Source organism: Microtus oregoni, unplaced genomic scaffold, assembly GCF_018167655.1.
Source record: "Microtus oregoni isolate MIOR12 unplaced genomic scaffold, Mior012 000006F_ref0000085, whole genome shotgun sequence".
NCBI classification, from domain to species: Eukaryota; Metazoa; Chordata; class Mammalia; order Rodentia; family Cricetidae; genus Microtus; species Microtus oregoni.
In genome coordinates this window covers 38415164-38487252 of record NW_024543065.1, presented here as the reverse complement: position 1 = coordinate 38487252, position 72089 = coordinate 38415164, and the positions used below count along the sequence as shown (strand labels likewise).

At 39.1% G+C, this 72089-nt stretch overlaps 1 protein-coding gene, 1 long non-coding RNA gene and 1 pseudogene across 2 annotated transcripts; all 3 read right to left on the bottom strand.

The window, feature by feature from the left end:
* LOC121449788 overlaps nt 1-5484 on the bottom strand; it is a 17402-nt pseudogene extending 11918 nt beyond the window's left edge.
* Nucleotides 5485-19442: 13958 nt separating this feature from the next.
* LOC121449257 (zinc finger protein 54-like) lies at nt 19443-33753 on the bottom strand. Its single transcript, XM_041653561.1, has 5 exons — nt 33521-33753; nt 31451-31561; nt 27721-27812; nt 25754-25880; nt 19443-21776 (listed from the first exon to the last, which is right to left on the bottom strand). Exons 1-5 carry the CDS (start codon nt 33693-33695, stop codon nt 20614-20616), a joined length of 1668 nt encoding a protein of 555 aa, XP_041509495.1. The 5' UTR covers nt 33696-33753; the 3' UTR covers nt 19443-20613.
* A 16568-nt stretch (nt 33754-50321) lies between these two features.
* On the bottom strand, nt 50322-58691 carry LOC121449262. Its single transcript, XR_005974512.1, has 3 exons — nt 58438-58691; nt 55744-55834; nt 50322-50472 (listed from the first exon to the last, which is right to left on the bottom strand). It is a non-coding gene; the product is annotated as an uncharacterized LOC121449262 (long non-coding RNA).
* Between the last annotated feature and the right edge of the window lie 13398 nt (nt 58692-72089).

Sequence of the window (72089 nt, the reverse complement as noted above, 5' to 3'; positions counted from 1 at the left end):
TCAGAACAGAGATAGAGAGTAGGCAGAGTCAGGGAAACACCATAGCTGCTGAAGGAGAAAGATGCTGGAAAACCTTACTGGTCTGGGCAGCCGGAAAAAGCAATCAGTCTTCACCTACATCTTATTGCATTTACTTTATGATGCCTGTTTGTTATCTCTAAGAAACTTGGTTTTTTTCTAATGAGAGAAAGAAATGGAGTGGATTTTGAGGGGAAAGGATATGGGGAGGAACTGGGAGAAGTAGAGGGAGGGAAAAGTACAACCAGGATATACTGTATGAGAAAAGAATTTGTTTTCAATGTGAAGAAATAAAAGAAAAAAGATATGGTGGAAATTTTATACATTGCTGAGTTTCTGAATTCATATTGTAACCAAAATGAAGAATGCAGGATACCTATAAAATTTAAAAAATGTAGAGAAAAACCACATTCCATGAAAAAGTTCCTACTACCAAGCATTTCCTAGTCTCCTGTTCTTTCCAAGACAGATTAACAGAGAACTCACAACCTGTGAAGTCAATACATACAAAGGATAAGTTCTAGAATCAAAATATATTCACCCACAGAGATCAGATTATTGTAATTCTCCAACATCACATCGATGTACAAAGTCCTCTGAGCTGAGTCCAGGCATTCCTACTTTTTTTTTTTTGAGAAGTTCACAGTCACATCCCTGAATGTCAACAGACCTTGAAATAAAAACGTACATTTTGACCAAGTAGTATAAGGAAGAGTGTTTTCCTGGATATAAGGAGACATATGGATATCAGGGATATAGATATGAATGAAGACAAGTAATCAAAAAGATTATTTCTAATGTAGTCACACATTATTATAAATTTTATAAATCTGTAAAAACAGCATGACACAATAGTGTCATAAGCATATACATGAAAAAGACATAAATTTAAGGTCTAGATACAGTTATTGATCTACTAAGGATGCTGTGTTCATATCCCACAGGACAACAGGATACATGCACCAGAAGGAAGATTCATGATGAGGAAATATGATTTTAAATTCTGCACCTGTAAATCATGCTAAAGACTGATACTGAATCAATTCTGTATGTATTGGGGCCTTACATGACTCTATTATAATAGGCTCAGTTGGGATGTTTAAACTTTAGGTCAAATGATACAACATTAAAGGAAGAAGGGAGTAGCTATGAAAGCAAAATTCATGACTTACATTACAGGCAAAGAGTTTTGTTTTTTCCACAGTAAGAAGAAGTGTAACAACATTGAAAACTGGTTATTTTAACATTAACATAAAATCATGTAGTTTGTAGAGTTAATTTTATAAGAATATTTGAGTCACTACTACACAGAATTAAAATCCACACTAGATATATTTGGTGCAATCTAAAATTGTCCTAACAATAGGCATAAGGCAATGTAGAAAAATAACAATTTTAGAAGTTTTGAAGAAAATTTCATTGCTACATAGTTATAAAAATTGAGGGAAGTCCAAAACAAATTAAATAATATTGAAATTACAACTAAGCATATACATATAAGTATCATAACTTGGATGCATTCATGTTAATAAATGAATATATTAAATTGTGTGAGAATTATAGTATCTTTCACTGCTTTTCAAATATAATAGATAATAGAAGAATGGCTCAGGAGAAGCTATGACCTATTGAGTCTGAATTTTGTAGTTTTCAATGTGTCCCTTTTTAATACTTATGCTGTATTATTGTCTAACAGATTTTAGGTTAGTAGTGTTCATAATTCTTTTAGTTCTCTGGAAATGGAAATGGTGACATATTTGTCTGAGTCAGGATAGCAATGCAAACCTGCAGGCCAAGAGTCCATTTCCCAAATCTCCATTTTAAAACACTACAAATTCTGGGTAGGGAAATAGAGCCATGATTCTCCCAGAAACTGACTAGAACAAAGCAATCATGAAGACTGCTCTTTCTGCATCAAATGTGATGGGTTATACACATCAATCAGTCAATACCCCAAGACACTTTTACTTATGCTTCCCACTTAATACTACATAATGAGTCTCTGCTAGAAAGGGCTGCACCATGGGATCCTGTTTGAGGGGTTGACGGGGTGGGGTGAGGAGGAGAAATAAAAAATACTGATTTCTCTGGTTTGGGAAGTTACCATTGAACATCCTAACCAAGTTAGTGGTGTGAGTAGCAATTCTCCTGAGAGAAGCAGATATTAGGTATCAACAAACAAACACATCATCACTGTTGTGACATTAAACACCAAGGTGAAATATGAGCAGATTCCAATCTGAATCTACACTCAAAAACATCATTTTCATGGTACAATCAAGTCACAAGTGTCAGCCATGTTCTGCCCCTTATAGTGTACTTATAATATAAGGAACACAGTATCAAGGATCAAGGATAAGTCTTTTATAATTCCACATATATTTAAGATGCTGTGGCAACTGGTCTATATATTTCAACATACATTTTTTTAAAACCTTGATTCAACAAAATGGGATTTCCCCACAAAAAAGCTGACATGGCACAGTAGTTCTCATGCAATAATATGTAAGGATGTAAGGATGTACATAGATGTAAGATGTAAGGATGTACATAGAGTACAGCAGTTGGGCAGCACTATAAATTTTTTTGTTTAAATGTTAGAGTGGAAATATTTTCAAAATTACCAGTGATAAGTTCATGTGTGCTATTTAGCCTCAAAAAATGGGGGTAGAGAGGCAGATATTGGAAAAGTACTACAGAAATTATGGGACGATATTTTATAACTGTTTTCATAAAGACAGCCGGCATGGTCATAAAAGTCGACAGGAGGATAACAGAATAGACGACCCAGAGAGAAAAACCAGAAAGATATTCTTACTTAATATTTAATAAAGGAGGGGAAAAGACAGATTAGAAAAATATGGCCTTTTCAAAAATGGTGCTGGCAAAAGTGAATCCAGCAGGAAAGTGAAATTAGATTATTACCTTTAATCTTGTACAAAAATCCATTAAAATGAAACAAAACCTTATTTAAAACCAGAAAGAGAGAATCCTAGAAAACATAGGGAATACCCATGAGGACATTAGGATGTACAGGATTTATTGATTAAATGAACACTAACAGCAGAGGAACTGACTCAAGTATCAACAGATGGGCCAACATGAAAATAAAAATTTCTGTACGTCAACAGAAACAATAGCAGAACATACAGACACCCATGGAATGGGAGAGAATCTATACCTGTGACACTTGGGATAGGAGCTCATATTTAGAACTTACTGAGAATTACAGAAATTAAATACCAAGGAAATAAAACTGTTTATTGAAAAATGAGAAAATGAGCTGAATAGAAATGTTTCAAAGACAGACACTGAATACTGAATGTAATAAAGAACAAGGAACCGCATGAAAAAAAAAACAAAGCAACAGAATTCTACCAGGTTTCTTGACAATGACCTCAAAGTCAGAAGATCATGGAATGACATTTGAAGCTTGATGAAAAAAATCACCATAAACCATCTTGTTGAACCCAAAATAATATTCTCTTAAAATTGATGGAGACATACATGCATTTCAAGATAGTCTCGAGTTAAACACAATTCACTTCAGTTAAGCAGCACTGCAGATAATAAATTAGAGACAAGGCACACACAAAAGAATCAGAGGAAATTTCCATAAGTACATGGGAAACAATAAATTTCATGTGAAAAATGAATATATACAGGAGAACTGCAAAGTAATCATCCATGAGCAAGCAGCAAACTACTAATTCTCACAAAAATGGAAGAATACTATGAATATTCCAACCAGCAACAATATAAAAAGCATAAAGAATAAAAACCTGTAAAGAAATATCTAGCCACTCTGGAAATCAATACAGAAAATCCTCAATTAAATAAACAAATTCTCATCTTAAATTCAGCCCATGACCCAGCTGTTCAACTCCTTGGCATATGCTCAAAAGACTCAACATCCTACTCCACAGACACTTGCTCAGCCATGTTTATTGCTGCTCTACTCACAATAGCTACAAAAGGGAAACAATCTAAATGTCCTTCAACTGACAAATGGATAGTGAAAATATGGTACACATACGCTATGGAATATTATTCATCTGTAAAGAAAATTGAAACCATGGGCTTTACCATTTAGCTAAAGGATGGATGTAGAAAAGGTAATATTGAGTAAGGTAACCCAGACCCAGAAAGGCAAACAGTGCATGTTCTCTCATAGAAAGTTCCAAATCTTCAGATGTGAATATAAAACGTAGAGTAACTGCAGAATCTAAAAAAGTAAAAAAAGAAACCATTGTGGGGTATGGGATAGGTAATAAAGAAAAGAAAAATAATGAACAAGTGATTTTTAAGGGGGCAAAGGAAAAATAGCAAGGGATTTACTTATGGAGAAGGGACAGATATAAACACAGAAGCAGGGTAAAAATAACAGTCTGAAACAGTCATGAGGAATCCATCTATTCTTTGACTATTATCCATCAACCAAACATGCCTATCACAACATATAAATCTGTATATGCATATACATTTAAAGTGTAAATTAAAATTTCTCAGCTGAAGCCAACCATTAGAGAATTCTTGCCACAATAATAATGTTCCTCGCAATAGCCATATATTTTCTAACAAAAAAACCAACATTAGGTGTAAGAATCTGCTTTGAAACTGTTGGTCACAACTGTTCATGAAACTACCAAAACATTCTAGGCTATTGCTGTTACCAAGTGTTGTCACCTAGAGGCAAAAGGTGAGTCCCTGTTGTTGAAAACTCCATGCATTTCAGACTCAAAACACAGAAGACTCCAGATGGAACTTTCCCAAAGTCTCCAACCCTAAGAGAGACATAGGTGGATCTAATTTTCATAGGAAGTAGAAAAAGACAAGATCTCATAAATAAACCGGGAGCATGGGGATCATGGGAGAAGGCAGAAGGGGAGAGGGGAAGGGAGAGGAGCAGAGAAAAATATATAGCTCAATAAAAACAATAAAAATATGATAAATATCTACAAAGATATATTACTCAGCTGTAGATGAAATGAAAGTGTGAAGTCTGTGCCAAAACTATCATTATAAGAATAATCTTCTAGAATAATTGAAATTATCTGTTGGTGCTTGCAAACTCGGTTCTCTTTTTTATGGTGGAAGGACAGAGCCTTCAAACGGACAAACATCCATGCTAACTTTCATGTTAAATCCATTCTTTCTTCAAGAGAGTGTCATATAGAACTTGGCATTCCTGTAGAACTTTTAGATATTAATCTTGAAAGGAAAGCCTGTAATATTAATTAAATCTGAAACTGTTTTTGTGTTTTGTTGGTGGTGGCTTTGTTTGCGAGTTCCACAGGTATGGTTTTAAACATAAACATTTAAAAGTAAACTTTTCTCCAGCATTAATTTTCCATCTGAGACATATGCACCTGTGATCTCCAAAGTGAATTCTAGGGCAGTCAGAGCTACATGGGTAGACTCTGACTTTTGTTGTTGTTGTTGCTGCTGCTGCTGCTGCTGCTGCATAATTGATGCTATCCTTTTATTTTTTTTTAAAAAAAAGTAAAACCAAAAGAAAATATGTTTTTTTTTCATTTTACATACCAATCCCAGTTCCCACTCCCCCTTCTCCTCCCATTCCCTCTACCTTTCCCCCACCTCACCCTTCCCTAACCACTTCTCAGAGAGAGTAAGGCACATTGCTTTGATGAAGAACCAAGGCCCTCCCTACTATATCTAGGCTGAGCAAGGTATCCACTCAAAGGTAATAGGTTTCAAAAGCTAGTACAAACAGTAGAGATAAATTATGGTCCCACTGCCAGTGGACTTGGAGTCTGCCCCAGCCATACAACTATCACCCACATTCAGAGGGCCTAATTTGGTTCCATTCTGGATCCTTCGCTGCCCAGCTATAGATGATAAGCTCCCATTTGCTCAGCTAAGCTCTTTGAGTGGGTATCTTCATCATGGTCTTGACCTCTCTGCTCATATTCTCATTCCTCCCACTATTTGACTGGACTTTGGGAGCTCATCCCAGTGTTCATGGCGGATCTTTGCCTCTGAGTCCATCCGTTGCTGGATGAAGGTTCTATGGTGACATTTAAGATAGTCATCAATCTGACTACAGGTCAAGGTCAATTTAGGCACCCTCTCCACTACTGTTTAGGGTCTTAGCTAGGGTCATCCTTGTGGGTTCCAGAAGTGGGAGACAAAAACAGAAAATTAAGAAAAAAAAAAGAAAAGGAAAGGAAAAGGAAAAAAAAATAAATGTGGCTTCTTTTGCTGAGATCTTAATGTTGCAACTTAGGACCTAAAAAGTCACAGTATGCTATCTGAAGGTATCAGATTAAAAAGGCCCCACTGGCCATGCCCTGCTAGGGGCCTGGAGGATGTAGAGCCTGTTTGTTTGTTTGTTTGTTTGTTTGAGACAAGCTTTCTCCGTGTAGCCCTGAATTTCCTGACACTCACTTTGTAGAGCAGGCTGGCCTTGAACTAAGAGAGCGAGTTCCCAAGTGGTGAAATTAAAGGCCTGTGCCACCACCACCCACACCTAGAGGTTTTAATGTGTACATGCTGGCACTTTCAGCTGCTGTTGATCATGCTCGGTTCAATCCATTTGCTCATTTATACTTACATTATCATTTGCTTCCTGTGTAATTTTTTGATTCTGGGTTTTTATCCATTGCAGTATAAAAAATAGCTAATAAATATATCTGCTGTGTAGGGTGGCTCTTCATTCTTTTAATTATTAACTTTTCCCTACATTTTAAAAAATATTACACAATACTATTTGACTATTACTGTTGCCCCTTCGTGCTACTCTGAAGGATTCACTGTTTCAGATCATACATGAAAGTCTGTGATTCCTTGCATGGTAGGAGACTCTAGGTTCTTATTTTCATATGTGCATAGATTCTTTTCCCAATACTACTGTTTGAAGAGGCTATCTGGTCTACAACATGTGTTTGTGGTATTTTGGTGACATTCACATGGTCATTGCTATCAGGCAAGTTCTGAACCTGCTGCTCTATTGCATTGGGCTGATCTGGAATCACACTGGGATAGCTTGAACATTATAACATTTTCCTGGGTTTCCTCTGTGCGCAGGGAATTTGTATCAATATAAATTCTAGATTTCTCTTTATTGTCAACAGTTGATCCTACAGAGAAGGTCCTGAAGCTCAGAAATGAACAACTAAATAGGTTCAGGAAGTCCCCAAAACTCCAAGATTCACTAGTGCCTTCCTTCCTCAGCATATATAATCAGTAATGATTGCTAACACTTACAGACAGCTGAACTGCAGAGATGTTCAGATCAGCCTTAAAGCAGACACCAGTCAAGTTGCCTGGACCAAACAATGTAGTACAGAGGAGTGGCGGGCTGTGTCCCGTTGCCTGGCTAGCTTAGCCCTGAAATAATTACACAGAAACTGTATTCATTTGAACACTGCCTGGCCCATTATCTCTAGCCTGTTATCGGCTAGCTCTAACATCTTTATTAACCCATCTCCATTAATGTGTATTGCCACTTGACTGGGGCTTACCAGCATGAGTCTAACCAGTGTCCATCTTGGGCAGAAGAATCATGGCATCTGCCACACTTCCCTTCTTCCCAGCATTCTGTTCTGTCTACTCTGCCCACCTAAGGGCTGCCCTATTAAAAGGCCAAGGCAGCTTCTTTATTCAACCAATGAAATCAACACAAATACAGAAGGACCTCCTATACCATTTCCCTTTTCTGTTTTTAAAAAAAGAAAGGTTTTCACTTTAACATAGTAATACATATAACAAAACAGTTATCAAGCAAAAATTACAGTTAAATATTTTTATCTATATTATCTTTTATCATAACTAAGGAAAACTATAACTATCCATTCTTCAACTCCATCAAAGACTCCAGAAAAATATAATATTACCTGAGTAAACAAGAAGTAAGCAACTTCCAAAACTCTAGAACTGACAGAGATATCTCGCTGCCTATATAATCACCCAAAGTTCTTCTGTACCATTGGGGCATCCATCTACGGCCTTCAGGCCCATAGTTTCCAGCAGACATTTTCATGAAGCAGGAAATTTTAAAGACAGTTCAGTCACTTTCTTTTGTATCCTGTAGAATGTCCCGCAGACTCTTTCATGAAGCAGGAACCCTGAAGGACCATCTCACCTTTAGGCAAGTTCAGCAGTCCTTTCTCTGTGGGTTCTTCATGTCCAGTTTATGCAGCAGTCCAGGCAACAGCAGTTTCTTGCCCAAATGGCTATCAAGCTCCATAAGGAGCCTCATCGATACCCATCTTTCTCTTGAAGTAGCTGGTGCTGCCAGGAGCAGATGTGTCGCATTGTCATGAAAAGTCCTAAGTTATTAAAACATTTTAAAGGCCATATTCTGTAGTCTTTGAAAGATATGAAGAATGCCTATCTAACTGAAATATATCTAGGAAATCTAACTAACATTACTACAAGCTTGACTATTATCGATGATTATACATTAACAACCTATATTTCCTAATTATACAGTACATTTTTAAATGGACTACACAACCACAATACCTTAATCAAAAGCAGAAATACATACACATATAATAAGATTGACCTTAAATTTATATCAATAAACCAAGATTTATACCAATGCAAATTATTTATATCTATATCATACCCCCTTTAAATGTAAAAGAACATTTCTAAACAATATTTGGGAATATGGGCGCAGTTATTTCTCTCCAAACTGCTTCGTGCTGTATGGGGGGCACTGTTAATCAGGTCTTTCATGGTGTATCCTGTTTGCTAGGTTCCTCTCCGTCAGCAGTCAAGCAAAGTAATTTTTGAGGGTGTTCACAGCAACCTTTCAGGAGGGCATAGTCTATCATACCATATTGGTCTAGAAGCAGTCCAAAGGGTCTCATCTTCTGTGAAAACAAAAGAAGAACCTTTTCTCTAAAGTATCACATCCTTAGACCTAAATTTTGAAGTCAAGATATCTTTAGAAAATATATGCTGGTTTAGCTTAGCAGACAACACAATTAAACGTCTCTCTATATTTAGCTCCTTCACAGTCAAAAAAATGAAAGAAAATACAATAATATACAGAATCCAGGCTCTCTGTGAATTTTCCATTTTTTAACGTTGCTTATTTTTCTTGATGACTTTACTCTTTCTCTTTAAAGACTTTACTCTTTTTTTAAGCATTAACTTTGTATTATGACCTTTTAATACTCTTTTTCTTCTCTCTCCCAAGCCTATGTATGTCTATTAAATACTATGACCCATTTAGAAGTCTTCTATGTCTGAATCTGTCCTATTGAATTGTCTTTAATTCTCTACTGTCTTGGAGAGCTTTTAAAAGGTTAAGCTCTCAAGAATCTAAGCTGTTGTGACAATCCCAGGTCAAATACAGGTACTGCCTGCTTGCCCTGCCCAGTCCAACATGGCGGAGCTGCTTGTGCCTCTGAGTCAGTTGTGCTTCTGAGCCATGGAGTGTAGGGCTGCTCTGGATGTTGGCTCCACCTCTCTCCAATTTCAAAATGGTGGACATATCACTTCTGCTAGCCCTGGGACCACCATCTAGGAGCCACACTCAGCACTTTAACTCTGAGACTGAGCATGTGGCACGTAAACTCTTTGTGAGTTACAGCCAAACTGCCATGCAGAGCACTGTGCAGCCTGGCCTATTGTGAATCTGTAATTCTTTACTATCCAGGAGCACTTCTTAAAATGCTAAGTACTTCTTAAAAACTTAAGTGTGCCATGTAGGGGTAATATGGTACTGCCTATTTACTGCCCAGTCTAAACATTAACTGCACTGTTATTATGATAATTACAATAGTTCCTTCCTGAGATCAACACAGTTCAGCATGGCAGAGCCACATGCTCATGCCTCAGGAAGAGCTAGGTCACGGGCATGGTTTCAGCTAATTTGTTCCCAACCCCGAGTGGGCACACAAACATCTGGGCCCAGAAATGCCCCATAACTGGGAGTTTGCACCCGCGGCAGGGCCCAGGAAGCCTTGTTTTAAAATGGCATGGCTTTTTTTGTTTTTTTTTTTTTTGCTATCGCTGAGTCAGAAAAATCTCTCTGCAGCACGCTGCCAGTAAATAGCAAAAATCTGTATTAAACTCTCTCTCTCTCTCTCTCTCTCTCTCTCTCTCTCTCTCTCTCTCAGGTTTTTAAGTGGATCCAGGCCCCATGTTGGGCACCAATCTGTAGTACAGAGGAGCAGCAGGCTGTGTCCCGCTGCCTGGCTAGCTTAGCCCTGAAATAATTACACTGAGACTGTATTCATTTAAATACTGCCTGGCCCATTATCTCTAGCCTGTTATCGGCTAGCTCTAACATCTTTATTAACCCATCTCCATTAATGTGTACCACCACTTGACTGTGGCTTATCAACATGAGTCTAACCAGCATCCATCTCAGGCAGGAGAATCATGGCATCTGCCACACTTCCCTTCTTCCCGGAATTCTGTTCTGTCTACTCTGCCCACCTAAGGGCTGCCCTATCAAAAGGCCAAGGCAGCTTCTTTATTCAACCAATGAAATCAACACAAATACAGAAGGACCTCCTACACCAAGACAAGACCAGACAATCTGCCTAGAGGAGGTAGGGAATGGCTTAAAAGACCCTTCCAATATTCTTTTAGCTTCTTGCAAGCTATGTAATGATCCCCAGGTTTTCAGCTTCATTAGCCATCACCCTCCCAGGGCTACATAGCCTTCATTGATTCCTTTGTGTTTCTGTAAGTAACCCCTCATCCTGCCTCTTGTAAGTCACTCCACTAAAACTCACTGATCCACTGGGCTTAGCGATGACTCAATGGTTAAGAACATTGTCTGCTCTTTCAGAAGACTTACTTTGAATTCACAACTGTACCCTCAACTCCATGTCATCTAATGCCCTCTTCTGACCTCAGAGAGCATGAGGAACATACATGGTGCACAGACAAATATGCAGACAAAACACCCCTAGAAAGGAAACCACATCAGTTTCCCAAGTTGGGCTTTGTTTCCAAAATTGATTTGTCATTGGTTCTTTTAACTACAATAGGTAGAAGTTCTGTTGTTTCCACAAGAATAGTGCCAAGGACCATTTTTGTAATTGTGTCACACAGTAGGTTTCTTCATTTACTATTCCTTTGTGTTTTTTTTTTTGAGAATATCAACGCTGATTTTAAAACTTGCTTCTCTAGTTCTCTATCCCATGGAAGTGTATGCCTTCTATTTGTCACATGTATGCCAACATTAGATACAATTTTTATTCCTGATCATATTCATTCTAACTAGAGAAAGATGGACTCTTAATAGAGCCCAAGTCTGCATTTCTCTGATAGGTAAATAACCTTTGTCATTTGTTTTGGTTTTAGTTTTGGTATACTGTTGTTGTTCTTTGTTGTTTTTGTTTTGTTTTGATTTTGTTTTACATTTTTCTTATTTTTGATTTTTTTTTGAGATTATAATATAATTACAACATGTCTAGTTGGAGAGCAGAAAAAGGAGAGAGAAGATGAACAAGGAAGTCAGGACCGCGAGGGGTTGATTCACCCACTGAGACAGTGTGCCTGTTCTAATGAAAGCTCACCAAATTCAGCTGGACCAGGACTGAATGAACATGCAATCAAAATGGACTCTCTGAATGTGATTGGCAATGGGGGCTGACTGAGAAGCCATTGAAAAAGGCACTGGGACTTGTTTTTACTGCATGTACTGGCTTTTTGGGACTCTAGTCTATTTGGGTGCAAAGCTTTCTAAGCCTGGATGTAGGGGGAGGGCCTTGGACTTCCCACAGGGTAGGGTTTTATGCCCTCTCTTAAAAAAAGAGGGGGAGGGAAGAGGGTGAATGGGGGATCTGGAGAGTAATGGGAGGAGGTGTAAATTTTTGAATGGAAAAAAAAATGAAAAAAAAAGAAATACTTCTTAACACAAAAAGGGGCAACTTCAGATGTTAAACCTTCAATCTACAGATTTTCAACACTTGAGAGTTTAGTAAAGGTGAGCCCCAAGAGCCTTTCCCTTTCCTAGACTGACTGTGGTCTAGTGTGAGGCCAATGCAGGTAAGTACAGCTGCTATTGGTTACTGATTATGGCAACTGTATGAAGTCTAGAGAACAACATGTCTTAGTCCTTCCTCCTCTTTCCCTTCTTATTTCTTATTCCCTTTCTTCCTGCTGTTCCTCAATATTCCCAGAGCCAAAGACAGGATGGCGAAACTAACATTTTTAGGCCTGAAACTACATTTCTTACTTAGTTTCAGCATCTTGAACAGCCAAGAATCTCTGTGTTCACTGTTGCATTAAATTTTCCCCTATATTTTTTATCTCAAAGCATAGCTAGCATGAGACACAAAAGAAACACTTGTATGGGAATAAAATGGTGAGAGCATCACAGAGCGGGATGAACTCATCCCTGCGCTGTTAGCAATGGGCTGACCACTGACTTCTTGGTGCATCTATTTCTCTTTCAAATTCAAAGTTCCTGAATTGTCTCTCTCCTAGTCACAATTGCAGTATTTGATTTTGACTTCTCATGTTTGTATCGGCAATGAGACACTGGCATCTGAATTTAGTGTGTTCTCTTGGTATTAAGTATATAGTCTGGGAGGCTGTTAGTCAAGTTGAGGTTAGGCTGCCTATCTTTTATCTGATAGGTTCAGAACTCACTGTTTGGGTCAGATACTGAGGTGCAGTATCCTAGATGCAGTTCTGATTTAGGCTGGCAGCAAGCATGTAGTAATGAGTCCGCTTATTTGTTTCCTGGCTGCCTGGCAGCTCATATCTAAAATAACTACACAGAAACTATATTATTTACATCATTGCTTGTCCCATTAGCTCTAGCTTCTCTCTGTCCCAATTCAATATAGTATTTGAATATCTATCTAGAACAATAAGACAACAAAAGAAGATCAATGGGATACACATTAAAAATGAAGAAGTAAAAATTTCACTATTTGAAGATGATATGATACATAAGTGACCCATAAATTCTACCAGGAAATGCCTACATCTGATAAATACCTTCAGCAATGTGGTGGCATACAAGATTAACCAAAAAAATTTAGCAGGTCTCCTATGTACAAATGATAAATGGACTGAAAAAGAAATCGGAAGAACATCACCCTTTACTATAGCTACAAATAATAGAAAATAACTTGGGGGTAACTCTAACCAAACAAGTAAAATACTTGTATGAAAAGAAATTGAAGTCATTGAAGCAAGAAATTGAATAAGGTATCAGAATAAATGGAAAGATCTCCCATGCTCTTGAATAGGTAGCATTAACAAAGTAAAAATGGTAATATTACCAAAAACTACAGAGCCAATGAAATCCTCATCTAAATCTCAACAAAAATCTTCACACACATTGAAAGAACAATACTCAATTTCATATGGAAAATGAATAAACAAACGAATGAATGAACAAACAAACAACAGGGTGGCCCAAACAATCCTGTATAATAAAGGAACTTCCATAGGCATCCATGCCTTTCAAGTTTTAGTATAGAATGATAGTAATAAAAGCAGCTTGGTATTGGAATAAAAACAGACATGTGGAACAATGGAATCTAATTGAAGACTTTGACATTAATATACACATCTATGAACACCTGATTTTTGACAAAGAATCCAAGATTTTACAATGGAAGAAAGACAGCATCTTCAACAAATGGTGCTGGCATAACTGGACGTTGACATGTAGAATGCAAATAAACCCATATCTATCACCATGTACAAAATTCAAGTCTAAGCTGATCAAAGACCTCAATATAAACCCAGATACAGTGAACCAGATAGAAGAGAAAGCGGGAAATATCCTTGAATGCATTGGCACAGCAGACCACTTCCTAAATGTAAGATGAGTAGAACAGACACTAAGATCAACAATTAATAAATGGGACCTCTTTAAACTGAAAAGTTTCTGTAAGACAACAGACAAAGAAAATAAGAAAATGGCAGCCTACACAATGGATAAAGATCTTCACCAACCCCACATCTAACAAAGTACTGATCTCTAAAATATATAAAGTACTGATCTCTAAAATATATAAAGAACCCAAAAAAACTAGACTTTAAAATACTAAACAATCCAATGGAAAATGGGTACAGATCTAAACAGAGAATTCTCAACAGAAGATTATCAAATGGCCAAAAGACATTTAAGGAATTGCTCAACATCCTTAGTCATCAGGGAAATGAAACTTAAAATGACTCTGAGATACCATCTTACACCTGTCAGAATAACTAAGATCAAAAACACTAATGACAGCTTATGTTGGAGGGCACGTGGAGTAAGGGAAACATTCCTGCACTACTGGTGGGAGAGCAAACTTTTTTTTTTTTTTTTTTGCTGTTTTCGAGACAGAGTTTCTCTGTGGTTTTAGAGCCTGTCCTGGAACTAGCTCTTGGAGACCAGACTGGTCTTGAACTCACAGAGATCTGCCTGCCTCTGCCTCCCAAGTGCTGGGATTAAAGGCGTGTGCCACCACCGCCCAGCGTGGGAGTGCAAACTTATACAGTTACTTTGGAAATCAGTATGGTGATTTTTCAGAAAAATGACAATCAGTTTACCTCAAAACCCAGAGATACAACAATTAGAAGTATACCCAAAAGATGCTCAATCATACCACAAGGAAACTTATGCAACCATGTTCATAACAGCATTATTTGTAATAGCCAAAACCTGAAAACCACCTAGATGCCCCTCAACTGAAAAATGGATAAAGAAAATGTGTTATATATTTACAATGGAGTATTAGTGGCAAAAAAAATAATATCATGAAACTTGCAGGCAAATGGAAGTAGAAAAAAAATCATCCTGTGTGAGATAACCCAGACCCAGAAAGACAAAAATGTTATGTACTCTGTGGAGGCCCAAAAATGTGATCCTATTTACATCTTGTCTGAAGGTCAGAAAATTTTTGCTTGTTCAAAGTTGTTGACAACAAGTGTGGCTATACCTCATGTCCTAGGGTGTGGTCACCTGATCTTTTTGACATTAAGATGGCCCATTATGGTTAGATTCACTCCATCCTGACCAATGGTCAGGATATTCAAGCATACTTCTGCTCCTTTTGTATTAGGAGGTTTGACCTTGGGAGTGGAAGCCTTCAGGATACTTGGTCTAGAGTGGGTTTACTACAAAGCAACAGAATGCTATTGACTTGATGTCTCAAAGTATTGAAGCAAATAACTGTTCTATTTGTCCGTTGAATCATGTTAAAGCAGTCTTTTGTCTTATTCCCCCTGTTGTGTTTGGGTATAAAGTGTATGCACTGTACTGAACAGAGAATCCTCAACAGAAGAAGTTCAAATGGCCAAAAGACACTTAAGGTCATGCTCAACCTCCTTAGCTATCAGGGAAATGCAAATCAAAACAACTTTGAGATATCATCTTACACCTGTCAGATTGGCTAAAATCAAAAACACCAATGATAGCCTCTGCTGGAGAGGTTGTGGAGGAAGGGGTTCCCTCATCCATTGCTGGTGGGAATGCAAACTTGTGCAACCACTTTGGAAAGCAGTGTTTCAGTTTCTCAGGAAATTCGGGATCAACCTACCTCTGGACCCAGAAATACCACTCTTGGGAATATACCCAAGAGATGCCCGATCATCTGACAAGGGCATTTGTTCAACTATGTTCATAGCAGCAGTATTTGTAATAGCCAGAACATGGAAACAACCTAGATGTCCTTCAATGGAAGAATGGATGAAGAAAGTGTGGAATATATACACATTAGAGTACTACTCAGCGGTAAAAAACAATGACTTCTCAAATTTTGCATGCAAATGGATGGAAATAGAAAATACTATCCTGAGTGAGGTAACCTAGACCCAAAAAGATGAACATGGGATGTACTCACTCATAATTGGTTTCTAGCCTTAAATAAAGTTCAGTGAGTCTGTAATTGGATAGCCTAAAGAAGCTAAATAAGAAGGTGAACCCAAAGAAAAACATAGCTATCCTCTTGGGTAGGGGAAGTAGACAAGATTGCCAGGCAAAAATCGGGATCTTAAGGGTGGGGGGAGGGGGGTAAGGGGAGATGGGGAGAGAAAAGTGAGAAGGGTAGGATGGGGAGAACTTGGGGCAACGGGATGATTGGGATAAAGGAAGGTTGGATAGGGGAGCAGGGAAGCACATATCTTAATTAAGGGAGCCATCTTAGGGTTGGGAAGAGACTTGGACCTAGAGGGGCTTCCAGGTGCCCAAGGCGAGGTCCCCAGTTAGTGTCTGGGGCAGCTGAAGATAGGGAACCTGAAATGATCCTATCCTATAGCCATACTGATGAATATTTTGCATATCACCATAGAACCTTCATCTGGCGATGGATGGAGATAGAGACAGAGACCCACACTGGAGTACTGGACTGAGCTCCCAAAGTCCCAATGAGGAACAGAAGGAGGGAGAAGACGAGCAAGGAAGTCAGGACCAAGAGCGGTGCACCCACCCATGGAGACAGTGGGGCTGATCTATTGGGAGCTCACCAAGGCCAGCTGGACTGTCACTGAAAAAGCAGGGGATAAAACCGGACTCTCTGAATATGGCGGACAATGAGGGCTGCTGAGAAGCCAAGGACAATGGCACTGGGTTTTGATCCTACTTCATGTTCTGGCTGTGTGGGAGCCTAGCCAGTTTGGATGTTCACCTTCCTAGACCAGGATGGGGGGGGGAGGACTTTGGACTTTCCACAGGGCAAGGAACCCTGACTGCTCTTCAGACTTGAGAGGGAGGGGGAGAGGAGTGGGGGGAGAGGAGTGGGGGGCGGGGAGAGGAGTGGGGGGGAGGAGTGGGAGGCTGGGAGGAGGCGGAAATTGTTTTTTTTCTCAATAAAACGAAAAGAAAGTTAAAAAAAATGTATGCAAGAGTCTTACAAGTTAAAAGGAAATGTAATTTTTAAAACTGTGAACAGTGGTATTCCACAGCAGGTAAATAACACTGCTAACAGATACCAGAGTTATTAAATGAAATGCAGTCTACCAGGTATTGGTTATCTGCCTAAAAATTTCTGGATTCGGAAACAACAGAGGCACACCACCAAAACAAGTCTTCATTTCCACTGCTCTTCCTTGGCCACCATAAGTACATGGCATTGTAGAAGACACAAAACACTTTGTTTACAAGATAGAGAGTAATCTTGAATTTACCAGAGAACTTTCCCTGCCAGCTAGCTTTTATATACTACAAAGTTCTGTACATGTGCCTGACAGAAAGAATGTCAATGGTCTTTGGTGTAGGAGGTCCTTCTGTTTATGTGTTGTTTTCATTGGTTAATTAATAAAGAAACTGCTTGGCCTGATAGGGCAGAACTTACGTAGGCGAAGACAGAACTGAATTCTGGTAAGAAGGAAAGAGAGAGAGAGAGAGAGAAAGAGAGAGAGAGAGAGAGAGAGAGAGAGACAGAGAGAGAGAGAGAGAGAGAGAGAGAGAGAGAGAGAGACTCCATGAAGACACCAGGTCAGACATGCTAAATCTTTCCCGGTAAGCCACGACCTCATGGTAAACACAGATTAATATAAATGGGTTAAATCAATATGTGAGAGTTAGCCAACAGGCTAGAGCTAATGGGCAAGCAGTGTTTTCATTAATACAGTTTCTGTGTAATTATTTCGGGTATAAGCTAGCTAGCTGGGCAGCTGGAACAAGGAACCCCACTCCCTGTAACAGGTCTTAATAATGCAAACCAACTAGGCAAGATGTGTACACTCATGCAATTCTGGCATGACTGCTTATAGGAATAACCAACCTGTTTCTTGATAGAATTGATCCCAGTTCCACCAGAAGGGAATTCATGTCTGGTACTGTAAATATGGTAAAACAAACAAACAAAATCATGGCTTGGGAATTACAGGTCCAAGGGCAGAGTCTATTGATGTTTTGTTAATGATCATGTCATTAATCTGCCATCAAAAATATATATGATTACAACTATCAGTTTGTACTACTCTCAACATTGATGAATTCATTCACCAATAGTAGTAGGTAATGCACAGTTGAAATAGCTGTTCAAAAAGTACTGAGAACAAGCAATTGATGGAGGAGGGTCATACTTTCATTGGTTAATAAAGAAACTGCTTGTCCTGATAGGTCAGAACATAGGTGGGTGGAGTAGACAGAACAGAATTCTGGGAGAAAGAAAACTGAGTCAAGCAGATGTAATGGAGCCAGCCGCCAGGCCAGACATGCTGAATCTTTCCTGGTAAGACACCACCTCATGGTGCTAGACAGATTAATAGAAATGGGTTAAGCAAGATATGAGAGTTAGCCAAGAAGAGGCTAGATATAATGGGCCAGGCAGTATTTAAATGAATACAGTTTGTGTGTTGTTATTTCGGGTGTAAAGCTAGCCGTGAGGGAGCTTGGGGGGGATGAAGAGCATGCCTGCTCGCCTCCTCACTACAGCAATTATGCAAGTTTGGGACAATTACCATTTCATTATGTTGAAGGAGGGTCACAGGAGTCTCCTTTTCCTCAGTGAAGGTCTACTAAGGTTAAGGGCAGGTATATTATTTTAAGAGTTTAGAATATGTGGTGGTTTGAAAAAAAATGGCCCCCAAATGGAGTGGCAATATTAGGTTTGGTCTTGTTAAAGTAGGTGTGGCCTTGCTGGAAGGAGTGTGCCATTGTGGGGGCAGGCTTTGCTCAAGCTTAGCTCAGCATGAGACTTAGACTCCTTCCTATTGCTTACAAGTCTAGGTGTAATTTCTCCACTCTCAGCTCATCCTCCAGCACATCTTCCTGCATGCTGCCATGTCCCATTATGATGATAATGGACTAAATCTCTGAAATTGTATGCCAGTTCCAATTAAATGTTTTCCTTTGTTAGAGTTGTGGTGGTCATGGTGTCTCTTAGCGCAATAAAAACTCTAAGACAGAATAAATACTTCCCCATTTTCCTTCAGCACTTCAAAAGTAATTTCTGAATGCCTTCAGAGCTTTCTTTTTTTGAAACAGGGTGTCTTGGTATTTGCTTGTAGACTAAGATGGCCTTAATTTCCCAGAGATCAACCTGTCTCTACTTCCAACATCCAGAGATTAAAGCCATAGTCTACTAAGCCTTGCAACCTTGGGGATTTCTTTTTATGTATAAATGTTTTGCCTGCATGTATATCTGTGCAATATGTGAAAATGGTGCCTACAGAATCCAGTAGGCATCAGATACCCTCATCCTAGAGGTACATACAGTTGTGAGCTACCTGTTAGGTGCTGTGAATCAAATCAGGGACCTACAGACCATCTCTCCAGCCCTGACCTGGAGATTTATAAACTGTAGGTGTTGTCACATTCACAGTCCAATTCTTTACAGATTCTCAACCTCTCCCTATTTGCATGAGTATAAACCTAAGATGAAGATGTTTGAGGATAGATAAACGATGAGAATTTATTGGAGCATTTTTTGTTTCATTATGAATTTCATGTTTACTATTCCAGCACTAGGCAAAAAATTTGTCAAACTGAATGTATTTGGGGGTGAAATTTCCAATGAACAGCAAGATATGGGGGTTATATATGGTGTACCTTTATAAGGTTTGTCAGAAGTATAAATTTAGTAATATACAGCAAAATTAGAGGAAAAAAGGTTTTTTCACAATTTTTTGATGCATTTTTGTCATTATTGTTTTCGGATACAGAGTTTATACAGTTCTGCCTGTTCTGATCTATTATGAAGACCAGGCTAGCCTTGAACTCACACAAATACCCTGCCTCTGTGTCTGAAGTATTGGGATTAAAGGTGAGCACATGACAGGAATCATTTTGAATTTGTAGAGGCTGAACAAGATGTTTTATTATAGCTTTTCTCAGGGGCTTGAGAAATGGCTTAGTGGCTGAGAGCTCTGGCTCCTCTTTCAGAGAATCAGGGTTCTATTTCCTGCACACATGCAGGTAGCAGCTTACAACTGCCTATAGCTCCAGATTTGGGGGTCTGATACCATTGGCCTCTACAGGCAGAATGCATACATGCATGCAATCAAAATTCCTGCATTTTTTTTAAAAAAAGCTTTTCAGTTTGATTTGCAGAATTTTATTATAATATAAATTCTTTGATATTTTTCTAATATATAAACCTCATTCAAAGTTTTCAAAAATTTCATATTTTTATGTTTCTATTGTGTATACTGTTGTGACTTATAAGCAGAGAGTACCAGGTAAATGCTACATCACAATATTCACAATGGCATTTTTCTCTCCAGTATTTTTCTGATGTGCTTGAAGAGTTGAGCATTTAGTAAAAAATTCACATTCTCTACATATGCAAGTCTATCTCCATTATGAACTCTATAATATATTGTAAGATTTGAATGCTGGATGAAGGATTTGTCAGTCTCTGCCATTTGTAAAGTTTCTCTCCAGTATGAATTTTCTAATGTGTTTGAAGATTTGAACACGTAGAAAAAGATTTGTCACATTCTTTACATCAGTAAGATTTCTCTCCAGTATGAATTTTCTGATGTGTTCTAGAGTAGCTGTCATAGTAAAGCATTTGTCACATATTTCACCGTTCTACGGTTTCTCACCTATGTGCATTCTGTAATGCATTTTAAGATTTGATAGCTGAAAAAGGACTTACAACATTCTTTGCCTTTGTATAATTTCTCTAGAAAATGAATTTTCTACTGCCTTCCTAATAATGAATAGTGGTTACAGGACCTGTTACACTCATTGCATTGGTAAAGCTACTCTCCAGCATGCCTTTTGTTTGAATGCATTTTTTGATGGCTTTTAAGTGCTGAGGACTGAGGAAATGACTTTCCACATTCTCTGCATTTGTAAGGTTTCTCTCCAGTATGGAGTCTTTGATGAGTTTTCAGACTTGAGCACTGGGTAAAGGATTTGTCACAAACGTTGCATTTGTAGGGTTTCTCTCCAGTATGAATTCTCTGATGCTTTGTAAGAGTTGACTTTAGAGCAAAGGATTTGTCACATTCCTTACATTTGTGAGGCTTTTCTCCAGTATACATTTTCTGATGGCTTTTAAGTGCTGATAAGTCATGAAATTCCTTTTCACAATTTTTGCATTTGTAAGGTTTTTCCCCAGTATGGAGTCTTTGATGTATTTTAAGATGTGAACATTGACTAAAGGATTTGTCACAAACATTGCACTTGTAGGGTTTCTTTCCAGTATGAATTCTCTGATGCTTTGTAAGAGTTGACTTCACAGGAAAGGATTTGTCACATTCCTTACATGTGTAAGGCTTCTCTCCAGTATGCATATTCTGATGGTTTTTAAGTACTACCAACAGGCGAAATGACTTTCCACAATCTTTGCATCTGTAAGGTTTCTCCCCAGTATGAAGTCTTTGATGTGTTTTAAGACTTGCACTCTGCTTATAGGATTTGTCACAAATGTCGCACTTGTAGGGTTTCTTTCCAGTATGAATTCTCGGATGTATGATGAGGCTTGAGGTGGTACTGACACATTTCCCGCGTTTCAAACATTGGTGTGGTGTCCCTCCAATGTAGATTGTTTGTTGCAAAACACTGTATGCAGAAGAGAAAGAGTCATCATATTCTCCCTGTCTGTGTTCTTTCTTTGCAGTGTAGAGTATGTGATCTTGAGTAATGATAGAACCCAAATTTAAAGATTTCTTGCAGTCTTTAGATTTAAAAGGTTCTTTTCCAGTGTGCAAGCTTTCATGTCTATCAGGGTTTGATGAGTCAACAGAGTCATCCCTGTGATCACTGCATCTGTAGCTATTCGAGTTTTCTCTAGTTCCATGTGTTTTATAAAGTGCACATGTGGAGGGGTCATGAAGCATGTTGCCAAGATCATTAGACTGACGAGACTCCTTTTCATTATTCACATGCTGATGGACAGGATCACATTTGCAATAGTTCTCTGAAAATGAGTAAAACTCAGGTTAATTGGCTTGTTCCAATAATAAATATGTGATAAATGACAGATTCTCTAAGTTCTCTCATAAGTCAACCAGCAACTATTTAGAATAGAGCTCCCACTAGTCAACTTTATTCTTCCACTATAACTCTATGGATTCTCACAGGGTGACCTTCATAGAAGATGAAACATCACTGGAATGGAGCTCAGTGACTGATTCTAATTAAAATACATGTCTCTTTTTAAATATTTATTTACTCAGAGACTGATGAAAAAGAACTTAATCTAATCCCAGATTCACAGTATTTATACTTCCTAGTGAACAGCAATGACGAGTACTGTGAGAATTCATTTTAAGATTAAAGGCTTACTCAAAAGCATCAAAGATTTTCTTTTTTCTTAAAAAAAAAAAAGCAATACATTCTCCAAATTTATAGATGCAAAGCAATTATTCTGCCAGACACGATAGGAACTAGATTGTTTAAGGCAGGGCTGTCATGGGCAGCTATTGCTAATTTCTGTCTTCCACTGTCTGAACTCCACACACTGCTGTGTTTCTTAAATTCCCTCAAAGGGTTAGGATGGAGTCCACAAGAATACACAGTATATCATAACTGATATTTAGGAGGCCAACCTACCATACACACACACACACACACACACACACACTTGCTGGAGGATAAAACTCACAAGGTAGGGCCTGTGAGGAATACTGACTGCCTTTTGAATAGCTGTTTGCCTCTACCTGCAATTCTCTGTGTGACAACATGGTCCCCCTCTAATTCCAGCTTGGGGACTTGTCCTACAAGCTTAGTAGTGTATTCCTCATATGTTGGGCCCAATATTTCTATGTACTGATAGAAGGATGATTTCTCCTCATATCATGTATCTCTGGTGGATAAAATAAGTAAGCCATAGCCAAGTTTTTGTTCTACATTGTGAGAAAAAACTGAAAAGCCTGTTCTTTATAATTATCTTAATGACAGAACAATTTGGCCAGACAAGGTGTCCTGTAAGAAAGATGACAAATGGTACTTTCACAGATAAAACTCAAGGACAGAACTGTCGTATGCCCGGATTTGTTAACTCAAAGCCTTTCGTATATTAAAAAGAACAAGAAGTGTAGTGAGCTCATTCTGCCTCCTGTGACAGAAAATGTAGCACTCCACTGCTTTGACCCTAAAGGCTATTAACACCTTGAATACACTTTCACCTCAGTTTATCGATACAAGATTTTAACTTAGAAGACTAACTGATTATGTTTTAGTTCTGAGATCTGGATGATTTACAAGAAGATGTTGTAAATTGATTAACCATCTTCAGAGACAGATAGCCTTCTAGCATGGTTACTGATTAGTGTGTGAAATACATGCAGGTGGCTGGAGCGGCTGGGAGGTGTCAAGTCCCAGATTTTGTATGAAATAGTAATAGGTCCCTTCTTTGCTCTAAGCACACAGAGTAGAAGTATGTTTTAGAATTGAAAGGATTTTTATTGCCAGTTAACATTTGGTGGATATGCTGATATGAATCATCACTGTACATTTCCCCCTTGCCTTATGCAAGTTGCCATGGTTACTCACTGACAGTTTCTGAAGCACAGCTGCATTCTCTGTGCCAGGAGATAACAGCATTTTACTTTTGCATGTTTTACTGATCACAAACTTTTAGCTTACAAATTTAGTCACACTTTGAGTGCATGAATTCCTTATTTCCTCTTAAAATTTCTATTTGGTTTAGTTTTCTGCCCTTTAAGAGACAGATGGAATTTTTTACAGCTAGGGCCACAGCCAATCATTAAAATCAGTGACAAGTTATTGCTTTGTATAACATATCTGTCTGCAAAGAATGCTTTGTGACCCTAAGAAAACAGCCTTGGAAAAGAACACCATTGTATATGTATAAAAACTGCAGAGATTTCGAACTGGGGACAGAAGAGTAAAGAATATGACTCAAACATCATCTGTGTGGGTTTCTGTTACCCCTCTGATTACAAATATCCTCAGTCCCTTCCACCCCACTGTGGCCTTCTGACTCAAACCCTGGAGGGAGCCTTGGGAGCTGGCCTCTCAGGCTACTGTTAAGGTTATTCTCAAGTCTCTCTGAACACCAACTCTTGAGATTATTTCCCAGAAGAGTGTTTGTGTATTCTTCAGTGGAAAGAAAATAAAGGATGCAATATAAAGACAGCAAGGAAGGGAATTACAGAATAATCCTGCTCCATGGATTCATTTCAGACATAAAGTTAGGAAAATTATTTTAATCCAATGTCAGCATAATGAAATAAAATTGCATTTTGTGCTAGTATTAAGTCAGCAAAATTCAGGTGCAATAAAACACAACATCTTCTAACAACAGGCAGCATGCATCCTGGAACCAGGACACTACACTAAGTCAAATGATCAGGAATCCTTTTAAGTGGAATTAAGTGTAGCAAAACTGTTTTCAGCTCTTGATTTCTCTTTCACTGGAAGCCATCACTGTTGTTCCACTCATTCACTAGCCCACCCTGGTTGTGGCTACTCTCTCCTCCCCACATTCCAGGGCTATCTCATTTGCTCTGAGTAGGTGACCAGGCCTATCTTGCATATAGTCCACATGTTCTGTGAGGTAGCTCATGACTCAAGGCAGAGTTTTTAGAAAGAATAAAGACATGTAACCAAGTACTGGGTTCAGTACATGAAGAGAGCACAAAGTAGAGGAATATAGGAATGAATTTTCAAGTGCTATTTCCTGTACATATTGTAAATATATTAAGGGAGACTTTTCAGTTTGCATATTTTGAGTTTTTTTCAAAATTAAAATGATGTCAAATGCAATGATGGACATCAAGCTTATGTTATGGATGGAAATAGTCCAAAATCCTGTGATCTACAATCTGTCCCACCTAGAAAATATGCTAGGGCAGTGGTGGAACAGAAATTGAGGGAGTATCTAACTAACGTCTGATCTTATTTATGGCCCAATCTGATGGAACCCATAGACAACATTGCTTGGGTAACCAAGGACCAAAGACTAGACAGACCAAAGAATAAGGGTAAAACCAAAAACTACTGCTGTAAAAAGAAAAAGTCCCTGTCTCAGAAAAACAAAAACAAAACAAACAACAACAACAACAAAAAAGAATGAAAAGAAAAGAAAAAAAAAGTTATCAAAAATAGCAGAGATACAGAGAGTCGACATGGGATGTCAAATCCCTTCTCCTCAGAGCTCAGAGAACCAGGCACAAGAGGAGGTTAAAGGAATCTAAGAGCACAAAGGGATAAAGGACAACAGAAGAACAAGGCCCTCTGAACTAACTAGCTAAGTGACACAGAGACAGTAGCAGCAGGCACAAGGCCTAAATGAATCTGCACCGGGCCCTCTGTATATGTATTATAGCTTAAGCGTAGTGTTATCATGGGACTCCGGAGTGTGAGAAAGAATGGGTCTCTGAGGTTTCTGCCTGTTCTAAGGACTCTCTTCCTTCTGCTGGGCTACGTTGTCGAACTTCAAATGATGGCTTTGCTTCATCTTATATTTTATTTTGCCATGCTTGGTTGTTATCTCTTTAAAAACTGCTCTTTTCTAAAGAGAGAAAGAAATGGAGTGGATATTGAGAGGAAGGGATAGAGGGAGGAACTGGGAGACTTAGAGGGAAGGGAAAATATATAATCTGGATATACTGGATGAGAAAATCTATTTCAATCAAAGGAAATAAATGAAAAAGAAGATATGGGTACAAATATTATATTCTACTAAGTTTCTGAATGTATCGTGGAAAAAAAAATGTGGGGTGTATGATACCTCTAAGTGGAAAACAGAAACCTCTAATGAAAAATGGAAGGGAAAAAAAAGGAAGTATCATGAAAAAGTTTTCGTCTACTACCAAAGTTTCCATAGTCCCCTATCATTTCCATGACAGCTTTAACAGCGAGTCCATAACCTATAAAGTTGTCACATACAAAGGATAAATTAGGAAATCTACAAGTCAAATTTCTCACCCAGAGAGACCAGGTTGCTGTAATTCTCCAACATCACATCAATGTACAAAGTCCTCTGAGCAGAGTTCAGACATTCCCACTCTTCTTGGGTGAAGTCCACAGCTACATCCCAGAATGTAAACAGACCCTGAAAGAAAAAAAGCACAGTTTGATCATGTGATACTGGACAGAGTATTTCCTTGATATAAGGAGACGTGAAGAAATATAAATGAGTGAAGACAATTACTCAAAAAGATGACTTCTAAATAATCACATTCTACAAGGAATGTTCCAACTCTCGGACAATAGGATAGCACAGTAGTCTTACCACGCAATACACATGAAAGAAGGCACACACTTCAGGTGTGGACAAGGTTAACTATTTGTTAAGGATGCAATGTTTATATCCCACAGATCACAGTGTACATGTCTCAGAAGGAAAATCTGTGATGAGGAAATGCGATTTTAAATGCTTTACATGTTGATCATGCTACAGTGATTCAAAACTTATATTTAATATGAGAAGCACAGAAACCTAAAGAACACAGGAAACACCCTCAGGATATGGGATGGGCAAGAACTTTCTGAATAGTAAAAAACACAAACAGAACCGGAACTAACCAAGTATCAACAGATGAGACTACATAAAAATAAAATCATTCTGTTAATCAAAGGAAACACTCAGTAGAGCACACAGACACCCAAAGAATGGGAGAAAATCTGTACCAGTGACACTTTGGATATAAGTTCATTGCTAGAATTTACCAAGAATTACAGAAATTAAATTCCAAGGATATAAAACTGCCAATCAATATATGGCCAAAAGAGCTGAAAAAAACATTTTGTGAAAAAAGAAACACAAATGGCCAATAAATTTGCCAAGTGTTCAGGATCCTTAAGATGTCATCATGGAAATGCAAACTAAAACTACTTTGGAATACTGCCTCACTCTGTCCAGAATGGCTGTCATCAACCAATCTGACAATAAATGTTAGAGAAAATGAGGAGAGAAAGGAATCCTAATAGACTGTCATTGTGCTGTCTCTCTCTCTCTCTCTCTGTGTGTGTGTGTGTGTGTGTGTATGTGTGTGTGTGTGTGTGTGTGTATGTGTATGTGTGGTGCAAGTTAATACAGACATTGTGGATAACAATTTAGAGATTAGTGACAAAAATTAAAGATAGATCTAATGTTTCAACAGCTCTTTCATTACTGGGCATATATCCAGGGAATTCCACATCCCATTACTGAGATATTTATACCCCACATTTATTGCTGCTTATTCATGAAAACAAAGAATTGGAATCAATCTAATTGCTTTCCGACAGATCACTATATAATGCAAACTGTATATACATATATATAAAATATACTATACAGCTGAAGAGAAAAACATAATAAAAATTTACAGGATAATGTTTGGATTTAGAATGTATAATAGTAAGTAAGGTCATAGAAGTCAGAAAAAAGAAACCATATTTTGCCTCATAAGAAAAATCAAGCCAATAATACATGTATTTGGGAAACAACATACATGTGGGTACAGCAGAGCATGGAGAAAAGATAACAAGAAAGGCTAACTATCAGGAGTTGAGGTAATGAACACCAGTTATGAAAAATGATATAAAGCTAAGTGCTTTTCTGGGTCTAATTTTGTCATATGTCTTTGGTTTTTGGTACTGTATAATTAAAATATATTCAATTTTGTGAAAATTTAAATTTTGTGAAAATATAAAATCTCATGTGAGGCTCTAGAGCTTCTGATCCCAAAGATGACAACTCTAACTGTATAAATACCTTAAGTTGTACAGCCTTTGGGTCTGGTTAAGTTCAGTGTGTGGGTTTTTTTTTTTTTGTTGTTGTTGTTGTTGTGTGTTTGTTTGGAACAATTTTTATAAAAAAGTTAAAAAAATCAGAAGCAGAAAATTAAAGGCTTTCAATGTCTCAAAATATAAAATTTCCAGAAAAAATAGTGGACATGATAACTGACCTGGGACAGATTAACTGGAGAATCAGCCATTTCTTTCTGTTTCTCGTCTTTGAGTTTTTCTTTCAGGAACAAAGAATAGATGGCTTGTTGCCCTTTCATATAAGAAAATGCAAAAGTTAATACTGAAAGCTGGTAAAAGAAAAATGTCAAAACACATGAAAAGAGCTAATAAACAGAACACTACCAGGTGTCCAGTAAATGATTCCAAAGAAAGAGCATGGAAATATAGTTAAAGCCTGGAGAGAAAAATCATATCAACCATATTGTTGCAATCAGAAAAATAATCTCCAATAATAAATTAGAAGAAAATATACAGAAGAGAATCAGAGGAATTATCCATGAGAACATGGGAAGTAATACATTTCACGGGAAGACCTGATAAGTAGACGAGAAATGTGCAAGATAGCAAACCACAAATTCTTATAGTAGAGAAACAATGCTCCTAATAACTTAACTAGCAATTGCTGTGGAAAATCCTTTTGTACACTGTGAAGATTTGTTGCTATAATTTTTTTAAATAAAGAAGCTGATTGGGGGCTGGAGAGATGGCTCAGTGGTTAAGAGTATTGCCTGCTCTTCCAAAGGTCCTGAGTTCAGTTCCCGGCAACCACATGGTGGCTCACAACCATCTGTAATAAAGTCTGGTGCCCTCTTCTGGCCTGCAGACATACACACAGACAGAATATTGTACACATAATAAATAAATTTTTTTTTTTAAAAAAAGAAGCTGATTGGCTAATAGCTAGATAAGATAAGGCGAGGTGGAAAAATCAGGGGATGCTGAGAAAAAAAAAGGACAAAATTAGGAGAGTTGCCAGCCAGATGGAGAAAATGTCAGATACACAAAATGGGATATAGGTAAAGGCCATGAGCCTCAGGGAAGTATATGGATTTCCTAGAAATGAGTTAAAGTGTAAGAGTTGGTTAGTAGTAAGCCTGAGCTACTGGCTGAGCATTTACAATTAATATAAGCCTCTGAATAATTATTTGACAGTGTGAGAAACAGGGAAACTTCTGCTTACAAGCAACAAGATCAAAATCAAAACCAAAGAAGATAAAAACCTATGAACAAAAATTCCAGCCACTCTGAAAGTCAATACAAAGAATTTAAAGTTAAATATATAAAACCTCAATTTAAATCAATCTAGCACATGGGTCAGCTGTACCACTCCTTGGCACATGCTCAAAGGACCTGACATCCTACTCATTGCTCACCCATGGTAATTGATGTTCTAGTCACAATAGCTACAGAAGGCATGCAAGCTAAATGTCCTTGAACTAATGAATGAATGGTGAAAATATAGAACATATACACCATAAAATATCAGCTGTAAAGAAAATTTAACTCATTAACTTTGCAGGTAAATGGATAGACCTAGAAAAGATCATACTGAGTTTGGTAACCCCGACACAGAAAGAGACAATGGTTGTTCTCTCTCAGAGAAAGTTCCTAGCTACAAATCTTCAGATGTGAATCCACAAACTGGAGTGACTGCAGTAACCAGAAGAGCAAAATAGACCACTGTGGGGTGTGGGGGAGTATGAGAGGGGAATAACTGAAAGCAAGTGGTCTGGAGGGGGAAATGGAAAAATGAGAAGGGATTTAATTATGGAGAAAGAACAGAAATAAACACAAAAGGGGGGTAAAATAAGAGTAAGTATGTCTGAAAACGTCATAAGGAATCTTACTATTACCATCTACCAAAAATGCCTATAACATATAAGTCTGTATATCCAGTTATAGTTAGAGTATAAATGAAAAGTTCCCATCTGTGCTGATAATGCAAGAGAAATACAAATTTTCTAACAAAACCATCAACTCCAAGTGAAAAAAACCTGCTTTAAAGTTGTTGGTCACAGCTATCCATGAGATTACCTAACCAGCTACTGCTGTTGTCCATGCTTTCCTCCTAGACATAGAAGGTGAGTCCCTATTGTTGAAGAAGCCATGCACTTTGCACACAGATCCCAGAGGATCTGAGAAAGTTATGACTTTAAAGCCTACTCCATGTGGATCAGCTTTCATGGTACCAGACGGCAACATTCAAACTTCCAGAGAGGGACCTGGCCAACAGTCCTATCCAGCAATGACTCCAATGAACCACAACAATGATCTGCACTGCATGATAGACGGAAGGGTCCAAGAGTGGCACACGTACCTTGGTGGTGACCACAGCTTCTAATTGGACTGAAGACCCTCTCAACAGGAGGGAAATCATGCCTGGTCCTGAAAACCTGGCCAGTTTCCTCAGGGATAGTGAAGTCAGGGATTGTGGAGGAGAACAATTTCATTAAATCAGCATAATCACTAACTGAATTCTAAAAATTTTACTTACTTACATAGATAAATGTTGTCCTCGCCCTAACCATGGAAAGTTCTTTTGGAACACATGGAGATTATTACAAAAAACCGCAACCAGTCAAAATGCAGACTTGTGATGCTCAGTTCCCACTGACACATACGCAACACCATTCCTTTACCTCAGGCTCAGGGGTCACCGAGAAAGAGGAGAGGGAACATTTTAAGAGCCAGAGGAACAAGATATTTGCTGTGAGATTGTGACTCCTAGAAATGTCAGAGAAGCTACATGCATAAAATCTTACAAACAGGGCTGCCTAAACATGAGCAGAACAAGGCCAACACCAAGAGACATGCTAACATGGAAGGGAGGCCTAAACTCTAGTCAAACACTAAGCAATTCTGAGAACTGGAGAAATAGAGAAGAGTACACCATATGGTTATCCAATACCAAATGTTCATCCCTGAAAACATACAGACTGAGTAGGCTGTATTTTAAAAACAATGAAAGAAAAAATTACTAAGAAATAATAAATGCTTATGTAAAGTCAAGATTTTAGATAATCTACATAAAAATGTCTATAAGAGCCTTATACCATTTTCTATTATTGATACTCACATAAGTAAAACATAATAGGACTAGATAGATGGCTCAATGGGTATGAACGTCTGTGACTGCTTTAGAGACGCAGGTTCCATGCTCAGGCCCCAGAGGGTGGCTCCCATCAGTCCACACACACAATTCTAGAATGCACATGATATACTGTCATACATGTAGCAAAACACTCATGGCAAAACTGATTTCCTGTCCCACTTTAACATTCACTTGATCCTTTTCTACTCCTTCCCCAATTCCTCCAAATACCTGCATCCTTAGCCACTGACTCCTCCCTCTCCATCTTCCTGGCCTCTTTGTTCTGTTTCACAGGTGAACAGGTCCTGGTGCTCAGTGAGAGCTGCACATGAGAAAGAGATTCTTCAGAAAGCAGCTGGATTTCTAACATAGTACTGTGCTCAGTACATGAAGAGAAAACAAAATAGAGGATTATAGAACGATTTTCCAATTGTTGTGCAGTGTCAGAATACTGAAAATATTATAAAACATTGTTAGTTATTGTTACTTGAATCCCACTTTCAATCACAGCTCAGTCAAATATCAGAGGCGAAAATGTAAGTGAATGATTGGGATGAGAATCATACCCAAGGGACGTTCTGTTATCATGGACCAAAAATGCTGGCAGCCTTATACCTCCAAAAAAAAAGACTCAAAAGGAGAACATTTTGTGAAAATTTTTATTTGTTCCTCTGAGGATTTTACTTTATTCTGTGAAGTGTGAGATTCTATAATCACACAAGTCACACACACACATGCAGATTAGTTTTGCTAGGAACTCTAAGGAGGAAAGGAGATTGCACGCAAACTATTCTCACCCACAGAAACCAGACTGCTGTAATTCTGCAATATCCAGTCTCTGTACAAAGTCAGGGCAGGGTCCAGGCATTGTCCCTCCTCCTGGGAGAAGTCCACAGTCACACCACTGGCTGTCAATAGAGCACAAAGTAAAAAATAAATAAATAAATAAATAAATAAATAAATAAAAACAGTTTGAATCTTCCTGTTGGTGCATACTTTTAGTCCTAGAATTTGGGAGAAACAGGTGGGTGGAACCCTGTGTTTTCCAATCCATCTTGGTCTACAGGGCCAAGCAGCACAAACAAAGGGTCTCAACAAAGCAAACATAAGAACCAAAAGTTAATAGTTCTGTCAAGAGTCCATGGTCAGAGTACTTTTTTTGGACCAAGGAGTCAAGACTATTGTAGACATTTTTCAGATGTAAATGAGTTATCATCATTATTAACATATGGCTTCCAATCTCATTCTATATTAAAATGTCTTTTCTTCTTTTGAACTCAGGATAAAGTGGGGCTTATACATTACCCAGAACTGGAGGATGAGAGGGTTTCCAAAGGTTGGAGGATTTCCAGAGGAACTTTTGCTAAGTAGGAACTTGGCTAAACATTTTGCAATTATTTGACAGAACATGTTATCAGGGTACATTGATGCCGTAAGTCAAACTCCATAGGGTGGAGAGCATGCCAAATTCCAGAAACAGCTTAAAGTATGGTCAACTTGAATTTGGCAGCAAACAGAAACAAACTACAAAGCCTTTAACCCCAGCACTCAGGAGGCAGAAGTAGGTGGATCTCCGACTTTGAGGTTAGTCTGGTCCACGGAGCAATTTCCAGGACAGCCACCGCTTTACTGAGAAATCCTGACTCAAAAAAACAAAAGAAAACAAACTGAAATGAACTTGTTTTGACCTTATAACAAATGACTTCTATCCTTAAGATGGAGTCAGGCTGGTCAATCATTAACCCTAGATGTCCTGAAAGTCATTCTGTAGATCAAGCTGGCTTCAAACTCAGAGACTCATCTGTCTCTGCCTCCGTGTGCTGAAATTAAAGGCACGTGCCAACACCACCTAGATCATAATGCCTTTTCACAGACATCTCAAACAACATACTGTACTTTCTAGACTCCAAGGTGCAACATTAATAAATGAGCACAAGAGGACACGTTTCCTTTCTCTTCCATCCTTTCCTTCTTTTTCTTTTTCCTCCTCCTCTTTTCCTGTTGTTTGTTTGTTTGTTTTTTTTCTTTTATGAGACACAGTCCCTCACCATGTAGTTGTGGGTGTCCTGAAAATCACTATGCTGGTCTCCAACATAAGGAGATTCACCTGCCTCTGCCACTGGAGCACTGGAATTCAAGGCCTGTGCCACAAGATATGGTGAAGACTCTTCTCAGAGTGGTATATTTACACCACAGAGAGCATATGTCTCAGATGGAAAAATAATAAAGTGTGAAACTTTTACGTTTAAATGTTAATGTCTACACCCATACACCAATAAATAAATAAATAAGTAAGTAAGTAAGTCAGGCAGTGGTTGGTGCAGCACACCTTTAATCCCAGCACTCAAGAGGATCTCTGTGAGTTCGAGGCCAGCATGGTCTACAGAGCAAGTTCCAGGACAGTCTCCAAAGCTACAAAGAAACCCTGTGTCAAAAAAAACAAAAACAAAAAAACGCAAAAAATATATTTTTATTCGATTAAATCTGCAGCCATCTTCATGACTAATATTTAAATTCTGCCCTGGGATAAAAAATAATAAATCCCCAACTCCCCAGATATAATACGAAAGTTAACCTGGATGAGTGTAAATTTGAAGAGCTTTTCCTTTCCATCATAGCAACGAGAACCGTGTTTGCAAATATCGACAGATAAATTCAAATATTCTACTATATTATTTTTATAAGAATATTTTGGAAATAAAAAGATCAATAGAAAAAAAACAGGCTTATTTCATATGATCTAAAATATACGAAGGCAAAGGTATTCAAAGCAGAATTTCAGAACCAGCTTCCTTATGAACAGCAGAGAAACTGCTCGCACCTCTGGTCCCTTCCCTGCTGGGTCCCAGCCCCGCAGCTCCTCTGACCTGGGAGGTTCCAGGGCCGCCGGGCTGCGGTTCCCGCCACTGCGCTGCTGACTTTCCCAGGCCGCCCCGCGGCGACTGCGGCTCCGGGGAGTTTTCGCGTCCCCGCGACACCTAGGTCTACACCACGCGGTTCTATACCATTCGGTCCGGGAGCAACGAGAGAAAAAAACGGCATTTGGCGCTTGTGGCTTTGGCTCCTAAGTCGATTTCAAACACCGCACCAACAGGGTTTCCCAGCTTCCGCTTACGTCACCACTATAACCCCGCCCCCTTCTCCGCCCTTCCCTTACGTCCAGCCAATGTGCCACATCGTTCCAAGCTCTGTTTCCGGGTTAGTATCTCCGCCCCAACGAACCGCCCTCCCTCTCTGTCTCAGGCTTCCATCCACACAGCTCCAGCTGTCAGGCTGCCCTGGACCCGCCCTGCACAGCCTCCCCACATGCTCGCTGCCAGCCTAGAGCAGATCTGGATCTAGGAGGACGTTGCACCCGTCCCGTACTGACCCCACAGTGAGTCTGAGCACTTTAGTTAAAAGACAGGCAGCCTGACCTCTACCTGACTACCAGCCTCCTTGGCTATATACTTAGACCAAATGATAACTGGAAAAATTCAGAAGCCAGAGTCCCAACCAAACAGACATGACAAGTAAAATACAAATACTACAATCGTGCTTTGGGGGAAGACAATTCAGGAACGTGGATTTTAAAGAAGTTTGGCTAGTCCACTGCTAACAGGCCAGGGATGAGTTCTGAACTGTTTTCGGAACTAGATGGTGGTCCTTTCGTTTCTGTGACTCATGCTTAAGGTCTTTTTGGATAAAACATATATTTTTCTTTAAATGCAGTGGTGAATGCCTAGATTCTTGGCTGTCCTAGATGCAAGAAATAAATAAGGTATGTGGTCCCAGTTTTAAAAACTTTAGTTACACCATTCATGGCTCTGGGAGTGGAAGATGCCCGGAAAAGGGATAAGAAGGAAAAGAGGAGGAAGGGCTAAGACATGCCATTCTCTAGACTCCCTACAGCTGCTGTAATCAGTAACCAACAGCAACTGTACTACCTGTACTGACCTCACACTAGACCACATCAGTCTAGCAAAGGGAAAGGCTCACAGGGCCCACTCTTTACCTCTCAAATGTCAGATATGGATGGATGGTAGGAAAATAACCATTGCCTTGAGCTGTAGTTCTCTACTGAGCCCAGTAGCTCAGCACATAGCTCCAAACCCACAGTCTTAACAGATGGCTCTGGTCAATCTCAGCAGGTCCCAAAGCAAAATGAGTCAACGTGAACACCATAGGGAGATTTAGTGGAATTTTGGACCAGAGTAATTGAGAAGTAGGAAATGAGAGTATTTTTTGGCACACACGACACAGAGATACACACTGTATATGTGTTTATGAAATAGCGAATGATGCTGCGGGAACTGCTTTGGCAAATAGCCTTTAAGATACCAGCCAACTTGGGCGTGGCCTCTTTTACTATAAATGCAACTGTAAAGCTCATGCTTGCTCTCTTGCTGCTTCCAGTTCTCACTTCCGGCCGCTAGATTTGGTTCCGGTGCCTTTTTGGGGAGAGGACTGTGATCTAGGACAGTGATCTGTGAGTCTCCCCTAAATAAATAACCCCTTATTATACCTAAGTCTGAACTAGTGTGGGACTATTTTGTGACTTCTGTCATCATAATGATAATTTTTTAAAATGTCCATATCGGTCTGTAATTTCTTTTTGGTTGTATCATTACCTGGTTTAACATCAGGGAATACTAAGCACTGGGAAATCTTAATTTTTTGTTTCAAGAAGCATTTTAAGTAGCTTTGTTGTTAGTTCTTTGAAATTTTCATAGAATCCTGTCAATCTTGTCATAGGGTTGTCTTTTTAAAATTTATTTCTTTTTTTTTAATGAAATTCAACTTCTTTAGTTTCTTTAAGATTTATTTATTTATTATGTATACAGTGTTCCTCCTGCCTGTACACCTCCGTGCCAGAAGAGGGCACCAGATCTCATTACAGATGGTTGTGAGCCACCATGTGGTTGCTGGGAATTGAACTCAGGACCTCTGGAAGAATAGTCAGGGCTCTTAGCTTCTGAGCCATCTCTCCAGCCCCTAAAATTTATTTCACTCACAGTTCTCCTCACCCCTCCTATGACTCCCCTCGCCTCCCCTGCAGCCCAACCTCCTTCCATTCCTCCCAGTGGGTCAGGACTCCCATGGGAAGTCAACAAAGTCTGGCACAAATTGAAGCAAGACCAAGACAAGCCTCCCACCCACCCAGCGCATCAAGACTGAGCATGGCACCCCATCATAGGGAATGGGCTACAATAGGACAGCTCATACACCAGGCATAGATTCTGGTCTGCCAGGTTCCTCACAGACAACCTATGCTTCACCACTGTCCCCCACGTATGGAGCGCCTAATTCAGTCCCATGGAGGCACCACAGCTGTCAGTTTAGAGTTCCTGAGTTTCCACAAGCTTGGTTCAGCTGTCTCCATAGATTTCTCCATCATGATCTTGACCTCCCTTGCTCATATATTCCCTCGTCCCTCTATTTGACTGGATTCCTGGAGCTTGGCCTGGTGCTTGGTTATGGATCTCTGCTTGTGGTTCCATCAGTTGCTGAATGAACGCTCTATGATGATGGTTGGGGTATTCCCCAATCTGAATACAGGGGAAGGCCAGTTTGGGCTCCCTTTCCACTATTGCTAGGAGTCTTAGCTGGGGCCATTGTTAGGGATTTTGGGGAATTTCCCTAGCATCAGTTTTTCTATCATGATCTCATAGTGGCTCTATCAAGATCTCTCTTTCATTGCTTTCCCACTCGGTTGCTCTCCCCACTTGACGATCCCGTACTTTCATGTTCTCATCTCACATCTCCTCCCCTGTACTGACCCCCCATCCCCAGTTTGCTCAGGAAATCTCATCTAATTCCGCTTCCCTGGGCTATCCATGTTCCTCTTACGGTCTTCATTGTTACCAAGCTTCTCTGCAACAAAGTCTAACTTAGTGAACTAATGACAAATGTTGGTTTTTTTTTAATAGGATATTTTGTCTGTGCACCATATGTGTTCCTAGTGCTAGCAGACACAGAAGTGGGCACTGAATGCCTTGGAATTGAGGTTACATATTGAGTGCCCGTGTGAGGGTGCTGGGAATTCGAATTGAGTCTTCTGAAAGAGCAGGCGGTGGTCTTAACCACTGAGTCAACCTTAAATCCAGTGAACCAGTGAGTCTTATTTGGGGTGGCCTACAATTGTGAGGTGGGGGGTTACTTATAGATGCTCAAACTACTCAATGAAAGGTGCATCATACTGTGGGAGTGATGGCTAATGAAGCTGGAAACCTTGGGATCACTGCACAGCTGGCAGGATTTTAAGGGAGATTGGAAGTGTCTTTCAAACCATGAAGTACATCCTCCAGGTGGCTTGTCTTGTCTGGTCCAGGCAACTTGACTATTGTCTGCCTGTTGGATGGTCTGAACACCTGTGCAGTTCAGCTATCTGTCAGTGTCAGCAGTTCTTAGAGATTATATATGCTTGAGCGGGGAGGGCACAGTTTCTGTGACTTCCTGAAGCTATTAAGTTTTCTATTTCTATGTTTCGGGATATTTTCTGCAGAATGAAGTATTTCACCTTCATTTTATATTGGCACTCAAACTAGTGTCATGATCCTTCGGGATTGCATATCAGATACCCTATATATCAGATACCCTATATATCAGATACCCTATATATCAGATACCCTATATATCAGCTACCCTATATATCAGATACCTTATATATCAGATACCCTATATATCAGATACATTAAAGCAGCAAAATTACAGATATAAAGAAACAAAACAATTTTTGATTGGGTTCTCCACAACATGATGAAGTGTATTAAAGGGTTTCAGCATCAGGAAGGTCGAGAGCCACTCATTTAGAGCATCTTGCTCCATTACTTCAGAGGAAGCTGATACACAGTAACCACTCCTGGGCATAAACTCCTAGAACTTGCCATCTTACTAATGAGCACTTGCCCATCATGTTCATTGCTGCTTTATTGACCAGTACTTGGAAACAAAAATCACCCTAGATGTTCATCAGCTGACATATGAGTAAACAATTTGTTTCCCAGCTTTGAACTTTTTGTTTTGGGCATTCTCGTTAGACTATAGGTAAAAGCCAAGAAGCTAGAGGTGGGCCAGCAGTTGAGATAAAAGGAGAGGGTGGCTAGTAAAATATAGGTGATCAGACTTAGAGAGAGGCAATCCTGGGGTGGGGGGGGGCAGAATGGCTCAACTATGTAGTGGAGTGGTGAAGAGAGGGGGCTTCTCAACGGTCAACCAAATGAGATGACCATGAAGAAGCTACATGGGAGCCTATCAATCTGAAACTTGAGCAAAATATATTAGAGAATGTATTAAATATTTAACTGAGGATGGGGCAAGAAAAAAAGGAGGAAGAGTAGGAAGGTCATCCAAAAGGATATATGAAGAAGCCTTATGAAATCCCATATCTTACAAGTTAAGATGAAATATAGTTTCAAAAAACCTTGAACAGAGGTATTCCACAGGGATCAATAAGGCTGCTCCCAGATACTGGGACCATTAAATGGATTGGTTATCTGCTAAATGATTACTGGGCAGGTAAGGCCTCAAAGGAATTCCAAACAAAACAAGTCATTAACAGTGCTCTTGCTTGGCCATTATAAGTACATGGTGTTGCTGAAGACACTAAACTCTTGGTTGCATGATAGAGAAAGAAGAGTCTTGAACTTACCAGGGAACTTCCTCTGCTGGCTAGCTATTGTAGTACTGAAAGGTCCTGAAAGGCTACTGGCAGACAAAAGGTGTCAGTGGTCTTACTCCTGGACCATTCATCAACAATACTAACCTACTAGTCAAGATGTGTGTAATGATGCAATACTGGTACAAATGCTAATGGGCATATGATACTGTCTTTTGATATGTTTGACACAAGCTCCATAGAAGGAAATTCTTTTCTGATACTGTAAACATGGCCAAAAACGACAGTGTGGTAATACAGGCCCTAGATCAGAACCTATTGATGTTTTCATGTTCATGTGTGTTATGTTGGCAAACCAAATATTCATGAGTATACATATCAATTTGTAATACTCTCAACCTTAGTGAAAGAGTATCTTTTTGTAGTTTGTAGTGGATAATTCGGAGTTGAAAGTGTTGCTCAAAAAGTCCTTGGAACAAGCAACTGTGTTAGATTGCACATACCATTTCATCCTGGATTAGGGAGGGTTGGTCTCAGGTGTCCTTTCCCTCAATGAAAGTCTACTGGCAGTGAAGGGCAGGCATATTATTTTAATGTTTGGAGTATGCGGTGGTTTGAAAGAAAATGGCCCCCAAAGGAAGTGGCATTAGAAATTTTGGCTTTGTTGGAGGAAGTGTATCAGTGTGGGGGTAGGATTTGAGGTCTGTTTTGCTCAGGCTTAGCTCTGTATGACACTCAGACTACTTCCTATTGCCTACAAGTAACTCCCCTACTCTCAGTTCATTCCCCAATACCATGTGTGCCTGCATGATGCCATGTCTTGCCATGGAGATAATTGACTAAATCTCCAAAACTGTAAGCTACCCAGTTAAATGTTTTTCATTGTTAGAGTTGTGGTGGTCATGGTGTCTCTTTGCAGCATCAGAAACTCTAACTAAGACAGAGTAAATACATCCCCATTTTCCTTCAGTAGTCAAAAGTAATTTCTGTATGCCTTTGGCGATTACTATTTTTGGGACAGGGTGTCTTTATGTAACACTGGGTGTCTTGGTATTTGTTCGGTAGGCCAGCCTGTCCTTGATCTCCCCAAGATCAACATGCCTGTACCCCCAGAGTGCAGGGATTAAAGGCATGTGCTACCATTCCTTGCAACCCTGGAGATTTTTTAATTACAAAATTTTATATGTATGAGTGATTTGTCCATCTGTTTGTCTGTGCATTATGTCTCTGCAATATCTGTAGGATCCAGAAGGTGTCACATTCCCGAGTACTAGAGTTACAGATAGTTGAAAGCTGCCATGTAGTTTCTGAGAATCAAACCAGGGTCCTATGGAAGAGCAACCAGTGCTCTTAACCACTGAGCCATTTCTCCAATCCTGACCTGCTATGGGACAATGGTCTTGTACCCTGTCACTTGTATTGTTTTAATAAAATGCTTATTGACCAGTAGCCATGCAGGAAGTATAGGCAGGGGGACCAGGCAGGAAGTAGGGGCAGGGCAGCGAGAACAGGAAAATTCTGGGAAGAGGAAAGACTCTACCTGCAATCATAATCCAGATGTAGAGGAAGCAAGATGAGAATGCCTCACTGATAAAATGTACCAAGCCATGTGGCTAACACAGACAAGAATAATTAAGCATTAATAAGAAGCCTGAGGTAATAGGCCAACCAGTTCGTGATTAATGTAGACCTGTGTGTTTCTTTGGGACTGAACGGCTGCGGGACCGGGCAGGACAGAAACCCCTGTCAACACTGACCTTAGTGATTTCTAAAGTGAATGTGAACATATACATTTTCTTACACTCAGTTTCTCTTTACAGTTTCTCACTTTCTCATGGTTTGAATGTAGTATGGAGATTTTTGAGAGTGAATAAACGATTAAAATTTACTGGTGTGTTTTCTTTCATGAATTTTCTTTTATGTTTACTATCTTAGTACTCAGGAAAGGATTTATCTAATTTAAATGTATTTGGTGGTAGGAACTTCAAATGACCAGCAGGACATGGAGGATTATATATAGTATTCTTTTATATGGTTTGCCAGAAGCATGTATTTTTGATGTAAAGCAAAATTAGAGGATAAGTTTAAAGGCTTTGTCACAATTTTTGATACTACATTTTGTCCTTATTATGAATTTTTTTGAGACAAGGTTTATATAGTGCTGCCTGTCTTGATCTAATATGGAGATCAGACTTGCCTCAAACTCACACAAATCCCCCTGCCTCTGTGTCTGAAGGATTTGTCACATTCCTTACATTTGTAACGTTTCTCTAGAGAATGAATTTCCTCATGTTCTTTAAGTGCAAACACGTAAGGAAATGACTTTGTACAGTCTTTGCATTGGTAAGGTTTCTCTGCAGTATGATGTCTTTGATGTGTTTGAAGATTTGAGCACAAGGCAAAGGATTTCTTACAAACATTACACTTGTAGGGTTTCTTTGCAGTAGGACTTATCTGCTGCTGTACACCGAGGCTTGAGGTGGTATTGATATACTTCCCACACTGGTGTGGTTTCTCTACATTAGAGATTGTTTGTTGTATAAGACCATATGTAGAGCCCAAATAGTCATCATATTCTCCCTGCCTGTGTTCTTTCTTTGCAGTGTAGAGTCTTTGATCTCGAGTAATGTTGGAACACAAATTTAATGATTTCTCACAGTCTTTAGATTTGCAAGGTTCTTCTCCAGTGTGCATGCTGTCATGTCTATCTGGGTTTGATGAGTCAATAGAGGCATCCCTGTGATTACTGCATCTGTAGTTATTAGAGTTTTCTGTAGTTTTACTTGTTCTATAAAGTGGGCATGTGGATGGGTCATGAAGCACTTTGTCAAGCTCATTACACCGAGAAGACTCCTTTTCATTATTCACATACTGATGGGCAGGATCAGATATGCAATAGTTCTCTGAAAATGAGTACAATTCAGATTACTATGGCCTGTTCCATGATTTAAAAAGTGACAGATTCCCTATGCTCTCTTTACGATAAATCAAATAGCAGTTACTTTGATGTAGGTGGGTCTTCTATCTATCTGTTATTTCATTGGTTAATTAATAAAGAAAACTGCTTGGCCTGATAGGTCAGAACATAGGTAGGCGGGGAAGACAGAATAGAATTCTGGGAGAAAGAAAGCTGAGTCAAGCAGATGCCATGACTCTCCTCTCCAAGATGGATGCAGGTTAAGATCCTTCCTGGTAAGGCACCACCTCGTGGTGCTATACAGATTATTAGAAATAAGTTAATCAAGATGTGAAAATTAGCCAGTAAGAGGCTGAAACTAATGGGCCAAGCAGTGTTTAAAAGAATACAGTTTCCATGTAATTATTTCAGGTGTAAAGCTAGCTGGGTGGTGGGACATAGTCTTTTACATTATTTCACACAGAGCTCCTAATATTTGACATTTTCCTGTCACTGCAAATGTATGGATTTTTCCCAAAAACAGAATGACAGCATCCAGGGAAGAAAAAAACAGATAACTGAGGAATCAGCAATTGGATTTTGGATGGACTTATTGACTGAGTACATTTATAATACATGTCTTGTTCTGTAAATATTTTTTTCTCAGATATTGATGGAGAAGACCTTAATCCAACCCCAGGTTCACAGTGATTGTTGTGATGATATCTTGTTTAGACTCTAACAGATACAGTCTGCCTGAAAATCAGAGGGCAGAGCTAGTGACTAGTCAACCATAGAGATCTGGAAGTCTGTACAGACAGACAGGCAGTGATATGGCTGGGTGGAGAGAGGAATATAAGGCAGGAGGAAGCAGGAGCTTGACTTCTTTTCAGTCTGAGGATTTTGAAGGGTAAAAACTCTAGTGGCTGGCTGCTCTGCTTCTCTGATCTTTAACTTTCACCCCCTAATATCTAATTCAGGGTTTGTTTGTTTTTTATTAAGACCAATTAGAACCCATGCTATAGTGTTTACTTACTAATATACAACAAAGACAATTATAGTTCAGAAGACACAATGCCTTTAAAGATTAAAGGCTTACTGAAAAGCATCAAAGAAGAGCCACGCAGTGGTGGTGCTTAAGTGGATCTCTGTGACTTGGAGGCCAACCTGGTCTATAGAAGAAGTTCCAGGACAACCAAAGCTACAGAGAAAAACACTGTCTTGAAACAAAACAAAACAAAACAAAAATTTAAAAAAAAATTAACTTTAGATTCTTCAAAAGTAAGAGAAGCAAAGCAAATATTTTGCCAGATATCAAAGGTTCTAGAATACAGAGTCTAGAGTCTAGATTTTTTTGAGGCAGGGCTGTTTTGATCAACTGTTGCTTATTTCTATCCTCCACTGTGTGTTCACATGTTACATGTGAGTTCCATGCACTACTGTGTTTCTTAACTTTCCTCCTAGGGTTGTTGTCAAGTCCATTCTATACACTGACTCCTGAGATTATTTCCCAGAAGAGTGTTTATGTATTCTCCACTGGCAAGAAAATAAAGGTTGTAATGAAGACACACAGCGAAATCCTGCTTTATGGACTCACGTTAGATTATTCCAATGTGATAGCAGCATAGTCAAATATAAAATTGCATTTTGAGGAAACAAAATGCCTTCTACAAGTTATTACAATAGACAGGATATATCGTGGGGCCAGGACACTACACTAAGGTAAATGATCAGGAATCCTTTCAAGTGGAATTGAACATCGCAAAAACATTTTCACTTGAAGCCATCACTGTTGTCCTGCTCATCCATTAGCCCACCCTAGTTGTGGCTACTCTCTCCTCTCCACGTGTTCTGTGACGTAATTCATGACCCATGTTAGAATGTATAGAAAGAATACAGATGTCTGACACAGTACTGAGTACACGAAGAGAACAAAAAGCGGAAGAATCTAGGTGTGGCAGGAACAATAAAAACCAGGACAGACACTGGGGTTCTACCTGAAAATCAGAAAAGCAAAAAAGCCAAGCCACTAAAGAGCTCTTACCTCTATGAAGTGTTCAGACTGAAAAGGGTGAGTTACTGTTTTATTTCACCTTATAGTCCTCTCTAGTGCTGAAATTAAGGTGTACCACCTCTACCTGACCTCTATGGCTAACTAGTGTGGCTTCTGGGACTAGAGGTGTGTCCTACCATTGCTTGGCCTGTATAGCTGACCTGTGTGCCTGTTTTGTGTTCTGGTCTTCAGGCAGGCTTTATTTATTAAAATACAAATGAATGATCACTAAATCTAGGAATGATTTCCAATTGCTATTTCCTTTCAGAATCTTCAGCATATTTAGGGAGAATTTTCAGTTTGCCCATTTTGAGCTTTTCTCGCAATTAAAATGATGTTAAATGAAATGATGGACATGGAGCTTTAAAATAATGGATGGAACCAGCTACAAAATATGTGACCTATCATCTAGGCTGGCAGCAAGATATGCTAGAGCAATGGTTGAACAAAAATGATGGGTATAGCTAACAAATGACTGATTTACTTAAGGCTCAATCCACAAGATGCAATTCATAGCTCACACTAGTTGGATAATCAAGGACATGAGACTAGATAGCCTAGAGACCTAGAGGAAACCAAAAACTCCTGGTGTAAAAAGAAAAACAGGAAAAAAGTATCAATAAATTGACTCCTAGTTATATTCTGCCATACTCATAGATCACTGTTTTATTCAATCCTCATCAGAGAAACTTCCCCCAGCAGCAGATGTAGCAGATACAGAGACCAACAATCAGACAGTATGTAGAGAGAGCTCAGGGAACTATACAAAGGAGGAGGCGAAAGGAGCTTAAGAGTCAGAGGGGATGGAGGACAACAGAACAAGTCCCTCTGAATCAACTAGCCAAGTGAAAGTGAACTCGCAGACTGAAGCAGAAGGCACAGGGCCTACATGGGTCTGCACCAGACCTTCTGAATATGTTTTATAGCTTTAAACTTAGTCTTACCATAGGACTCCTGAGTGTGAGAATGAGTGGTTCTCTGATGTGCATGCTTACTCTTAGGACTCTTTTCCTTCTGTTGGGTCACCTTGTCAAACTTCAATATGATGATTTTTGCTTCATCTTATTATATTTTATTTTTTCATGCTTGGTTATTATCTCTTAGAAGACTGTCCTTTTCTAATGAGAGACAGGGAGTAATGTTGAGAGCAGGGGATATGGAGAAGAACTGGGAAGAGTAGAGGGAGTGGAAAGTATAATCAGCAGATACAATATGAGAGGAAACTATTTCAATAAAAGGAAATAAATGAAAAAGAATATATGGGTGGAAAAATACATATTATAGAATTTCTGAAGGCATCTTGGAATGAAACTGATGGGTACATGACACATCTAACATGGAAAATGTAAAGAAAACAACAAATGTCACAAAGTTCTTTCCCACTACCAAACTTTCCCTAGTCTCCTGTTATTTCCAAGACAGCTTATGACCTATAAAGTTGTACATATAAAGAATGAGTTAGAAATGCTACAAACAAAATGTTCTCACCCACAAAGACTAGATTTATGTAATTCTCCAACATCACATCAATGTACAAAGTCCTCTGAGTAAAGTCCGGGCATTCCCATTCCTCGTTTGAGAACTCCACAGTCACATCCCTGAATGTCAAAAAAACCCTGAAATGAAAAATGACAGTTTGACCACATGATACCAGAAAGAGTCCTTTCCTGGACATAAGGAGACTTACGAAAATTAGAGATGTAGATGAACAAAGACAATTATTTATAGACAAAGAGTTTTGTCTTTTCCCCAGCAAGAAGGAGTATAACAACACTACATACTGGCTATCTTAACACTAACATATAAAATTGCGTAGTTTATGGAATTACTTCTTTTTGTTGTTGTTGTTGTTTTGAGGCAGGGTTTCTCTGTGTGTGGAATTACTTTTATAAGACTATCTGAGCCACTACAAAGCAGAGAGGAAAATCTGTATTTATATAATCTGAAATTTTCCTAACAATAGGCATAAGGTAACTTAGGTAAGTAACACTTTCAGAAGTCTAGAAGAAAATTTTACCACCAAAGAACTTTTATAAAAATTAAGGAAATTTTTACATGTCCTTGAAGGAGACAGGAGACCGTAGCTAAGGATCCAGGTATGGTGGAGGCATTGGTGAAAGAGTGGTAAGGGGTTCATGTGGAAATGGGACATGAGATCAGTTTTGTCACATTTTCTTTCACCAGAAAGAATTTGGGAGACTTGCTCTGAGAAAAATCTCCTCACAATTATCCTATTATAGGTTTGAGAAGAGGTTCTGAGGAAGAATTGACACTAGGAGGCAAATGAAATTGTATTTCGCTATACATTGAGTGTTGCTGTCATTACCTTCATAGCATGTCATCATATTAATTGGTTTTCATGTATGATTTTAATAAATTATAAAATGGTGAAAGAAATGCTTTATTGTGTTCAGAAAATGTGAGCCTTGGTTTCTAGCCACGTTCTCTGCCTTTTAGTGTTTTTTCTCCATTCCTGAAAATAATGCCAACTGAGTTTGATAAGAATGAAAGTAAGTGGTGGCCCAGGCCTTTTAATCTCAGCACTCAAGAGGCAGAGGCAGGTGAATCTCAGTGAGTTCCAGGACAGCAAAGACTATACAGAGAAACCCTGTATCGAAAAATCAAGAAAAAAAAATGGAGCTATGTTGGCCAGGCTTGGTGGTGCACGCCTTTAATTCCAGCACTCAGAAGGCAGAGGCAGGCGGATATCTGAGTTTCAGGCCACTCTGGTCTACAAAGCAAGTTCTTTGTCAGCCAGAGCTACACAGAAAAACTCGGTCTCCATTAACTTAAAAAAAGCAACAACAATGGAAGTATATTTATAGACTGTTACATCCATTTACTGTTACCCATGGATATCTCCTGTTGTCTGTGCTCATGGCAATACTAGGTGCTTTCCACTGCTGCAAATGTCATATACCATAGAGATCACTTCTAAGTTTGATCCCCCTAGTATTTTCTGGCTGTCTACTGTTTCTTGGTACTTTCAGGATTACTTTCTGTAAACTATGTAATAGGATTGTGAAATATATTTTGTCTGTGTTCTGACAAATGAAGCTTGCCTGGAGTTCAAAGGGTGGAGTTAGCTGCTAGTTAACCATAGGCAGTACTTGCACACATATTTAATCTTCGCACTTAAGACAAGCCAGACTGACCTTGGTGGTGCACGCCTTTAATCCCAACACTAAGGAGGCAGAGAAAGATGTACAAGGTGGGTGGAGACAGGGTCTCTGAGTGTTCATTCATAGAGGTAAGAAATTAATGGCTGTTGTTTTGCTTCTCTGATCAATCAGCTTTTACCCTAATATCTGACTTTAGGTTTTTATTAATAAGAATTACATCAGTATTGTGATAGGAATTTCTTGCCGTCTTAGTGTTTTAAAAGAACAAATGGCAATGTGCCAGTTTTCACAGGTTTTCTGTATTCTCCTGTTTTCTGTTGTGCATGTCTACATCTAGGTTTTCTTATATGTACCCATGTTGATAAGGACTTTCTTTTTTTAATTATTATCTTTTTAACTGAGCTCTACATTTTTCTCTGCTCCCCTCTCTGCCACTCCCCTACCCCTTTACCCCCCCCCCAAAGTCCCCATGCTCCCAATTTACTCAGGAGATCTTGTCTTTTCCTACTTTTTACTTCCTATGTAGATTAGATCTATGTAAGTCTCTCTTTGTGTCCACATTGTTGTCTTAGTTCTCTGGAATTGTGGTTTGTAGGCCTGTTTTTTTTTGCTTTATGTTTAATAACCACTTATGAGTAAGTACATATGATTATTGTCTTTCTATGTCTGGGTTACCTTACTCAAAATAATGTTTTCTAGCTCCATCCATTTTCCTGCAAAATTGAAGCTGTCGCTATTTTTTTCTGCTATGTAGTACTTCATTGTTGTAAATGTAGCACATTTTTCTTATCCATTCTTCGGTTGAGGGGCATTTAAGTTGTTTCCAGGCCCTGGCTATGACAAACAAAGCTGCTATGAACATAGTTGAGCACATGTCCTTGTGGCATGATTGAGCATCCTTTGGATATATACCCAAAAGTAGCATTACTGGGTCTTGAGGAAGGTTGTTTCCTAATTTTCTGAGAAATCACCACACTGACATCCAAAGGGGCTGTAGCATTCCCACCAGCAATGAAGAAGTGTTCCCCTTTCCCCACAGCCTCTCCAGCATAAGTTGTCATCAGTATTTTTGATCTTGGCCATTCTTACAGGTGTAAGATGGAATCTCAGAGTTGTTTTGATTTGCATTTCTCTGATGACTAAGGATGTTGAACATTTCCTTAAGTGTCTTTCAGCCATTTTAGATTCCTCTGTTGAGAGTTCTCTGTTTAGGTCTATATTCCATTTTTTTTTATTGGATTATGTGTTCTTTTGTTGACCAATTTCTTGAGTTCTTTGTATATTTGGAGATCAGGCCTCTGTCTGATGTGGGGTTAGTGGAGATCTTTTCCCGTTCTGTAGGCTGTCGTCTTGTTTTTTGACCATGTCCTTTGCTTTACAGAAGCCTTTTAGTTTCAGGAGGTCCCATTTATTAATTGTTTCTCTCAGTGTCTGTGTTGCTGGGGTTATATTTAGAAAGTGGTCTCCTGTGCAAATGAGTTCATGTGTACTTCCCACTTTCTCTTTTTTTTATGTTTTTCTTTTTTTTTTTTTTCGAGACAGGGTTTCACTGTAGTTTTGGAGCCTGTCCTGAAAATAGCTCTTGTAGACCAGGCTGGACTCGAACTCGTAGCAGTCTGCCTGCCTCTGCCTCCCAAGTGCTGGGATTAAAGGTGTGCACCACCACAGCCTGTAGCTCCCTACTACAGCTTTCCATATGGAGTTGAGTACTGTTCTTTCGAAGTCTTTGAAGAATTTTCCTGGGATTTTTTTTTTTTTTGTGGGGGGTGGTTTTCGAGACAGGGTTTCTCTGTCCTGGAACTAGCTCTGTAGACCAGGCTGGTCTAGAACTCACAGAGATCCATCTGCCTCTGCCTCCCGAGTGCTGGGATTAAAGGCGTGCGCCACCATCGCCCGGCTTGCCTTTGCTGGGATTTTGATAGGCATTCTATAGATAGCTTTTGGTAAGATTGTCATTTTTATTATGTTAATTCTGCCTACCCAAGAGCATGGGAGATCTTTCTACTTTCTGGTGTCTTCTTCAGTTTCTTTCTTCAAAGATTTAAAGTCCTTGTCATACAAGTCTTCCACTTGTTTGGTTAGAGTTACTCCGAGATATTTTTTTGTTATTTGTAGCTATTGTAAAGGGTGTTGATTCTCTGATTTCTTCCCCAGCCCTCTTATCATCTGTGTACAGGAGGGCTACTGATTTTTCTGAGTTAATCTTGTATCCTGCTACATTACTGAAAGTGTTTATGCGTTGTAGAAGTTCCTTGGTAGAATTTTTGGGATTGCTTATTTAAACTATTATATCATCAGTGAAAGTTTGACTACTTCTTTTCCAATTTGTATCCTCTTGATCTCCTTTTGGTGTCTTATTGCTCTAGTAGCACCTCAAGAACTATATTGAACAGATATGGAGAGAGTGGACAGCCTTGTCTTGTTCCTGATTTCAGTGGAATCGCTGGGAATTTCCACTTGGTTTGATGTTTGCTGTTGGCTTGCTGTATGTTGCCTTTAATATATTTAGGTATGTTCCTTGTATCCCTGCTCTCTCCAAGACCTTTATTATGAAGGGGTGTTGTATTGTGTCAGCAGCTTTTTTGGCATCTAATGAGATGATCGTGTGGTTTTTATTTTTCAGCTTGTTTATATTGTGGATTGTGTTGACAGATTTTTGTATGCTGAATCATCCTGCATCTCTGTGATGAGGCCGACTTGGTCATAGTGGATGATGGTTCTTCTGTGTTCTTGGATTTGATTTGCCAGTATTTTATTTAGTATTTTTGCATCAATGTTCATGAGCGAGATTGGTCTCTTTCTCAGTCATGTCTTTGTGTGGTTTGGGTATCAGGGCAATTGTAGCAAAAGAGTTTGGCAATTTTCGATAAGGAGTTTCTAACTAAAAAATCATATTATTGTTTGCTAATACTCTCTATTTTGTATTTTGATACTTTTTTATTGATTTTTTGTACCTACTTTACATATGGTCTTCGAAAGTCTTTACAGCTATTGACAATAAAAAATTCTTTCTTTAGTATGTTGTATTATTAGATATTAAATAAAATTTTGGTATAAAATCTTTTTTGAGTCAGGTAGTAGATAAAATTTTGGTCGGATATCTATGCTTTGGACTGGGTGGTGGGGCAAGCTTTTAATCCCACCACTCGGGAGGCAGAGGTAGACCTGGTCCACAGAATGAGTTATAGTACAGACTCCAAAGCTACACAGAGAAACCTGTCTCGAAAAACCTAAAAAAGAAAATACATGTTTTAAATTCAGTTTTCATTAATCTTTTTTTTTATGATATAATCTGTTTATCTCTTTTGCTTAGGGCATATTTACATTTATATTTCAAGAAATTTTCAAGAAAATTTTATATTTATATTCATATTTCAAGAAATTACTGAAAGAAATGCATTTGCTATTCTTCAGGAACTTGACTGTAAACTGACTAGGAAGACTTGGCATCTCTGTATATTAAATTTACCTTAGGTTTCAGTATCTACATATTGGCTGTTTCAGCTGCTGTTGAACATGGTTTATTGAATTCATTTGCTTACTTATTGATTGTGTTATCATTTGCTTCTTTTGTATTTTTTTGATAGATTCTGGCTTTTTATTCATTGTAATACAAAGGGATAGCTAATAAATTCATCTGCTGTGTAGACTGTCTCTTTATGATGTTTTTGTTGTTATTGGGGTTTCAAGATAGGAATTCTCTGTGTAACAGCCCTAGTAGTCCTGAAACTGACACTTTAGACCAGCCTTGCCTCCAACTCACAGAGATCTGCCTGTCTCTGCCTCCTGAGTGGTGGGATTAAAGGTGTGCACCACCGCTGCCCACCTAGATATTTTTTCTTAAAGATTTCTTTATTATGTATACATACACAGAAGGGGGCATCAAATGCTATTATAGATGGTTATCATGAAAGTCTTTAATTCATTATGTGTAGGAGAGATTTGAACCCAGTTCATGTTTTCATATGCAGATAGATATTTTTCCCAATACCTCTGTTTGGAGGCTGTCTAGTCTGCAGCAGACCTCTGTGGTCTTTTGATGACATTGACAGGGTCATTGCTATTGGGCAGGGTCTGGATCTGCTGCTGTAGTACACCGAGCTGTTTGTCTTCCTCTCCCATGATGCTATTGGTTGGCTCTGCAGTGTCATCTGGAATTACACTGGATTATCTCAGACATGTATCATTTTCCTCAGGCTTCTCTGTACCTAGGGAATCTGTGCATCAATATGATTTCTAGGTTTCTCTTTATGATTTCTGAAGTATCTTGTGGGAAGGTTAAATGTCTTGATATTTGAACTGATCATATATCCACTTCCAGAAATACTGTAAATTTCAGAATTGTGTCCCATTTCATCTGTATAAATCATCTTTCCATGTTCTATTAGCATTTTCACTTCCTTCAGTGAGTCCAAGTTTTTATTGCAAAGTACTTTTATCTGCTTGATTAGTTCAAGGAATTTTTATTAAGTTTTCTTTCTCTCTTTGCTGATTTTTAGTTACTATTCATTTATTTAGATTCATGTATTTAATGCATACTATGTTTTGCTTGAGGGTATGACTGTATATCATGTGTGAAATTACCTGGCACAAGTGAGAAGGAACCAGAAAACAGGCAACAAACCTGCTTAGGAGTTTATTACCTGGGGAATTGGTGTGCAGAGAGAGGGAGGAAGATGGAGCTTCCAGCTTTTAAAACCTGCCTAGCACATGCATACAGGGGGTTGACATGGCTACGTCATACACAGATGATGGGGCCCATGCATGCACGCAAGATCTTGGCTGAGTCATATGTGGAAGTAACCATGCATGTGCTGCATGTGGGTCACAGGAGACCCTTTAACATTAGGGCACATGAAAACAGGATCCAGCACTCTGCTGTTTAAAAGAAACACACTTCAATATCAAAGACAGACAGTACCTCAGAATAAAGGGTTGGGAAAAGGTTTTTCAATCAAATGGATGTAAGAAACAAGCAAGTATGGCTATCCTAATATCTAACAAAATTGATTTCAAACTAAAATCAGTCAGAAGAGATGAAGAAGGATACTTTATACTCATAACAGGAACAATTCATCAATATGAAGTCTCAATCCTGAATATCTATGCTAATATAAAAGCACCCACATATGTAAAAGGAAAAAAATTTGAAAAAAGAAACATTACTAAAACTCAAATCACACATCAAACCCCACACACTAATAGTAGATTTCAACACCTCTCTCTCGCCAATGAACAGATCAACCAGACTTAACAGAGAAACAAGAGAACTAACAGCTCTAATGAATCAAATGGACTTAGCAGACATCTATAGAACATCCCGCCCAAGCAAAAAAAAAAAAAAAAATACCTTCTTCCCAGCACCTCATGGAACCTTCTTTAAAACTGATCACATACTCCGTAACAAAACATACATCCACATATACAGAAAAATTGGAGTAACCACCTGTGTCTTATTGGATCACCATGGAATAAAGTTAGAATTTAATAATAATGCTACCCCAGAAAGTATACAAACTCATCTCATGGAAATTGAACAGTCAACTACGAACTACCCCTGGGTCATGGAAGAAATAAAGGAAGAAATTAAAGTCTTCCTTGAATTCAACAAAAATGAAGACACAACATACCCAAACCCATGGGACGCTATGAAAGCAGTGCTAAGAGGAAAGTTCATAGCATAAGTGCCCACATAAAGAAAATGAAGAAAACTCACATTAGAGACTGAACAGCACACCTGAAAGTTCTAAAAAAAAAAAAAAAGAAGAAGAAAAAGAAGAAGAAGAAGAAGAAGAAGAAGAAGAAGAAGAAGACGACTCACCCAGGAGGAGTAGACGACTGGAAATAATGAAACTGTGGGCTGAAATCAACAAAATAGAAATATACAAAACAATCCAAAGAATCAATGAAACAAAGAGTTGGTTCTTTGAGAAAATCAACAAGATTGACAAACCTCCATCCAAACTAATCAAAAGGTTGAGAGAGAACACCCAAATTAACAAAATCAGAAATTAAAAGGGGGCATAACAACAAACACTGAGGAAATTCAGAGAATCATTAGGTCTTACTACAAAAGCCTATACCCCACAAAATTGGAAAATGTAAAAGAAATTGGCAATTTTTTAGATAGATACCATATACCAAAATTAAATCAAGACCAGGTGAGCAATTTAAATAGACCTATAAGTTGCGAGGAAATAGAAGCTGTTATCAAAAACCTCCCAACCAAAAAAAGCCCAGGACCAGATAGTTTTAGTTCACAATTCTACCAGAACTTCCAAGAAAAGCTAATACCTATACTCTTCAATGTGTTCCACATAATAGAATCAGAAGGGTCATTGCCAAACTTTTTTTATGAAGCTACAGTTACCCTGATACCAAAACCACACAAAGACTCAACCAAGAAAGAGAATTACAGACCAATCTCACTCATGAACATCGATGAAAAATTCTCAATAAAATACTGGCAAACCAAATCCAAGAACATATCAAAAAAAAATATGATCAGGTAGGCTTCATCCCAGAGATGCAGGGCTGGTTCAACATATGAAAATCTATCAATGTAATCCATCATATAAAAAAACTGAAAGGAGGGCTGGAGAGATGGCTCAGTGGTTAAGAGCACTGCCTGCTCTTCCAAAGGTCCTGAGTTCAATTCCCAGCAACCACATGGTGGCTCACAACCATCTGTAATGAGGTCTGGTGCCCTCTTCTGGCCTGCAGGCATACACACAGATAGAATACTGTATACATAATAAATAAATAAATATTAAAAAAAAACAAAAAAAAACTGAAAGGAAAAAAAACCTATATGATCATTTCATTAGATGCTGAAAAAACATTTGATAAAATTCAACACCCCTTTATGATAAAGGTATTGGAGAGATTAGGGATACAAGGATAATATTTAAATATAATAAAAGCAATATACAGCAAGCTGACAGCTAACATCAAATTAAATGGAGAGAAACTCAAAGCAATTCCACTAAAATCCGAAAGAAGACAAGGCTGTCGACTCTCTCCATCTCTCCTCAACATAGTGCTTAAAGTTCTAGGAATAGCAATAAGACAACATAAGGAGATCAAGGGGAATCAAATTGGAAAGAAAGAATTCAAGCTTTCGTTATTTGCGGATGATATGATAGTGTACATAGGTGACCCCAAAAACTCTACCATAGAACTGCTACAGCTGATAAATACATTTAGTGATGTCGCAGGATACAGGATCAACTCAACAAAATCAGTAGCCCTCTTATACACAAAGGATAAAGAAGCTGAGAGGAAAATCAGAGAAACATCACCTTTTACAATAGCCACAAACAGCATAAAGTATCTTGGGGTTATACTAACCAAGGAGGTGAAAGACCTATTTGACAAGAACTTTAAGTCTTTGCAGAAAGAAATTGAAGATACCAGAAAATGGAAAGATCTCCCATGCTCTTGGATTGGTAGGATCAGCATAGTAAAAATGTCAATCCTACCAAAGGCAATCTGTAGATTCAGTGCAATCCTCACCAAAATCCCAACATAATTCTTCACAGACCTTGAGAGAACAATATTCAACTTTATAGGGAAAAACAAAAAACCCAGGAGAGCCAAACAGTCCTATATAATAAAGGAACTTCCGGAGGCATTACCATCCCTGACATCAAACTCTATTACAGAGCTACAGTAATGAAAACAGCTTGGTATTGGCATAGAAACAGAGACGTTGACCAATGGAATCAAATTGAAGACCAGGCTGTTAATTCACAAACCTATGAACACCTGATTTTTGAGAAAGAAGCTAAAATTATACAATGGAAGAAATAATGCATCTTTAACAAATGGTGCTGGCATAGTTGGATGTCAACCTGTAGAAGCTACTACTGTCCATTGGACTCTATAACCTATAAGATCTACGCTGCCCCCCCAAACCACCTAAACCACCATCCTCCCCCTGTCAATCCTCCCCCATGGCATCAGTGGCCTCTGGAAGCACAGACACCACCTACTCTAATTGGAGGAAGAGGTGAGTCTCCCAGCTGAACTTCTCCAGTCTCTAGGCCCTAGGCCCTGGGCCACATACTGTGTCCCTACCCCTTCCTTCTCAGCCCCAGGAGCTGATCAGTAGGTAAGACTCCTTCAGACATGACACTCCATCACTGCTGCAATCCATTGGACTCTGAAACCTATAAGACCCACTCTGCCCCCAAACCCACCAAACCATCATCTTGCCTGCCACATACTTCAAACACAAATCGTAGAGGACTCAAGATGAATATGACCTTAAAGCTTCCTGCCTGGGGACTAGCCTTTCAAGGTTCCAGCAGGCAACATACATCCAAACGAGGAAGCCAGTCAACAGTCCCACCCATAAGACCTATGAACCACAGAAATTATGTGTAAGAGTGGCACACACACATACACACATACCCTGGAGGTAACCAATAGCTTCTGAGTGGACTTAAGACCTCAACAAGAAAGAAACATGCCTGGTATGCCAGTTTCCCTAAGTCAAGAATCTTGCAAAGGAAACCTACAACTATCACTTTACTAAATTGGCCTAATCCCTAAAAATGCATTCTAAAAATTTACCTTTATTCTAACAGATAAATGTAGTCCTTGCTCCTCATCAAGGAAAATTCTTTTCATAACACATGGAGATTATTACAGAAAACCACAATCAGTGAAAATGAAGACTTGTGATGATCCATCCCCACTGACTTATAAGCAACACAACACCTGAACCTCAGGCTCAGAGATCACTGAGAAGGGAGCTGGCTTGGGGCTTGGGGGTGGAATTAGAAACAGGATCTTTGCTGAGATTGTTTCCCCTAGAAATGTCAGAGAAGCTACATGCATAAAATCTTACAAACAGGGCTGCCTAAACATGAGCAGAACAAGGCCAACATCAAGAGACATGCTAACATGGAAGGGAGGAAGCTAACTAGGCCTAAACTCTAGTCAAACACTAAGGAATTCTGAGAACTGGAGAAATAGAGAAGAGTGCACCATATGGTTATCCAATACCAAATCTTCATCCCTGAAAATATACAGACTGAGTAGGTTGTATTTTAAAAACAATGAAAAAAAAAGTTACTAAGAAATAATAAATGCCTATGTAAAGCCAAGATTTTAGATCACCTACATAAAAATGTCTATAAGAGCCTTATACCATTTTCTATTATTGATACTCACATAAGTAAAACTTAATAGGACTAGATAGATGGCTCAATGGGCATGAACGTCTGTGACTGCTTTAGAGACGCAGGTTCCATGCTCAGGCCCCAGAGGGTGGCTCCCATCAGTCCACACATACAATTCTAGAATGCACATGATATACAGCCATACATGTAGCAAAACACTCATGGCAAAGCTGATTTCCTGTCCCACTTCCACTTGATTCCCTTGCCATCATTTCACCAATCCCTCTACCATACCTGGATCCTTAGCTACTGTCTGCTCTCTCTCCATCTTCCTGGCCTCTTTGTTCTGTTCCACAGAGAACCAGGTCCGTGTGATCGGTGAGCCCTGCACATGAGAAAGAGATTCTTCAGGAAGCACCTGGATTTCTAACACAGTACTGTGCTCAGTGGATGAAGAGAAGATTCACAAATGATTCCCCAATTGTCCTGCAGGGTCAGAATACTGAAGTCATTAAGAAAGAATTCTGTTATTATAACATGAATCCCACTTGAATTCACAATTCAGGGGAGAAATGAAACTGAATGTTAGGGATCAGAATATTTTACATTGTTGAGGTTCTGAATTTGTCATGGACCAAAAATGACGGAAGTTTTATACCTCTCCTAAAGGGGCATACACAAGAAGAGATGACATTTATTTTTTAATTTTGTTCGAGATGTGAGACTCATTCACACACGGGGAGCAAGCAATCTAGTCTTACCTACAGAAACTGGACTACTGCAATTCTACAACATTCAGTTTCTGTACAAAGCCCTCTGAGCACAGTCCAGGCATTGCTCCTCTTCCTGGGAGATGTCCACAGTTACACCAATGATTATCAACAAACTACAAAATAACAAACAACACTTTGAATTGTCCTGTTTGTTCACATGTTTAATCCTAGCACTTGGAAGAAACATGTGGGTGGAACTCTCTGTTTTCTAGTCCAGCCGGATCTACATGGTGAGTTCTGGGCCAGAGAAACACAGTGAGTTCAGCAAACACAAGAACCAAAAACTAACAGTTTGGTCATGTGTCCATGAACAATGCCTTTCTTGAACCGAGGAGACAAAAGACTATTGCAGGCATCTTTTCTGATGTACATGATCATAATTATTGAAAAGATGCTTTTTATAAATCATTCTATACTATAATGCCTCTTTTTTTTTTTGAGAAAGGTTTCTATATGCAGTATAATCCCACCAAACGAAATTCTTTGGTCAAATTAAGCAAGTTTTATTTTCTGTCAGACAGGGTTATCTCCCTAAAGCAGGGTTTGAAAATATAGCATTGAACTCAGGAAAAAGTGGGGCTTATACATTCCCCAAAACTGCAGGGCAAGGGGGTTTTCAACTGTTAGTGGACTTCCAGATTAACTTTTGTTAAATAGGAACTTGGCCGAACATTTTCTAATTATTTGGCAGAACATCTTATCTTATCAGGGTATGTTCAAACTGTGAGTCAGACTCCAGAGGGTGGGGAGCACGTCAAATTCCAAAAACAGGTTAAAGCACAGTCAAGTTGAATTTAGCAGCAAACGGAAATGAACTTCTGACCTTATAACAAATATCTTCCTCAAGATGGAGTCAGGCTGCTCCATCATAAGCCCTGGCTGTCCTGAAAGTCACTTTGTAGGGACCACTCCCCCACAGTATTTAAATGAACTCTCCAAAGAGGAAAACGTGGTCTCTTTTCATTCTTCCTGGGGGTCAGTGATCCTGTTTGCACGAACTCCCAGTTCCCCCTCGGGACCACCCGAGAGCCCAGAACTCCCATTAAACCTGGATATTTCTTAATTCGGCTTGTTTTGATTTGGCTTGATTGGGATTTTGCGTTGGCAGAGAGCTCAAGTTAGGAAATATTCCTAACACCTGCCTCTGCCTCTGGAGTGCTGGGATTAAAGACATGAACCGCCACCACCTGGCTCATAATGTTTTTTCTAACTGAAAATACTGTGACCTGACACCCTCAAATAGCATACCTGGCTTTCCTTGGAAGGTGCAACACTAAGAACACAGCACAAGAAGACACATATACCCCACCCCCACCCCGGCCCGCCTTTTTGTTGTTTGAGACAGAGTCTCACGATGTAGCTATGGGTGTCCTGGAACTCGCTATGTACTCTTGGCTGGTCTCAAATTCACAGCGATCCACCAGCCTCTGCTCCCTGAGTGCTAGAATTCAAGGCCTGTGCAATCAGGTCTGGTTAAGACACTTTTTTAGAATGCTGTGTTTACATAACAGAGTAAGTATGTGTCAGATGAAAAATTAATGATGAGTAAAGAGTTTACTTTTAAGTGCGAATGTTAACAACCATACATGTAAAACTCGCAAATAGATATCTTCATAGTCAATTAAAACTGCAGCCATTCCTTTCATAACTAATATCTAAAAGCGCTGCAGGGATGCTATGTCCTCAAGTCCCCAGGTGTAACACGGACGTTAGCATGGATGAGAATGGTAATTTTGAAGAACTTTGTCGTTTCCACCACAGCCAAAAGAACCGCGTTTGCAAATATCAAGAACCGAAATCAAGGGGCTAAAGAGATGGCTCAGTGGTTAAGAGCATTGCCTGCTCTTCCAAAGGTCCTGAGTTCAATTTCCGGCAACCACATGGTGGCTCACAACCATCTGTAATGAGGTCTGGTGCCCTCTTCTGTCCTGCAGACATACTCACAGACAGAATATTGTATACATAACAAACAAATAAATAAATAAATAAACCGAAATCAAATGTTCTACTAATATTATTTTTATAAGAATATTTTGGCAATCAGAAGATCAATTAAAAAAAATCAGGCTTATTCCATATGATCTAAAATACACAAAGGGAAAGACATTCACAGCAGAAGTTGAATTTCAGAGCCGGTTTCCTTCCGAACAGCAGAGAAACTGCTCTCACCCCAGGTCCCTTCCCTCCTGGGTCCCAGCCCCTCAGCTCCTCTGACCTGGGAGGTTCCAGGGCCGCTGGGCTGCGGTTTCCACCACTGCGCTGCTGACTTTCCCAGGTCGCCCCGCGGCGACTGCGGCTCCAGGGAGTTTTCGCGTCCCCGCAACTTCCAGGTCTGCACCACGGGATTGCGCACAGTGCAGGCCCAAGAGCAACGACAGGGAATGGGTATTGGGTACTTCCGGCTTTGGCTCCTCCGTACAACTTCCCTGGCCTCTCCCAAGGAGTGCTCAGCTTTCCTTCACTTCACTCCTCTAACTCCTCCCACTCTGGACTCTTCTACACCTAACTAAGGTGCCGCTTCCTTCCTTCCAAGCTCAGTTTCCTGTTGTGTGTCTCCGCCCCAACGAACCGGTCCCTCCCACTTCGCCTCAGGCCGCCTTCCACACAGTTCCAGCTGTCAGGCTGTCCCGGACCAGCTCTGCACAGCCTCCCCACATGCTTGCTGCCAGCCATGACCAGAACTGATCTAGAAGGACGCTGGACCCCGGTGTCTGACCCCACAGTGAGTTCTGAACCTTTCAGATACGTGACAAGCAGCCTAACCTCTACGTGACTACAAGCCTCCCGGGCTATATACTTTATATAATATATATATATACTTTATATATAATAGCAGGTTTAATTCAGATGCCAGATTCCCATCCCCAACACAAACATGACAAGCCAAAACAAAATACTGCAACTGTATTTTGACCTGGGAGATGAGAGACATTTCAGGAACTTGGATTTTCAAAAGAAATAGGGGTCTGAAAAAGTCAGATGTTGGCTATGAAGGGATTGTTAGAAGAATCACTGCTTTTAGCTCTAGTCCTCTGCTGAGCCCATCAGGTCCCAACACAAGTTCCAAATCTACAGTCTCAGAGATGGCCCTGGTTATTCAAAGGGAATCCAGGAAAAATTAATAGAGATCAACACAATAGAGAGTTTTGTGGAGCAAGACAGTCGAGATGTAGAAGGTGAAAGTGAGTATTTGAGGCACACACAACACAGAGGCACACACTCTATGTGTTGTGTGAAATACTTAACAATAATTTTTTAAGTGTTCACATCAGTCTCTAAATTCTTTTTGGTTGTGTCAGTATCTGATTTAATATCAGGAAATACCAAGTGTCAGAAGTATTGCTTTTTGTGTCAAGTATTTTAAGAAGATTTGATGTTAGTTCTTTGAAGTTTTGACAGAATCCTGTCAATCTGGCTAATGGACTTGTCTTAAAGGGGCATTTTATTACTTCTTCAGTGTCATTGCTATTTATAGTTTTATTTACATTATTTATTTTATGTTGTAAAATTTGGAATGCTTCATGCTCCAGGAAATTATGCGATACTCTAGCCAGGCAGTGGTAGAGAACACCTTTAATCCCAGCACTCAGGAGGCAGAGGTTTGAGGCCAGCCTGGGCTACAAGAGCTAGTTCCAGGACAGGCTCCAAAGCTACACAGAAACCCTGCCTTGAAAAACAAAAAAGAACAACATCAACAACAAAAACTCTAGTAGAATGGTTGATTTTGCAAACTCGATTGGCTTTGTTATGGTGGAAAGCACAACGCTCTTGAAACTCACATTCATCCATGCTAATTTCCCTGTTAAGCCATTTACATATTCAAGAGAGTGGTACCTGGATCTGAGGAGCCTACATCCCCAGAGAACTTTTAGATAATAGTCCTCAAAGGAATGCTTGCAGATTTGATAGAATCTGAAAATATTTTTTTTCAAGCTCCACAGGTATGGTTGTAAACAATAACATTTAAAAGCAAACTTTTTATCGTTATTTTTTTATCTGATGTTATGTGCTCTGATGTAACCACAGAATTCTGAAAAGTGTCTTTGCCAGACCCGGTGGCACAGGCCTTGAATACTGGCACTCAAGAGGCAGAGACAGGCCAATCTCAGTAAGTTTGAGACCAGATTGGTGTACATAGTGAGTTCCAGGACACACATAGCTACATGGTGAGACCCTCTCAAAAGAACAAAATGGAAGGAACTATTGTATGAACAGTCCTTTTACTCCTGAACATAAACCCAGGGAACTCCACACCCTACTATTGAGATATTTGCACCCTATGTTTATTGCTGCTTATTCATCAAAGCAAATCATTGGATTCAACCTGATTGTCTGTGAACAGATGAATGGACAATAAAAATGGTACATATATGGTCCATACATTGTTGTGTGCTATTTTGATTGTTATGACAAATAAATCTTGCTTGAAGTCTCAGAGGGCAGAGCTAGCCACTAGATAACCATAGAGGTTTGGAGGACTGGGGGTAGAGAGAGAGACAGAGACAGAGAAGGAGAGAGGCAGAGAGAGTGTGACAGAGAGAGACACAGAGACAGATACAAGAAGTGGTAAGGTAAGGCAGAGATAGCATCTTGGTCCTTTTGTACGAAGGAACTGAAGAGGTTGGAAGCTACTGGTGGCTGCTCCTTTTTCAGGGTCTTACCCAATATTTGACTCTGGATTTTTTGATAAAGAGTAATTAGATTAATGCTTCAATATACAAAATATAATCTTAATCAGAAGAAGAGAAAAGCGTAAAATAAACTTGCAGAAGAATGTTTGGACTTAGAATAAGAAATATTAACTGAGGTCATACAGTGTCAGAAAGAAGAAATCATTTCCCCCATGTAAAGAATCTAGCCACTAATATATGTTTATGGAAACAACATAATGTAAAAGCAGAAATGGAGACACAAGGGGACAAATTTAATTATGAAGAAGTACAGATAAAAACAAAGAAGGAAGGTAAACTAACTGGGTTCCTCTGTGTAGCCCTGACTATCCTTAAACTCACTCTGGAGACCACGCTGGCAAGGAACTCTAGATCCATCTGTCTTTGCCTCCAGAGTGCTGGGATTTAAAACATGTGACACCATTGCCACTTGGCTTATTATGTCCTTTCTAACCATAAAAATACTGTGACATGATACTCTCCAACACTATACTGTGACTTTCCAGGCTCTAAATTCCAGCATTAGGAACTCAGCACAGGAAGATACATTTCTTTTCTCTTTTTTTTTTCTTTCATTTTGTTTTTGTTTTTATTTTATGGATTGTTGAGACAGGGTTTCACTATGTAGCTCTGTCCTGGAACTCGTTATATAGATCAAGTTGGCCTCCAACTCACTGAGATCCACCTGTGTAAGCCTCCCCAGTGCTAGGGTTAAAGGGTTTGTCACTAGTCTTATCAAAGGCACTTTTCAGAATGCTGTATTTACATCACAGAGTGTATATGTCTCAGATGGAAAATTAATGGTGGATAAAAAGTTTACTTTTAAATGTTTGTTTAAAACCATACCTGTGAAACTCACTACATATATATTTATGTGTGGATTCAATTAATATTGAGGGCATTCCTTTCAAGACTAATATCTAAACGCTCTCCAGAAATACCAAGTTCCCAGGTCTATGTGACACTCTTGAGTAAGGAACACAGAAGTTCGAGTGGATGATTGTAAATGTGAAAAGTTTTGTTTCCAACACACCAATGAGAACTATGTCAGCAAATATGAACAGATAAATTTAAATATTCTACAAGAGTATTTTTATAAGAATATTTTGGCAATCATAAGATCAATGAAAAAAAGGGATTAGTCCACTTCACATGATCTAAATTTTACCAACAAAGGTAAGACATCCACAGCAGAATTTGAGAGCCGACAGCAGAGAAACTGATCAAACCCCTGGTCCCTTTTCTTCTGTGTCCCAGTCCTGCAGCTCCTCTGATCTGCGATTCCACCACCGCAGCGCAGCTGACTGGTGACTTTCCCAGGTCGTCCCACGCGGCGATTGAAACTCGGGGGCGGGAGAGGGGGGTTTGTGTCCCCATGCCACGCCACAGTGTCCTCTGTATCCAGGTCTGCACAACGGGATTCCCCACTGTGCAGGCCCCCTAGCAACAAGAGAGAATGGGTACTCGGTACTTCTGGGTTTGACTCATCTGTTCAGCTTTCCTGGACTCACTCACTGGGTGTTTTAGCTTCTTTCCTTTAACCCTTTGCATTCTCCAAGCTTCCTCTACACCCACCTAAATAAAGGTTAACCTCTGTTTCAAGGTGAGCATTCCAGCTACACTGAACCGTCCCTCCCACTCTCGCCTTCCACAAGCTCCAGCTGTCAGATTGCCTTGGACCTGCTCTGCACAGCTTCCCATATGCTTGCTGCCTGACTAGACCAAAACTGGATCTACTAGGACGCTGCACCCCAATATCTGACCCCCACACGGAGTTCTGAACCCTCCAGATAAACGATGGGCAGCCTAACCTTGACCTGACTACCAGCGTCCCGGGTTACAGACTTAACTCTAAAAGACTAAATTCAGATGTCAGGGTCCCATCGTCAACACAGACAAGTCAAAACCAAATACTCCAATTGTGCCTTGGGAAGAGGCATTTTTAAGAACATGGATTTTGAAAAAAAAATAAAAGTTTCTATAGAATGTTAGCGCATCGCTAACAGCCCAGTGCAGAGTTTATTCCGCCCTATACTGCTTTAGTCACTAGATGGTCATTTTACTAACTCAAAAACAAGTTTTTCTTTTGCAACTCATGCTAAAGGTGCTTTTAAAATAAACTGCTATTTTGTTTAAGTGCAATGGTGAAAGCGGAGACTTTTGTTGTTCCAGATGCAGGAAATAAGCACAGTATGTGGTCCCAGACCTAAAAAGTCAGTTAGATCATTCTGTCTATGGTTCTGCCTAGCATTTATTGGTCACAGAGGCTCCAAAGGCACCCCAAACGTAAGTGTATATGAAGAGCCAAAATGGATGTTATGTTCTTCCTGTTTGTGCTTTTTCTTTGCAGTGTAGAGTCTCTGATCGTGAGTAATGTTGTAATATAAAATGTTGAGGATCATCTAGGTTGTTTCCAGTTTCTGGCTATTACAAATAAAGCTGCTATGTACATAGTTGAGCAAATATGACCATCCTTTGGATATATGCCCAAGAATGGTATGGCTGGGTCTTGAGGTATATTGGTTCCCAGTTTTCTGAGGAACTACCACATTGACAAAGTTGCTGTACAAAATTTCACTCCCACCAGCACAGGAGTAGTCCCTTTTTCCACTAGAATGAGCTATCACTTGTATTTTTTTATCTTCGCCATTCTGACAGGTATAAGATGAAATCTCAGAGTCGTTTTGGTTTGCATTTTCCTGAAAGTTAAGGATGTTGAACATTTATTTAATAGTTTCCCAGTCATTTGGTATTTCTCTATGAAGAATTCTCTGTTTAGATCATCGTCCCATTTTTAAAATTGGATTATTTGATGTCTACTTTCTTGAGTTCTTTATTTATTTTGAATATTCGCCATCAGTCGGATGTGGAATTTTCACCAATTCCAGTCTGTGAATTCCCAGTTTGTCCTAGTGACAGTGTTCTTGGCCAGAAGAAGGTTTCCAGTTTCAGGAGCTTCCCTTTATCAATTGTTGATAAAGTGCTGTGCTATCAGTGTTCTCTTTAGGAAGTTATTTCCTGTATCAATGTGTTCAAGACCATTTGTTACTTTTTCGTCTATCAGATTCAGGGTATCTGGTTTTATGTTTAGGTCTTTTATCTACTTGGTCTTGAGTTTTATGCAAGGTGATAGATATGAATCTATTTGCACTGGATGTCTATGTGGACATCCAGTTAGACCAGCACCATTTGTTGAAGATGCTTTCTTTTTTCCATTGTATATTTCTCACTTCTTTATCAAAACTCAGGTGTCTGTTGGGTGTGCATTTACAACTGGGTCTTTGATTCGATTCCATTGATCAACCTGTCTGTTTTTATGCAAATACCAGAAGGTTTTTATTACCATTACTCTGTGCTTAATATAACTTGGCATAAGTAATATCTGGCACTACCTCCAGACGTTTGTTTATTATACAAGATTGCTTTAGCTATCCATCATGCTTTATTCCATATGAAGTTGAGTATTGTTCTTTCAAAGTCTATAAAAATTGTGTTCGAATTTTGATGAAGATTGTATGGAATCTGTAGATTGTTTTTTGTAAGACTGCCATTTTTACTATGTTAATCCTACCGATCCCTGAACATGGGAGATCTTTCCATCTTCTGCTATCTTTTTCAATTTCTTTCTTAAAAGATTTGACGTTCCTGCACTTACTTAGTCAGAGTTACTCCAACATGTATTATTTGTGGTTCTTGTAGAGGGTGTTGTTTCCCTGATTTCTTTCTCAGTTCATTTGTCATATATATATATTTATATATATATAAATTATATATGTGTGTATGTATATACATGTGCATATGTACACATGTATATACACGCACACACATATGTATGCACACATACATGCTTTTATACACACATACACATGCATGTATGGGAGCCACAGATTTTTGAGTTAATCTTGCATGCAGTTACTTCAATGAAAATATTTACTAACTGTAGGAGTTCCCTCATAGACTTTTATAGGTTTCTTTTGTAAAGTATCATACGATCTGTGAATAATGATACTTTGATTTCTTCCTTTCCAATTTGTATCCCCTTGATCTCCTTTAGTTGTTAATCTAGCTAGAACCTCAAGTAGTATTATGAATTGATCTGGAGAAAGTGGACAGCCTTGTCTTGTTTCTTATTTTAGTGGAATTGCTTTAAGAATCTGTCCACTTAATTTGATGTTGGCTATCAGTTTGTTTACATAATAAAATTGCTTTTATTATGTTTAGGAATGTCCCTTGACCCCTGATATCTCCAAGTATTTTATCATGAAGGAATGTTTGATATTGTCTAAAGCTTTCTCAGCATCTAATTAGATGAACATATGGGTTTTTTCTTTCAGTTTGTTTATATGGTAGATTACATTGAAAGATTTTTGTATCTTGAACCATCCTTGCATCTCTGGGATCAAGCCAACTTTATCATGGTGAATTATCTTCTTGATGTGTTCTTGGGTTCCATTTTTGAGTATTTTGTTGGGCATTATTGCATCAATGTTCATGAGGGAAATTGATCTATAATTCTCTTTGTGGAACCTTTGTGTGCTTTGGTTATCAGGGTGGCTGTGTCAGCATAAAATGAAATTGGCAGTGTTTCTTCTGTTTCTGTTTTGTGGAAAAATATGAGGAGTCCTGGCACTAGCTATTTTTGGAAGTCTGGTAAAATTCTGTACTAAAATCATCTGGCCCCAGAATTTTTTTTTTTTAATTTGGGAGAGTTTTAATGACTGCCTCTATTTCTTTAGGTGTTATAAGTGTATTTAAATTATTTATTTAACTGATCTTTATTTAGCTTTGGTAAATAATATCATATATATTGATAAAATTGTACTTTTTAATTTTTTTCTCATTTTATGGAGTACAGGTTTTATAAATATGACTTATTGGTTCTTTGGATTTTCTGTCTGTTCTTATGCTTCCCCCTTTCGCTTTTGTTAATTTGATATTCTGTTTGTGTGTGCAGTTTTTTGAGACAGGGTTTCTTTGTAGCTTTGTAGCTTGTCCTGGAACTAGCTCTTGTAGACCAGGCTGGCCTTGAACTCACAGAGATCTGCCTACCTCTGCCTCCCGAGGGCTGGGAGTGTAGGTGTGCGCCACCCCCACCCAGCTAATTTGATATTCTTTATGTGTCTTTTAGTTTGGATAAGAGTTTTGTCTATCTTATTCATTTTCTCAAAGACCCAATTTGTTTCATTGGTTCTTTGTATTGTTCTCTTGGTTTCTACTTTATTAATTTAGTCCTCAGTTTATATCAAGCCACATATTCATCTTAGGTGTGAATGCTTTTTATCCTAGAGTTTTAAGGTTGCTGTTAAACCGCTAGTGTGGAATCATTCCAAATCTTCATGAAAGCACTTAGTGCTATGTACTTTCCTTGTAGCATCACTTTCATCATGTCCCATAAGGTGGGTATATTGTCTTTTCATTTTCATTAAATTCTAGAAAGTCTTTAACTTATTTCTTTATGCCTTCCATGACCCAGTAGTAATGCAGGAGACAGTTGTTCAGTTTCCACAAGCATGCAGGCTTTCTGTTGTTTCTGTTGTTGTTGAAATCCAGCTTTGATCCATGGTGGTCTGCTAAGGTACAAGGGGTTATTTCAATTTTAAATATCTGTTGAGACTTAATTTGTGGCCAATTTTGGAACAAGTTCCATGAGGTGCAAAGATGAAAGTATATCCTTTTGTGTTTAGATGTTTTGTAGATATGTTTGATTCCATTTGATTCATAATGTCTGTTTGTGCCATTTTTTCCATTTTAGTTTTTGTGAACGACCTGTATACTGGCAAGAGCGGGGTATTGAAGCTTATTAATGTGTAAGTTTCAGAATATGATTTAAACTTTAGTAATGTTTCATTTACAAATGTGGGTGCCCTTGCATTACCGGTAGAGATGTTGAAAAATGAGACATCATCTTGATGAATTTTTCCTTTGAGGATTATGAAGTGCCCTTCCTCATCTCTTTTGGTAAATCTGTTTGAAGTCTACTTTTTAGATATTAGAATACCTAAACCAGCTTGCTTCTTGGGTTGATCTGCTTAGAAAATATTTTTCCATTCTACTCTGAGGTAATATTTATCTTCAGTGTGTGTTTATTGTATGTAGCAGAAGAGTGGATCCTGTTTTCATATCCATTCTGTTAGCCTTGTACTTTTATTGGGGGTTGAATATATTGACATTGAGATATATTAATAACAAATGATTAATTCCTATTATTTTGGTGGTGGTGGTGTTTATATGTTTATGTGCTTCCCTTCTTTTGGTTTTGCTGGTGTGATGATGTAGGATTCCCTTCTGTATGCTGTGAAGAGTTTTTATTACCACTGGCTAATAAACAAGTTGCTTTCATCTATGGCAGAGCAGAATAGAGCCATGCTGGAATAGAGAGAGAGAAGGCAGAGTCAAAGAGATACCATATTGCTGTCGAAGGAGAAAGACACCAAAACCTTACCAGTAGGCCACAGCCTCGTGGTGATGCACAAATTAATAGAAATGGGTTAAGATATAAGAGCTCGCTAGGAATTCACCTAAACTATTGGTCAAACTGTGTTGTAGGGGCTAGAGAGATGGCTCAGAGGTTAAGAGCATTGCCTGCTCTTCCAAAGGTCCTGAGTTCAATTCCCAGCAACCACATGGTGGCTCACAACCATTTGTAATGAGGTCTGGTGCCCTCTTCTGGCCCGCAGGCATACACACAGACAGAATATTGTATACATAATAAATAAATATTTTAAAAAAACTGTGTTGTAAATAACATAGCTTCTGTGTGATTATTTGGAACTGGGTAGCTGTAAAATGAATGAGCATTCTCCCTTTACAGTGTAAAATTTTTTATTTCCTGTGTTTTCATGGGTGTAGTTAACCTCCTTGGATTTTTCTATCTAGTACCTTATGTGCACCTGGATTGGTAGATAGATATTGTTTAAATTTGACTTTGTCATGGAATATCTTATTTTCTCCATTCATGGTGGTTGACAGTTTTGCTGGGTATAGTAGGCTGGGTTGCCATTGGTGGTTTCTCAGAGTCACAAGACATTTGTGCAGGCCTTTCTGGCTTTTAGAGCATCTGTTGAGAAGTCAGGTGTAATTCTAATAGCTTTGCCTTTATGTTACTTGATCTTTTCCCCTTGAAGCTTTTAATATTTTTTTTTTATTCCATATGTTCAGTATTTTCATTATTATGTGGTATGGGGACTTTCTTTTCTGGTCCAATCTATTTGGTGTCCTGTAAGCTTCTTGTACTTTATCAGCATCTCCTTCTTTAGGTTTGGAAAATTTTCCTCTATGAGTTTGTTAAAAATAATGTCTGGGCTCTTGAGCTGGGGTTTTTCTCCTTCATCTATTTCTATTATTCTTGGATTTGGTCATTTCATACTGTTCCAGATTTTCTGAATGTTTTATAAAAGGAATTTCTTAGATTACATATTTTCTTTAACCAACATCTCTATTTCTGGTATTGTATCACCAATGCCTGTGATTTTTTACTTTATTAATGATGATTCTGTCTATAGTTCCTACTTACCTAGATTTTTCACCTTCCAAATTTCTCTGTTTGTTTTCTTTATTGCTTCTATTTCTATTATCAGGTCTTCAACAGTTTTATTCACTTCCTTTACCTGTTGTTATTTATTTTCTGCAACAGATTTATTTCCTCCAATTGTTAGTTTCTTGGCTTTCTTCATGGTTTGAATTTCTGACTGTCAGCATGATCTCTAGGTCAGCATGGAGTTTCCATCCAAGTTAGGGGCTGCACTAATTAGCAGGTAGCTAATTAGCTTGGCAAAGGGCCTCTGCCTGTGTTGGGGGTGGGGCAAGTGATGAGGAGGGGAATAGGGATTAAGGATAGTATGGGGTGTCACTGAGAGAGTGGAAAAGGGTCTTTAGATTGATGTGGCATGTATTTGCTTTTCCAACTTGCAAGATCTACACCTGTTCTTCTGATTAATGTGATGTTCACTTGAGCATTGGATATCTGCCTGTTTTTTTTATTATTTTATTATTTATTTGTAGAGGCAGAGAAGCAGGGGTGGGTGGTAGAGCTGGAAGAGAGTCAGCATCTTGGTTCTTTCAGATCCTAACAGGGGGCATGGGTGGGTTAAAAGGGCAGTTGGGTCTCTTTCCTGTTCTGACTCCAACAGCTGTTTTACAAAGGGAGAATAGTTGTCTGGAGATGATGGTAAAGCCTTGCTCCAAAATCCCAGTGGTCTCTTCTGTGTGATGTGGGAAGGTCATTTGTCTATCTGTTGCTTTCACTGGTTAATTAATAAAGAAACTGCTTGGCCTGATAGGTCAGAACATAAGTGGGTGGAGTAGACAGAACAGAATGCTGGAAAGAAAGGAAGTGAGGCCAGACCACAATGGAGCCAGCCGCCAGATCAGACATGCTGAATCTTTCCCGGTAAGCCACCACCTCATGGTGCTACACAGATTATTAGAAATGGGTTAATCAGAGTTAGCCAGGAAGAGGCTAGATATAGTGGGCCAAGAAGAGGCTAGATATAATGTTTAAATGAATACAAATTGTGTGTTGTTATTTTGGGTGTAAAGCTAACCATGAGGGAGCTGGGCGGGACAAAAAGCAGGCCTGCTCACCTAATCACCTAATCACTACATCTGTGATTCATTTCTAGGGGTCTGCCAAAGGCACCAAACAGCATCCTTACCTGCCACTGACACCCAATCAAGTACTCTTGGGTCTGCTGGATCCTATGACACCAGTTATAGATCAGCCAACAAAGCAGCCTGAACCTGTTGAAGAGCCTTTTCCCATTCCCTACTCCATATGAAGCGAGCAGCATTCTGGGCCACTTGGCTATTAGACTGGAGTAACACATGGAAGTAAAGATTCTTGAGATTTTTCTGCTTATTTAAAGCAAACACAAATTTAGTATGCCTCTTGTCTAGTTGGTGCCTGGAAACACCATGACTTAATAGTTAGTACCAAAAAGTCCATATGAGCCATGCCACCATAAAATTCATTTTGCCCATGCTAACCATCACTGGCTAGGCAATTACGGAAATGTTCATAATTGTCTAAGCTTTGTCCGTGCTGCTCATTACAATAACCACAACCACCTTGTCTTTGGTGATTTCGTGTTGCTATTTGGTCCCTCTTATCTCAGGGGCCCAATTTTTAAGAGCAACCTATTGTATTTAATTCATTAAATTGAGCAGCAACATTTCCAACCCTAAGGCCTGGAACAATAAAAAAATGGGGAGGGGGGACAACAAAGCTTTTAAAATGTGCTGGTGCCCCTCTCATCCGTTTCCATTTTATATGAACTGTGAAGGGCATGCCTTCTGGGCCTTCCCTTGGTGTGGGATTTGGTTTCCACAGCACACCCACTGCGGTGGTTTGAAAGAAAATGGCCTCCAAAGGAAGTGCCATTACTATGAAGTATGATATTGTTGGTCTAGGTGTGGTCTTGTTGGAGAAAGTGTATCAATGTAGAGGTAGGCTTGGATAGTTCATATATGCTCAAGCCACACCCAGTGAGAAAGTCTAGGGCTGGAGAGATGGCTCAGAGGTTAAGAGCATTGCCTGCTCTTCCAAAGGTCCTGAGTTCAATTCCCAGCAAACACATGGTGGCTCACAACCATCTGTAATGGGGTCTGGTGCCCTCTTCTGGCCTGCAGGCATATGCACAGACAGAATATTGTATACATAATTAATAAATAAATATAAAAAAAAAGCCGGGCGGTGGTGGCGCACGCCTTTAATCCCAGCACTCGGGAGGCAGAGGCAGGCGGATCTCTGTGAGTTCGAGGCCAGCCTGGTCTACAAGAGCTAGTTCCAGGACAGGAACCAAAAGCTACAGAGAAACCCTGTCTCGAAAATCCAAAAAAAGACATCCACTCCACTATTGAAATTTTCTTGAGCCCTAAAAGCCCTTCATCAACACTAATCCAAGGGATATCAGACATCTCCAACTCTTTCCCAGTAGGATATCTTTTGACAAATGCTTCAGCCAACCATTCGGAGAAAGCAATGTTTGTTTGTTTGTTTGTTTTTCCCTGCCAGCATCCATATTAAATCCAGAATCTCCATTCAGGGGGTCCATATCAAAATATTCTGCCTGATCTAGCTATATGTTCCTTCCACTATTATCCCATAAAATTAATTTATTAGCACATATATTCACCAGACTTCTGCTTGAATGAATTAAAAAAATCATTAATTTCTTTAGAAGTGTAGCACAGCTGTTCATGGACTACACTTCCTATCACCCTTCTAGGAACCTGCTTTGCTTGAGTCTGGTTATAGGCTTAGAGGCAATTATTGGTGAACCTTGAAGTACATCGATAGTCTTCAGTGGCATATTCTTCAGAGAAAGTCACTCCTGGTTTGGCAGATACTGAAGGATTACTTTCCTAAGTGAAAGATGAAAAGGGCAATGTTTTAAGGGGTTGGGGCTGAGGGTACTACTTCCTCAGCTGAGATAAGCCCTTGAGAATCTGAGTTTTCAAGTTCTCAGCTTCAATAGGATCCTATCCCACATCCCCATTCCAAGTTACACATTAACCACTGACACCTCTGAGGCTGAAACTTAACTTTTCAATGCAGTACAGCCCAATTTATAATGAGGGTCCCAGTTTGATTTTGTGCAACTAATGACTGCTGAAGGAAAGATTCTCTACCAGAGCACAATTAGGAACCTTTATACTTTATTCATATTTGGAGCCAGTCAATTTCATCACTGAGGTCTTTGTTGCCCTTTATGGTATTTTAAGAAGTCACTTTTGGTACCCAAATCTGTTATTAGTCGGGGTTTGCTAGAATAACCTAACTTAAAAAATAAATCTGTGTATCCGCCCCTACATCTCTCTCTGGATCTATAGTTACATATCCCTCTATATATTGATAAATAAAGGAGTATTTATTAGAATGACGTACAGGTTGCTGTCTAGCTAATCCAACAATGGTTGACTGTGAACAGAAAGCCAAATAATCCAGTAGTTGATCAGTCCACAAGGCTGCTTGTCTCAGCTAGTTTACACTACATGCTGAAATTCCAAAGTAGGTTTCAATGCCACTGAAGAAATGGATGTATTAGCAAAGCGAGAGCAAGCAGGCAACGAGCAAAGTATTTTTCATTCCAGAAAAAGGTTTTTTTTTTGTCCTTGTATAGGCTTCCAGCAGATGTAGTCCAGATTCAAGTTGTATGTTTGATCCTCAAGACTTGGATCAAAGGTGTGTGTCTTCCTC

Excerpts from the sequence above, each read along its gene's own strand:
- LOC121449257 (XM_041653561.1), bottom strand. The coding sequence starts at position 33,695 with ATGCCGTTTTTTTCTCTCGTTGCTCCCGGACCGAATGGTATAGAACCG. Across the intron at positions 31,562-33,520 it reads GCGGCCCTGGAACCTCCCAG|CCAGTGGTGTGACTGTGGAC; the intron begins GTCAGAGGAGCT and ends CTCTATTGACAG. Across the intron at positions 21,777-25,753 it reads CAGCAACCTGGTCTCTCTGG|AGAACTATTGCAAATGTGAT; the intron begins GTGAGAAATTTG and ends ACTCATTTTCAG.